Here is a 72,089-nt window from a genome sequence, read left to right as displayed (position 1 = left end):
TGAATTCTTTTTAACGGCTGAGTAATATTCCATGGTGTATATGTACCACAGCTTCCTTATCCATTCATCTGCTGATAAACCTAACATGCAAGTTTTTCAGCATGACCTACTAGCATAGGAGATGAGTGCAATTGTCCTATGGTTAGCACATACTTTAGTACTGTCCTTCGTGGGAATTGGGATGAGGATTGACTTTTTCCAGTCCTGTGGCCACTGCTGGATCTTCCAGATTTGTAGACATATTGAATGTAACACCACGAAGGCCTCATTCTCTGGGGGTTTAAATACTTCTACTGGAATTGCATTACATCCACTAGCTTTATCAAAAGCAATTCTTCCTAAGGCTGTTTTGACTTCACACACCAGAATGTCTGGCTTTGAGTGACTGAACACACCATCATAATAATCCAGTTCAATAGGATCTTTTCATACAGTTCTTCCATGTATTCTTTCCATCTCTTTTTGATCTCTTTGACATTTATAATTTATCTGCCATTGCTGTCCCTTATTGTGCCCATCTTTGGGTGAAATATTCCCTTGTTATCTCAAATTTTCCTGAAGAGATCTGTAGCTTTTCTCTTTCTGTTTTTTTTTTCCCCCCTAGTTTTATGCACTGCTCTTTGAAGAAGTTATTCTTGTCTCTATGTGCTCTTAATTGAAACTCTGTGTTCAGTTGGATGTGCCTTTCCATTTATGCCTTGCTTTTCCCTTCTCTCCTTTCTTCAACTATTTATAAAGCCTCCTGAGATAACCATTTTGCCTTCTCGTTTAACTTTTTCTTTGGGATGGCTTTGTTAGCTGCCTCCTGTACATTATTATGTACCTCTGTCCATAGTTCTTCAGGCACCCTCTTAGCTAGGTTTAATCCCTGGAATCTACTTGTTACCTCTAATTCATATTCATCAGTTCAGTTCAGTTCGTTCAGTAGCTCAGTCGTGTCCAACTCTTTGGGACCCCATGGGCTGCAGCACACCAGGCTTCCCTGTCCATCAACAACTATCAGAGCCTGCTTAAACTCATGCCCACTGAGTTGGTGATGCCATCCAACCATCTCACTTTCTGTCATCCCTTCTCCTCCTGTCTTCAATCTTTCCCAGGACCAGGGTCTTTTCCAGTAAGTCAGTTCTTCTCATCAAGTGGCCAAAGTGTTGGAACTTCAGCTTCAACTTCAGTCCTTCCAATGAATATTCGGGGCTTATTTCCTTTAGGAATGACTGGTTTAATCTCCTTTCAGTCCAAGAGACTCTCAAGAGTCTTCCCCAACACCACAGTTCAAAAACATCACTACTGGAAAAACCATAGCTTGACTAGATGGAACTTTGCCGCAAAGTAATGTCTCTGCTTTTTAATTATGCTGTCTAGGGCATTTAATTTCATTGGTACCTGTCTGGCCTAGTGTTTTTCCCTGTTTTCTTTAATTTAAGCCTGAATTTTCCTATGAGAAGCTGATGATCTGAACCACAGTCATCTCCAGGTCTTGTTTTTGCTGACTGTATGCAGCTTCTCCATCTTGGGCTACAAATAATGAAATAAATTTGATTTTGGTATTGACCATTAGGTGATATTTATGGGTAAAGTTGTCTCTTGTGTTGCCGACAAAGGGTACAATCTATGGCCAGTGCATTCTGTTGGCAAATTCATAGCCTTTGCCCTGCTTTCTTTTGTCCTCCAAGGCCAAACTTGCCTGAAACTCCAGTTATCTCTTGACTTCCTGCTTTTGTATACCAATCCCCAGTGATGATTACAAATTCTGCTTTTGTCTGGAGAGGGAAATGGCAACCCACCCCAGTACTCTTGCCTGGAAAATCCCATGGATGGAGGAGCATCATAGGCTACAGTCCATGGGGTCACAAAGAGTCAGACACGACTGAGCAACTTCACTCACTCACTTAGCTAAGACTTGAAAGATGAAAAACAGTTGCCCAAGGAATGAAAGGAAGAAAGGGTGTTTCAGGGAGAAGACCATGAGAGAAACAGTGAGCTGGTGTACAGGGAACTACATGTGGTTGAGTTTGGTCAAAGCCCAAAGTATAAGGAGGGAGGTGGTGTGAGAGGAGGTTGGAGAAAACAGAGGCCTAGTTGTGAACGGCCTTGAGCTAAGGACTCTTGGACTGAGGGACCCATAAATGGATTCTGGGGGTTTGATGGACCCCTCTGAAAATGTGATCAAAATTAGTGAGCTTGTTTATAAATGTGAATGTGTCCTTTTCTGAGGAGAGGGCTGTATCACTTTCATCAGATTATCCAATATTAAGAACTCTTGACTGTGAAGAGCTATTAAAGGTCCATGGGTGGCAGCGCTATTATAACATGTTAGGTCAATGACTCTAGATGCAATGGTAGAGGACGGAATTTGGGTAGCAAGGCTGGTGGTAGAGAAACCAGTGAAGAGATAACCATGAGTGGCCAAAAAAAAAAAAAAAAAAAAGATTCTAAATCTAATCAAGTGTTGAAGAAGGAGTATATAAGGCCAGACTCAGGAAGTATTTAGCTGGTCAAAGGAATAGGTGTACTTATAAGAGGATGTGAACTTAGGGAGGAGAGAGAGGAATAAAGAGAAAACTGAGATGGATTTCCAGATTTCCAACTTGGATTAATAGGTGGTGCGTGCATGCTAAGTTGCTTGTTGTGGCTGACTCTTTGCAATTCCATGAACTATAGCCTGACAGGCTCCTTTGTCTATGGGATTCTCCAGACAAGAATACTGGAGTGGGTAGCCATTCCCCTCTCCAGGGGATCTTCCCAATTCAGGGATCAAACCCAGGTCTCTATGTCTCCTGCATTGGCAGGCGAGTTCTATATCACTGCACCACCTGGGAAGTACTTAGTACTTATCATTGAATGAGGAGAAGAGAATGAGCTGGTTTGAAAAGGAAACAGTGAGCTCAGTTTGAATTGTTGAGTTTGCAGTGCAGTGCCAGTAGAACCTACCAGACAGTGGAATGACCCTGACTATGACCCTGAAGCATGAAGAGAGATCTAGGCTAGAGATAAAGAGTTAAGTCATCAGTATCTAGATAAGAGTTTAAATTGTGAAAGGAAGGGAGACAGCCCGTGGCCAGTTTTAGAAAGAAAAACCGCAAGGGACCAAGAATGCATCCATGGGTTGTACAACATGGTAAACAAACTAAATGCCACTGAATTGGACACTTACAAATGGTTAAAGTGGTAAATGCTGTGTGTATATATATGTATTTTCCCATGCTTTTTAAAATGAGGGAAAAGTAGACACTTCAGGTATAGCTTAGGGGACTCTACTCACTGCTCTGTGGTGATCTAAATGGGAAGGAAATTCAGAAAAAGAGGGGATGTATGTATATGTATCATGGATTCACTTTGCTCTACAGCAGAAACTAACACAAAATTTTAAAGCAACTATACTCCAATAAAAATTAATTTTTAAAAAGTAAAAAAATATTCTGCTTTTGGTTTTACTTCTAGGAGGTCTTCTGGCACTTCATAGAACTGATCAACTTCAGCTTATTCAGCATCTGTGGCAGGGGCATAGAGTTGAATTACTGAGATGTTGAATGGTTTGCCTTGGAAATGAACTAAGTTCTGTCATTTAGGAAGTTGCACCCAAGTACTGCATCTCAGAATCTTTGTTGATCATGAAGGATACTCCATTTCTTCTTTGGGATTCTTGCCAGAGCAGTCGATATAATGGTGATCTGAATTAAATTCAACCATTCCCATCCATTTTAGTTCACTGATTTCCAGGATCTTGATGTTTGTTCTCAATGTAATTAAGTTAGTAGAAATTTGAATTAGAGCTAATAAGTTAATATGTATATAGAAAGTCCTAGTGTAGTAACTAAGAAAATAAAATTTAAAATATATCATTAAAGTAAACCAAATGCTACACTGAAAACATTCATTTACAAATGAAGGTAATAAAGATAAAAATAATAACAAAAATGCATGAATTTTAGAAAATATAAAAAAGAATTGGCAAGCATATATTTAAACATATCATTCATGATATAAAATATGGATTAATTGAACATTCTAATCAAACTAGATAGAAAAAAGAAATCCAATTATATGCTATCTATGGGAGACATAATTTACAGTCAAAGATTTAGATTTTAAGGGAAATAGCTAAAAACTATATATCATACAAACATCAACCAAAGAGAGAACTGGCTCTACTTTAGTCATGTCAATGAAAAAGGACTTTTAATAACAATTGTTAATAGGGACATTGAAGGACATTTTATAATAATAGAAAGGGAAATCTATTAGGAAGACATGACAATTGTATATGTACCTAACAAGACAGCTAATAAATGTGTGGAGGAAAAATTACAGATAGAAATGAAGAGAGAAATAGACAATTCAAGAATAATTGTTAGACTTTAACAATTCACTTTCTTTTTAATTAAAAGATAATTGCTTTACAGAATTTTCTTTTATGTCACACCTCAACATGAATTAGCCATGGGTATTCATATATGCCTTCCCTCTTGATCCTCATTTCCATCTCCCTCCCCATTCCACCCCTCTAGGATGATACAGAGACCCTGTTTGAGTTCTTTGAGACATACTGTAAATTCCCATTGGTTCTTCCACATACATTATTTCACCTCTGAAGATTCAAGCAGCTTCAGATTGTGTAGTGCTCTAGTATGTACTACTGAGTAAAAAAAAAAAAAAAACTTTATATAAGTGGACCTGCACAGTTCACACTCCTGTTGTTCAAGGGTCAACTGTTATTTGAGAAGGATGAAGATGAAAACACAACACACCTAAGCTAGAGGATGTATCAAATTAAACTCAAGTTAACCAGCCATAGTAAACAATTAATATAGGATCAAAATAATTAAATAGAGAAGCGAAAAACCAAGAGAGAGTCAACAAATCAAAAGTTGGTTATTTAGAAAGATAAATAAATTGACACAACTATAACGATATTGATTAAAGGGAGGAAGAAGATGCAAATTCCTAACTCTAGGACTAAAAGAAGAAAAAAGTTACCACCAATTTTAGAGAAATAAATATAATAATAAGAGAATAATGTGACACAAATTAGAAAATTTAAATGACAAATATACAAATGGATGAATTTCACTCAAGAAAATATGAACAGCAAAGAGATAAAATTAGCAATTTTTGAACTTTTTCCTTAAGCCACCTCACAAAGTTCACCCCAATGACACACAGACCCAGATAACCTTCCTGGTTAATTCTCCCAAATATTTAAATCAAAAGCCCTGCCAATTCTCCATACTTGCATTTTAAATGTATCAATAGAAGTTGAAAGAAACATTTCCCAAGTCATTCTATGAGGCCATTATTAGTTGGACACAAGTTATTTTGTAGAATTCTGCTCAATTTTGGTTTATCCAGTATTTCCTCATATGAATTTCATGTTTTGCATGTTTGACAGGAAAATGAAGGAAACTATACTGTGTTAATATCACCTCATTCTGTAAGGTGGTTCATGATTTCAATGTGTCCCATTGTTGATGATGTTCACATGGATCACTTGATTGAAGTGGTTGCAGTCAAGCTTCTCCAATGTCAAGTTACTCTCCCCTATCTTGAAATTAATAATTATTTTTGCATTTTAGTAATACAAACATTTTATTTCTCATCAAAATTTAGATTTATTAATTTATTCATATCTATTTGATTAATAGTCTCATATTTTACTAAATGAATCATGATATCTCACTGTCATTATTTATTTTGATGTTTACATTGTCCCAGTCTTGGACAGTGGTAACTTCTTTAAGCTGGCTTCTCTGTCCTTTTGACATCTCCCCATCATTCTTGGAACAATTCGATGCTTTTGGTACAAGATGCCCCTTGCACATCTTGTACTTTCCTTGCTCTAGTCATGGAATTAATGGTCTCCGAGAATCCCAAATTATTTTCAGTGGATGATGGAAATTAAAATCTAATATATAATAGTTATATGTACTTATTATTTCCCAGTTCCTCTCAGTAGACAAAGTTTTAAAAGTGCAAATGTGCATGTGCATGCTTGTGTGTGTGTGTGCGTTGTGTGTGTTTATCCTCCTTATATAGCTCAGCCTCTGATATCACAAACTGCTGGAATGTCCCCAATCCATATGAATGCCTTTCTCAACATGATCAGGCTCTGATATCCACTCTGGGCAACCCTTTTATAAACATAGCCCCACTCAATCTGCTTGGGCTTTGATACTCAGCACTGAGACACCCCTATGTGAAGACACTCTCCTTGTTCTACTCAGCCTCTAGATGCCCACACAGGGCTGCCCCACTATCATGCATGGAGGCCCTCCTCCCCTTACTTGGCCTCTGACTTGCTACACAGAGTGCCTCCTCCTTGTGGATTTCCTCTGACTTGGGCTTTTGCTCTGCATGCCAGGCCAGAGTCCTATTTAATATCCTCCAGACTAACTGGGCTTCTCTTTGCAAGCTGCTCTTCTCTATGAAAGCCTACTTATTACCACTTTGGCACTGACTACCCATGACAAGTCCTACCATGGATATCCTCTTTTCCATTCTCAAGTTCTGATATCTCATGTAAAACACCTCCCTTTCCTGCTTTTATGGATCTTATCACTTCACCCTATTTGAGTTCTGACTCCCCATACTAGGCTACTCTGAGTGCATGGATGTCTTATTCACCCCTACTTCATCTCTAATTTCTCACTCCGGCCCAATATGTTTCCATGCCCCCACCACCATAGATGTCTGTCTTGATCCATCTCACCTAATTGCTTTATGATGAGTTGCTCAGCAAGAGAGAGAAGGAGAAGACAGGGTAGGGTCTTGAATTAAACTTTTGAAGAATAAGTGGACATTGCCAAAGATAGATAAACCACATTTCAGGTAGGGAACTTATATATGAATTATGGGATATAGAAAAATAATTCTTAAAGTTTATATTTTTTCCAGAGGTTTCTAAATTGGTGCAATACAATTTGCTGAACAAACTTTCTTCTCCCAGTGTAAAATGACAACTTCCACCTTTATCATATACATAATGTGCATGTATGTGTGTATATATCAGTACATTTGTGCTGGTATAACAAAATAACATGCACAGAGGGGCTGCTGAACAACAAGAACTTATTTCACACTCTTCTGGATGCTGGAGGAACAAGATCAGAACACCAGCATGGCCAAATGAGAGCCCTTTTCTGAGTTGCAGACTTGTCTCTTATAGGATGTTTCCTGCATATGAATGCATTCCATTCTGAGAGTGTGCTTGTAAGACCAATTTGCTTGTAAATCCAATAAAGTTAGCCTCAGTATCCAACTAACAGATTTGGCTATATACTGTTGCTTTTACACATGCTTCCAGACATCCCAGGCTTGAAATAAAGGAACTGTACTAATGTACTCTATTCAGTACTGTGGAGTAATTACACAAAACAGAACCACTTGTGGAGGAGGCATGCAATTGAAAATGTCCACCAGACACGTGAAGAAAGCATTAAAGAATCTTAGAAAAGTATAGGTTTACAAATAAGCAAAGATAGTTGTTCCCATAGATCAGAAATATCTCATAAATCCCACATATTCTTAACGAGAGTGCCTACTTCATTTCTAAGATATTTCCTACTAAGATTTTCTTAATTTTTACCTAATGTCCTTTTGTTGTTGTTGTTGTTGTTGTTACAAGAACTCATCCCAGATCCCACATTGCACTTAGTAGCCATGTCTCTTTAGGCTCTCCTTGGATGTGACCATTTCTCAGACTTCCCGTATTTTTATGTTTTTAATAGTTACAAGGAGTTCTAGTCAGGTATTTTATAAAATGCTCCTCAACTTGAATTTGTCTGATGTTTTTTCTATTAGCCTGGAATGATGGATTTGGGGGAAGGAACACTGGAGATGTGGAGTGTCCTTTTCATCGTGAGACTCTATCAACACGCCTTATCCCTCTTAAAGTTGACTTTGACGACCTGGCTGAAGTAGCTTTTCTCAGGTTAGTCCACTGTCAAGTTACTCTCTCCTTCTCCATATTGTTGTATTTTTTTGGAAGGAAGTCACTATGTGTGACACAATCTTAATGAGTAGGGAGTTATACTCCACCTCCCTGAGAGCCAAATAACATATGTCAGTTATATGAAATTCACCTGCATGGGAAATTGGTCTATTCTCTCATATGTATTCAATCACTTATTTATATCAGTTTTCACTCATAGATATTTATTTTATACATTGGAGTATATTCCAAAAGATGACTTCAGTCAGTCAGTTCAGGTGCTCAGTCTTGTCTGACTCTGTGTGACCCCATGGACTGCAACACTCCAGCCTCCCTGTCCATCACCAACTCCCGGAGTTTTCTCAAACTCATGTCCATTGAGTCAGTGATGCCATCCTACCATCTCATCCTCTGTCATCCCCTTCTTCTCCTGCCTTCAATCTTTCCCAGCATCAAGGTCCTTACCAATGAGTCAGTTCTTCCCATCATGTGGCTAAAATATTGGAGTTTCAGCTTCAGCATCAGTCCATCCAATGAATATTCAGGACTGATTTCCTTTAGGTTGGACTGGTTGGATCTCCTTGCAGTCCAAGGGACTCTCAAGACTCTTCTCCAACACCACAGTTCAAAAGTACCAATTCTTTGGTGCTCAGCTTTCTTTATAGTCCAACTCTCAGATCCATACATGACTACTGGAAAAACCATAGCTTTGACTAGATGAACCTTTTTTGACAAAATAATGTGTCTGCCTTTTAATATGCTGTCTATGTTTGTCATAACTTTTCTTCCAAGGAGCAAGCATCTTTTAATTTCATGGCTGCAGTCACCATCTGCAGTGATTTTGGAGCCCAAGAAAATAAAGTCTGACACTGTTTCCATTGTTTCCCATCTATTTGCCATGAAGTGATGGGACCAGATGCCATGATCTTAGTTTTTGGAATGTTGAGTTTTAAGCCAACTTTTTCACTCTCTTCTTTCAATTTCATCAAGAGGCTCTTCAGTTCCTCTTCACTTTCTGCCATAAGGGTGGTGTCATCTGCATATCTGAGGTTATTGATATTTCTCCCAGCAACCTTGATTCCAGCTTGTGTTTCATCCAGTCCAAAGTTTCTCATGATGTACTCTGCATATAAGTTAAAACAAGCAGGGTGACAATATACAGCCTTGACATACTCCTTTCCTTATTTGGAACCAGTCTTTTGTTCCATATCCAGTTCTAACTGTTGCTTCCTGGCCTGCATACAGATTTCTCAAGAGGCAGGTCAGGTAGTCTGGTATTCCCATCTTTTAAAGAATTATCCACAGTTTGTTGTGATAAAAAATGACTTAATTTATTTCATGCTCATCTTGTTACAGTTTTAACCATTGGAAGCTCATTCCTGTCTTCTTTGACATAATCCCATTACTGTGGACTGATCTTATTTTTTAGCACTTCCTTTTTGACACAGTAAGATCCTCCAGACTCCTCTTCTATATTTCCTCTCTGAGTCCTAAAATCAGTCATTTCTCCAAGAAGTCTGAGTTCTATTATTGGAAAAGAGTACTGCAACCCAAGATCTGTGCTTCCTTCTATGTCATTGCTTCTTGAAGATTTCAGGAGTATCATTTCTTTTAAACCTTTTCAGTCAACAGATGAAATATATGTATAATAATGTGCCATTTCTTTAGTTGTTCAAGAATACATGTATAAGAGTTTCAGGGTTTTTAACCTGTACCCTAAAAGAAAGAACACTATCAACTAGATTATCTCACAAATCCATTCTTTCCCAAAGGTACTTAACTCAGGAGATCTTACTGAGTTGTCTTCATACCTTTGTAATCTAATTAGATTTTTAATTCAAATTCTACATTCTATTCTTGATGTCAAAATTTTAATATGCATACATTAATTCACTTTTGGTGGTGTAAGGTTCTACAGGTTTTGAAAAATATATCATTTCAGTCCAGTTGCTCAGTTGTGTCCAAATATTTGTGACCCCATGGACTGTAGAATGCCATGCTTCTCTCTCATGCAGTGTCATGTATTTATCACAACATCATACAGTATTGTTTCACTGCCCTAAAAGTCCTCTATTCCTGCAGAAGGTAATGACATCCCTCTCCAGTATTCCTGTCTGGGAAATTCAGACAGGACAAATTCCATGGACAAAGGAGCCTGGTGGGATATAGTCCATGGGGCGGCAAAGAGTCAGACAGGACTTAGGACTGAGCACAATCATTTTTAGGAACACTGTAGGCCACACAAAACACATCAGTAGCTCTTTGTTTCTGGTCTATGGTCTAATATCTTTCTTTCACACTTGACTCTCTGCTCTACAGGAACACATACCCACGGGTCTGCCCTGTTCACAATAGCATTTGGATTCAAGAAATGTAAAAATAAAGAGAGAAACTCAACCATGCTCTTAGTAGAGCACCAGGTTCAGAATACACTGAACAAGGAGATGACATTCTGTCACTCCACATCACTTTTTCGGTTGCCTGCTGGAAATATCACCACTTCCCTTTAAACCCTACTTCCAGTTGACCCCCACAAGCCTCCTTATCTTCTGCCCTGAAGTCATCACAATGGCCAGATGGGTTCCGGCTGAAGCGGGGCCCTCTGTGACATTCCTAACATCCCAACCCTGCCTGGTCCTCAGTCTCCAGGTGCCAGAGCAGACTAGCACACTGGGAGTCACTTCCTCTTTGCTCACCACTTGGTCCCTGAAGTGGTTCTTTTTCTTGCTTATGTGTGTCTCCTATTTTTATGCCTTCCTGATTTCTACTCTGAGAAATGAAGCCAAAGAACTCACGGGGAAGGTGTCCTGCAGAAGGCACTTTCAAATTTGGCATAATCTACCAGAATATGTCCAAGGCTTGCTTGGGAGCAAGTTGCATTGACTTTTTCTCCTTGTTCCACAGTATGTATGCGATACTGAATTCTCCAAGAGACAGTGATGATATTAAGGTGCAGATTCCACCTGCTCTTTGGGGCTGTTCATTTTACTCTCCAGGAAAAAAAAATCCCAACAAAAACTCCCATGTTCGATACCTCAACCCAGCACAAGATGGACCCTGTAAAATTTGTGTCCAGGGTCCAGAATTTGAAACTTTCTAGGGAAACTGGCAGTAATACTAGCAATGAAAATTATGAAAGAGAAATTAACAAAGTGACTCCAGAGTTTTCCTGGTGGCCCAGTGAGAAAATATATCCTTATCAATGTAAGAGACATGGGTTAGACTCCTGGTCCTGGAAGATTCCACATGCTGTGGAGCAGCTGAGACCATGCAATACAACTATTGAATGTGTGATCTAGATCCCAGGAACCACAGTTACTGAGCCCATGCACCCTAGAACTCATGGACTATGCACAAGACATTTCTCTTCAGCCCCAGAGGTATGCACAACAAATATTATACCTGCTTCTATGCTCACTTTTTTGCTTCAGTGTTTTCCATCAGATTTATAGAGATATAGTGTAAGTTTAAGATGTACAATGTGATAATTTTTATACAAGTATATATTCTAAATTGTATCCTACAATAAAGTTAATTAGCACATCCATCCCTGGGTCAGGAAGATCTCCTGGAGAAGGAAATGGCAACCCACTGCAATATTCTTGCCTGGAAAATCCCATGGATGGAGGAGCCTGGTAGGCTACAGTTCATGGGGTTGCAAACAATTGGACACGACTGAGCTACTTCACTTTCACTTTTTTCACCTCATATAATTTGCATTTTGTTGTTGTTGTTATGGTGAGAACTTTAATCCACTACTCTCATAGCAACTTTCAAGTATATAATACAGTACTGTTAACCCTAGTCTCCATGCTGTACATTAGGTCCTCAGAACTTACTCATCTTACCACTGAATGTTTGTACACTTTGATGAGCATCTCTTCATTTTTGACCACCCCAACCCCTCATGCCCATTTTCTCTTATTTTTATTAAATTATTTGTTTTAATTGGAGGCTAATTACTTTACAATATTGTGGTACTTTTCACCATGCATCATCATGAATCAGCCATGTTTGTACAGAGAAACACCCATTTACTTTTATATACTTAAATGGAATTACATTGTGTCCACTAAAAGAAAAACACACAAAAGAGGTGAATTCTACTTGAAGAGAGCCACATTTTTCATTTGCCATGATTTTTTGCTCAGTGTTTCATCTTTTCGCCTCATAGAGCACTACCTAAACAGTAATTGTGGGTAGTTGGGCCCACCCTGTCCAATTATTGATCCAATTCCAGGCCATGGGACAAGGATGAAAATAAAAGAGATCAGAGTACTTCTTTCATGCATTCTTACCATTTAGAGTACCTTGAGATGTTCAACCTTTAAGTCCAGAATTAGTCTTAAATTCATAACTTGTAAACAGATCAATGTGTATCATCTTCGCTAAAACTCATTCTAAAAATAGATTGAAATGACTGTCTCAATGCAATTATGGTTAAGTAGGCTTTAAAAAATTTCAGACCACAGTGATAACAGATGAAAGCACCATGAAATAGTTTATTGAGAAAATGACCAATCAATTAAGTAATATCACAACAGCTATGTCAGATCATCTTCAGTATGAGATAACCTTTGTTTTTGTGTTAAGAATTTTAAAAAAATTTTAATTATTTCACCTAGTTCACTTTGTGATGTAGACTAATAGCTGTGGTCCTGGTCAGATCTTTTAAAAGAATAGAGTCAGAGATGTGTGCCAGTGTGTCAGTGTGTGTGTGTGTGTGAGAATGTGTGTACAGAAGCTACCAAGGCAGATGGTATGAAGGAATTTAGAAGTACATAGATCTTTTAATTTATCCTCACACCTTGGGTAAAGGGTATGTACATTTTTCAGGGCCCAAATCTAACAGTACATGTGGATGATTGGACTGAGCTACAACAAACGGCATCATCACCTAAAGGGGACATCACCTGTAGCCCAGGTCAGGTACTCCCTGGAGAGGGAGCTGAGGTGTTACTCAGCCCAGGCGGCAGAGGGTACATCCATGACCAAGGGGTTCTCCTCCTGAGTGGCATTGTTTTCCTTGGCCACAGTGAGAGAGGTAGGTGTTTCTGTGGGGCTCTTCTTGATCTTGCCCTCTCCTCCCTCGGAATCCTGGCCCTGGGCTCCAGGTGCTTGTTGCCTGCGGTGGAGCAGGTTATTTGGGCAGCGAGATCCATAGCGTGGAGGAGGCCTCTGGTGTGGATTGCTGCTGGAGTTGCACGCGTTCTCCCTGTGCTCTGCTTCGGGCTCCTCAGTGATGCTTGGTAAGCGTCTTCTACCAGGAGTGGTGCCTCTGGCCCTAGGGTGACTCAGCAGGTAGCTGGGGCCAGGACCACACTAAGGATGTCCCTCCAGCCTTTCGGTGGGAATGGACCCAGGCAGGTGGTCAAACCAGGGGCAGCTGGTGGTCGCCAAGATCCACTCGGTGGCAGGTCACAGCTGGGACAATGAGAAAGGGCGGGAAGTGCCTCAGTCATTGGTCTTGAGGGTGGCTAGGCAGATGGCCTCTGATGCCCTTGACCACATTGAACCCTTCACCACTGCCTTTGGTTCATCCATGTTGTACTTGGCGCCCTTAGGACTGTGTGGTGGCCACACACGCAGCCGGATTTTGAAGCACCAGCGGAAGAGCTGGTTGTTGGTAGCATAGTGGCTTCCCTTCACTGGGGCTAAGCTGGTGGCCCAGTAAGGTTAGTGGCCTCGGTGCCCAACTCGCCCTGCACCATGTCGAACTCCACTGTCTCACTGTCACCCATGCGTTGTTGGTATTTGCGGGGAATGTTCCTGGTGATTGCCGTCTGGTGAATGAACACATCTTCCTCGGCATCCTGCCTGCTAATGAAGCCGTACCCATTCTTCACATTAAACGACTTGTTAGAGCCTCACACTCTCTTAGCGGTTAAATTCTTAGGCACATTTCCCTTGCAACTTGCAGTGGTGTCCTTGGGCTATGCGTCCCTGCTCAGGTTGCTTGCATCTAGGGCTAGAGGCGGATCTCCACTTCCCAAGGATGGCGGGTGTTTCCCTTTTGCTTGAGGGGAGAAGGAAGAGGCTACCTCCATGAGGGTGGCCTCTCCTGCCTCACCCATGAGGCCATCCTTGCTCTCCTTTCTCAGAGATTCTGAGGGAAATTTCTCCCTCTGAGGTTGAAAGGTGGGGAGCAGGGTTCAGGCAGAAGGCAGCAGTTTCTCTCTGGGAGGTTTGTGGGTTAGGGCTAAGAGCTCTCTGCCTCTAGTCTGAGACTCTTGGAGAGGCCTGTGGCTTCTCCTGAGACAAGGGGAACTGGACCAAACTGTCTACCATGATGATGGTGATGTTTCAAGGTGTGGGGGTGTGTCCTAGGTGAGGCTCAAACTGTAGGCCTGGGCAAATTCACCCAGACCCGGGCTCCTGCCACCACATCACAGTACCGTTTTGTTCATGGTGGGGAGGAAGCACACTAGAAGCTCTAAGAAGTGGTCTTGAACACCCTCTTGCTTGCTGGAATGGGTGTGAGGAGAAGACACACTTTCCACACCTCTTCCTTGGTTGGGGAGATTCACAGCCTTTTAAGGGAAGTCTCTCAATATTCTCTCATAGATCCTTGGTTCTGCTCCCACCCCTGGTGTGCCTTCTGTGTGGGTCATGCATTTTGTGTAACTTGAGGCAAAATGAAAACCCGCATGATTTTAAGACTCACTCAAAGAAACCTACAGTGCTTTTTGTTGGTTTTATTTTTTTTTTTCCTTCAGAGAGAACAAGGAAGCCTGTCAGACCTAGAATATTAGTACTGGGAAGACACTAAATTAGTGCAGGTTTATCCAGACTACTCTTAAGATTGGGTTGACCTAAAACAGACTGTAATGTATTGCTCCAACAAAAATGAGTTTATTACAGATCAACCAAGAATTGCAATTCAGGGTCTGTAACCATGTTGAGCCATATGAAAGTCTCACTACCAGGCATAAGATAACTTTTTTAAAGAAAGAACGGAAGTTTGGAAGGCTACTCTAAGCAATGTGTCCATGGGAGGCTGAGAGTTTGAAATGTGGTGGCTTTTCATTGGTTGAGTCTTGACAGTCTCTCATGGGCTGAGCTCTCAGTCTCTTTTCTCAGGCAAGAAAAGGAAGCCTTGCTTCTTCCTGGTGGGCTCTCCTGTTAGCTCTGAGAGACCTCCTTTCTGGCTTCCTAACTCTATTTTAATGTAAGTTTCTCTTCATTAATTTTTACTTTATTAATTTCTCCCCTTTGATCAAGATCTTTCTCTGAAAACATCACTGATCAAGAGTCAGATTTTACAGTATCAATAGCTTTTTGCCTCCCACCCAAGCCAAACAGGACATTTCTTGGGTGTAGTATCCCATGTTAAAGTGAAAGTGCACAGTTTGAAAACATATTGAAGCCACATTAGAGTAACAAGGAGATGTAAGAGGGAGAACTCTCAGGCACTTTTTACATAAAGTTCGTTTTATCAAGATCATAGATACTGAAGATCATCAAAAGCATTGTGACACCATCAGAGGTTTGGCAAAAAAGCTTTCAATGGACCTAATCTGAATATCTTGGGAAAGCTGTTTTTTCAGATATCAACAGCTTCAATTTCAGAAAATATTTACTTTCAGATCACCAGATGATATACAGGTCAAATCAGGATCGGCTCTTTCTTTAGGTGTGTCATGTGAGATACACCTAAAGAAAGATAGGAGATAGATTGCACAAGTTTTGGTTAGCAGTCCCTGATAGGGGCCTTTCCAGCAAGATTGAAGAGAGTCCTTCTAGAAGTGTTTCTTCCAATGGACAAAATCTCCTGGTTCCAAGATGTGTCAAAATATCAGAGCAACTCAAATATTTCATGTGTGGGTCAAAAGGCGCATGGGCCATGTGACTCTCCTGTGACTATCCCAAAGGGCAAGAGTTTATGAATTCCAAACAGGGTGGATCTATGATTCAGAAGGGACAGTGGCAATGCTTTTGGCTGAGGTGATTGGAGGGACTCTACAAATTTTGCCAACAGAGTCTTAATAAATGTCATTGGTGCATTTGACTAACCCAGAGGACTGAGAGTGGTAAGCACAGTGAAAGTGTTGTCAAACTAGCCAAAGTAATTGACCAATGAAATGGGTGCCTTGATCATTGTGAAGTTTGAGAGGAGTACCCCAGATAGGGATAATATTTTCCTAAAGGAATTTAGCCACAAAAGCTTCAGTAGCCTGTCTGCAAGGTAAAGCTTCAGTCCAATATGAAAACATACTGACCATGACTAAAACATTTCCAAGAGATGGAAGAAGTTGTAAGGAATCCTATTCCCAGTGCCTGAATGCTCCATTAGGCAGCTTAAAATATCCAGGATGAGTATGAATGTTCTCTGCATTGTATTTTGCACAAGTGAGACAAGAAGATATACAGGTAATCCCCTGGAAAAGGGCATGGCAACCCACTCCAGTATTCTTGTCTGGAGAATTCCATGGACAGGGGAGCTTGGCAAGCTACAGTCCATGGAGTAGCAATGAATCAGACATAACTGAGTGACTAACACTTTCATTTTCATGCTGGTGTATAGCTCCTCAGCCCTCAGATCATATCTTAAGTGTTACCTCATGTGATACCTCTTGGTATCTTTCCAGATAGGTTTTCTGTTTTTTCTTATTTTCCCATTAAAGTAGTTTTATCCTGTTGTTGCTCTGTCTTTTTTTAGTATGTGTGCTGCTGAAGCAAGCACTGTTGCTCTGTCTTAATGTACCATATACATTTCCTTTATGGTACACTTTGATCCAGGGTTTCCCTGGTGGGTCCATGGTAGAGAATCCATGCCAATTCTGAAGACCAAGAGATGCAGCCTCTATCCCGGTGTTAGGAAGTTCCCCTGCATAGGAAATGGCAACCCACTCTAGTATTCTTGCCTGGAAAATTCCAGATAAAAAGGAGCTTGGCAGGCTACAGTCCATGGGGTTGCAAAGAATCATATATGACAGACCATGAGTTCATGTTCATGTTAAGAAGAGAAATAAATGAAATATGTACTAGATAATCAACAGAATCATCAGTGAAAAAATATTGTGTTTCTTTTTTTTTTATTAGTTGGAGGCTAATTACTTCACAACATTTCAGTGGGTTTTGTCATACATTGATATAAGTAAACAAAATTGACACAATCTCATCTAGACTGACTAATAAAAGAAGATAGATGATGTGAATAAAATCAGAAATGAAAGAAGAATATAATTTATAATACATAAATACAAAGGACCATAGTAGACTAAGATGAACAATGGGTGTGTCCTTAGTCACTCATTCATATCCAACTCTTTGCAATGCCATGTACTGCAGCCCACTAGACTCCTGTATCCATGGGGATTCACCAGGCAAGGGTACTGGAGGTGGTTGCCATGCATTCCTCCATGGGATCTTCCCAGCCTAGTGATCAAACCCAGGTCTCCAAAATTGCAGGAGGATTCTTTACTGTCTGAGCCAACAGGGAGGCCCAAGATTCCTGGACTGGGTAGCAGATCCCTTCTGCAGTGGATCTTCCCAACCTAGGAATTGAATGAATTGGGGTTTCCTGCATTGCAGGCAGATTCTTTACCAACTGAGTTACCAGGAAATTACAATATGAATAACAAATGCCAGCAGTTTATTAACCTAGAAGAAAATGATACAGTGTTACAAACAGAATCTACCAAGACTGAATCATGAAGAAATAGAACATCTGAACATATTTAAATCTAGTAAGGACATTGAGTCCATAATGAAAATTCTACAAGGATCCTTACACAGACACATGAAACCCCCAGGTCTAGGTGGCCTCATTAGTGAATTCTACTAAACATTAAGTAGAAATAGGGAATTCCACTCAATCAATATTAATGATCACCCTTCCTAAATATTGAAGAAAAACAAATTCTGCCCAAATCATCATAAGACCAGACTTACTCTGACACAATACCTGATAAGGCCAATGCAAGAAGAAAAATATCACTAAGAAATGTGCATTTAGATATTCTCAAAATATGAGCAAACCAAATTCAAAAGCACTTTCAAAGAATATACATCAAGATCATATGAGATGCACCACTTGGATGCAAGCATGGTTCATCATACTGATCACAATAAATGCTACACACTGCATTGACAGAATGAAGGATAGAAATCATAGCATCACCTCAACAGATGCATAAAAAAATCTGTTAAAATTCTTCACCCTTTCATAATAATATCTCTCAATGAATTAATACAAAAGGAATGAACCTAGACATGAAAAGGCCATATATGACAACTACACATCCAACACCATACTCAGTGATACAACTCTAAAAGCTTTTCATCTAAGATCAGAACAAGAAAAGGGTGCCCTCCTCACCACTTCTTTTCAATATAGCATCCAAAATCACACACGGAGCAATTAGGCAAGAAAAGAAATAAATTGGAAAGGAAGAAGTAACATTGCCTCTGCTTGTAGATAGATGACATGAGAATCTGTAAAGAAAATCCTGCAGACTAAGTCAAAAATACATCAACTAACATATTCATTCAGTAAGCTGCAGAATACAAAATCAACAAGGAATAATCAGTCCTTTTTCTACACACTAACAATTAAAAATGTGGGACAGAAATTAAGAAACTAACTCCAGAGTTTACCTGGTGGTTCAGTGGGAAGGAATCGTCCTGTCAATGTAGGAGATGTGAGTTAAATCCCTGGTCGTGGAAGATTCTACATGCTCCAGAGCAAAAAACCCATGCAACACAACTATTGAATCTGTGTTCTAGAGCCTGGGAACCACAGTTCATGCACCTTAGAGTTCATGGACTATGCATTAGATATTTCTCTTCAGCTCCAGAGGTATACACAGCAAAAATTATAACTGCTTTTCTGTTCCCTTTTTTCCTTCAGTGGTTTCCTTCAGATTTATTGAGTTATAGTGCAAGTTTAAGATGTACAATGTGATCATTTTTATGTAAGTATATATTGTAAAAGTTTTCCCACAACAAGGATAACTAACACATCCTTCACCTCACATAATCAGCATTGTGTTATTGTTGACATGGTGAGAGCATTCATGTTTTACTCTCATAGAAACTTTCATATATACAATACAGTATGTTAACTATAGTCTCCATGCTATATACTTGTTCCTCCGAACTTCATCATCTTACAACTGAAAGTTTGTACCCTTTGATGAGCATCTCCCCATTTTCCACCACCCTGTCCCCTCATTCCCATTTTCTTTTATATACTTAAATGGTATTAGATTGTGTCCATTAAAAGAAGAAAAATACAAGAGACAAATTCTGCTTGCAGAGAGTCATGTTTTTAGCTTGTCATGATATGTTGCTCAGTATTTCTTCTTTTTGCCTCATAGAGTACTACCTAATCAATAAATGTGGGTAGTTGGGCCCGCCCTGCCAATTTATTGCTCCAATTGCAGGGCAGGGGCAGAGAATGAAAATAAAAGGGATCAGGATGCTTCTTTTTTTTATGCATTCTTACCCTTTAGAATTACCTGAGATGTTCAACCTGTAAGTTCAGAATTCGTATCATGAGTAATCACTGTTAATCCTTTATCATTTTTTAATTATGAAAAATGCAGATGGGAAATTTGAAACAAAATCATATAAAAAATAGGAATGGGGGGACTTTCCTATAGACAGGGAAATATTAAGGGACCACATCATTGGAGACTGCATGGGTCTTTAGGACCTAATTTTTCCATTCCCCAGTTCAGAACATGCATAACAAGCTCTTCTAATAAAATAATTATGGACTTCCTGCCATAAACTTAGAAGTCCCTACTAGAATTGTCCCAATAAACTGGCTATGCCAACCATGTGGTCCCAAATCTACACAGAGTTTGAACTTGCAAAAGAACTCCTGGAACTCCTGACCCACTAGCTATATAGGTTTATTAATCTTTAAGTAATGTGACCCTAAATTTTCTAAAATTGAATTTTAATTGTTCTTTTTTAAGTTTGTTTTGCATTATGATAGAGCTTTCAGGTATTGAATATTACCCAAATGCTTGATATATACATAGTGCCTTAAGCCACAGTCTCCTACTTTGCCATCTGTCTTCTGCCATCTAGGGCTGCCCTTGCCCCTTACTTTGAACTCCTGCATTTAGGCTCTAAGAACAACTAAGGAGTAACAGGAAGAGTTCCCTAAGATACTACTCTTGGGAAAAAGTGTGTGAGGATGGGCTTCATGGGTATGTGTTCTGCTCAATTACACAGGGCCCTATTCTTGGATGCTTGGAAGGGCCTCAACCATAGTTTAATCATCTGCTGTCACCAACTTGAAATTTTGAATATTTTTTGAAGGAGTGGACTGATGTTTTATTCTTACTGTATCCTGTTTATTATGTAACCATTCCTTAGATCCAGCATCAATTCTAATTAGACTGCTCAAGATGTACCATTAAAATTATTTGAACACAAATCCTGGTTTATAATATTGGTAAATCAATAATAAGAACCTTACACATCACTCACCATTCACCCATTCTTCCAGTCATCTATCCATCCTTCAATCCAGCTCAACATTTATTGCACACATAAACCATATTCCAGACATTGTCACAGTTACCAATATAGTTATCTAGCCTGAGACAGTCATTTGCATTAAGAGCAGAGAAGTGACATCTATTAAGTGTCTGCATGAATCAACTTCAAAGCTTTATATAATACTGTTTCAATCCTCACCACAATCTGAGGGGTATACAGGTTGCCCATATTATAAATGAGGAACATTTTAGGTTAAATAATATATTTAAAGTGATAAACCTGGAATGAGAACTCATTATTATTATTATTTTCATGCTCAGAACAGTCCTAGATTCATTCACTGTAAAAATAAGTTATTTGAAAAAACACTTCTAGAATTGTGGAATCATAAGAAGATCCATGGGTCCCCTCTATCAGCACAACAGTCATAGCTGGTAAATTTTATAAAAAAAAAAAAAATTTAGTATACATAGAAATCTCTCTGTAACCTACAGCAAATGGAGAAACTTTTTCAAATAATATATTTTCTTTCATTTCTTTATTTTGGTTGTCCTGGGCCTTTGTAGATATGCCCAGACTTTCACTAGTTGCAGCAAGAAGGGGCCATCTTTGTTGTGGTGCTGGGGCGTCTCATTGTGGTGGCTTCTCTTGTTGTGGAGCACAGGCTCTAGGCCAGCAGGCTTCAGAAGTTGCAGTACATGGGCTCTAGAGCAGTGGCTCAGTAGTTGTGGCACACATTCTTAGTTGCTCCGTGGTGTGTGGGATCTTCCTAGACCAGGACGAGGAATTGAACCTATCCCCTGCATTGGTAGGCATATTCCTATCCATGGCACCATCAGGGAAGGCTCTGGGTAAATTTTTATTCAAGAAAATCTAGTAAGTTTTTGTAAGATCAGCTAGAGTCTATGGCATTTGAACTATGACCTATTGAAAGGTTGTTACTGAACCATGAAAGACACCGGGATTCTTGGCCTCTGGAGGAGAAGAATTCAATCCAGGGCCAGAGACGAGACTTGATTGCTCAGAGCTTTTGTGTAATAAAGTTTTATTAAAGTACAAAAGAGATAGAGAAAACTTCTGACATAGAGATCAGAAGGGGGCAGAAAGAGTGCCCCCTCACTAGTGTTAGCAATGGAGTTATATACTTTTTAACTAGTTATTACAATGAATTAAAAGAATGTCTGGAGGTTGTAAAGATCTTACTAGACCCACTCCCATAATTTACATTTTTAAGATAACAGGATGAGCCAGAAGGTTTTCAGGAAGGAGAAACTGTCCTCAAGTAGGATACATCGCTGTTATATAATCCTTAGTACAGAGTTTAAACTGACTTGTTTGTTGTGTAATCATCAGTTCAAGGCTTAAAGATAAAAACATTTTATGTGACTAAGACTAGGAATGTAGAGGAAAAAAAAATGTTTGTCCCTTCCTTCTCCTTGAGAATTTCAGATCCCTCTCTCCTCGGGGACCCCCAGACTTCTTATCAACCTGCCTATGAATTGACTCTCACTATTCCCCACCTCCCACTTTTCCCAGTTTAGTGCAACGAAAACTCTATTCCAGGTGGGTGTAGAAAATTACACAGAACTTGCTTTTTTTCAGAGTTTAGTTGAAGACAATGATTTGTTTCCAGTTGGGATGGCTTCAGCACCCTTTATCCTTCTAAGCTCTATTGTAGAAACTCTGACGAGGCAAGAGATCCAAGACTCACTTTCTCCACCAGCTCACAACCATAGGACAGAAAGTCTACCCCAGGCATAATAAACTGAGAATACTAGGCTTCAATAATTTTATGCTATGTTCTCTATAGGGGAGAGATTCCATATTGGGAGAGACAAACCAAGAAGATAGCGATGCCCCATCCCCTCCTGCCCCCCAAGCCTAGAGATGTGCTTGTATGGAAATGACCCTACAAGAATAAAACTTCCTGTCCCATCTCTTAAGAAGTAGCACAGAGATTCTGCAGAGGGTGAGAGTCAGACCCTAAGAACAGAGCTGTGTAGCTCTCCCAGAAGAGACAGTCTTTATTTGGAAAAGATACTGAGGAAGTTCAAATTTAAGGGTGCTGTAAAATGTGCAGGTTTAGCTGGTAAGCAAAGGTTACACAAAAAACAGAAGATGAGATAAAGCTGCATAGGAATAACATTTCTATATCTCACTGCTGTTATTTGGTCACCTAGTCATGCCCGATTCTTTGTGACCCCATGGACTACAGCATACCAATCTTTTCTGTCCCTCACCATGCCCTGAAGTTTGCCCAAGTTCATGTCCACTGCATCAATGATGCCATCCAGCCATCACATCCTATGATGCCCTCTTCTCCTTCTGCCCTCAATCTTTCCCAGCATCAGGGACTTTTCCAATGAGTCATCTATTCCCATCAGATGACCAAAATACTTTAGCTTCAGCTTTAGCATCAGTTCTTCCAACGAATAGTCAGGGTTTACCCCCTTTAAGATTGACTGGTTTGATCTCCTTGCAGTCCAAAGGACTTTCAGGAGTCTTCCCCAGCACCAGCGTTCAAGGAGTCATTTCACTGGTGCTTTGGATATTTAAGGTCCAACTCTCACAACCTTACATGACCACTGGGCAGACCATAGCCTTGACTATGAGGACCTTTGTTGACAGAGTAATGTCTCTACTTTTCAACACACTGGCTAGATTTTTCGTAGCTTTCCTATAAACAAGCAATCGTCTTCTGATGTCATGGCTGCCACCACCATCTTCAGTGATCCTAGAGCCCAGGAAGATGAAATCTGTCACTACTTCCACTTTTCCATAATGATTTGCCATGAAGTAATGGGGCCAGATGACATAATCTTTGTTTTATTAAATATTTAGCTTTAAGACAACTCTTTCACTCTCCTCCTTTACCTTCATCAAGAGTCTCTTTAGTCCTTCATTGCTTTATGCCTTTAGAGTTCTATCATCCAGATATATGAGGTTTTTGAAGTTTCTCCTGCCTATCTTGATCCCAGCTTGTTAATCATCCAACCCAGCATTTCTCATGATGTTCTCAGCATACATGTTAAACAAACAGTGTTATTGCATATGGCCCTGTCATACACCTTTCTCAATCTTGAACCAATCAGTTGTTCCTTAGAGGGTTCTAACAGTTGCTTCCTGAACCACACACAGGTTTCTCAGGGGATAGGTAGTATAGTTTGCTATTCCCACCTCTTGAAGACCTTTCTACAGTCTGTGATGATCCACACAGTTGAAGACTTTAGAATAGTTGATGAAACAGAGGGAAATATTATCTTGGAAAGCCCTTGCTTTATCTATGATGCAGCAAAGGTGGTCAATTTGATCTTTGGTCACTCTTCCTTTTCTAAACCCAGCTTGGATATCTGGAATTTCTTGGTTCGCCTAGCATGAAGCCTAACATGCAAGCTTTTCAGCATGATCTTACTACATGGGAGAAAAGTGCAGTAGTCCCATGGTTAGCACATATTTTAGTGCTGCCCTTCTTGGGAATTGGGAAGAGGATTGACCTGTGGACTCTCCTGTGTCGAGTTCTGTGACCTGTGGCCTGTCCTGTGTCCAGACCAGTTCTGTGGCTATTGCTGAGTCTTCCAGACTTGCTGACAAATTGAATGTAACACCATGATGACATCATCCTCCAGGGTTTTTTAATAGTTCTACTGGAACTGCATAGTGTCCACTAGCTTTATTAACAGCAGTGCTTCCTAAGGCCCTCTTGATTCGCACTTCAAAATGTCTGGCTCTGGGTGACTGAACATGCCATCATAATAACCCAGATCACTTGGATCTTTTCATACATTTCTTCTGTGTATTCTTTTCATTTCTTCTTGATCTCTCCAGGGTTTGCTAGGTCTCTACCATTTCTGTCCTTTATTGTGCCCTTCTTTGAGTGAAATGTTCCCTTGCTATTTCCAATTTTTCTGAAGAGGTCCTTTTTCTTTCACCTTCTGCTGGTTTCTTCTAGTTTTATGCACTGTTCATTGAAGAAAGACTTCCTGTCTCTCCATGTTCTTCTGTGGAACTCTGCGTTTAGTTTGATGTACATGTCCCTTTTGCTCTTGCTTTTCACTCTCTTCTTTGTTCAGCTATTTTTTTTGTTTGTTTTTTTAATTAATTAATTTATTTTACTTGGAGGCTAATTGCTTTACAATATTGTAGTTGTTTTTGTCATACATTGACACGAATGGGCCATGGGTGTACATGTGTTCCCCATCCTGAACCCCCCTCCCACCTCCCTCCCCATCCCATCCCTCAGGGTCATCTCAGTGCACCAGCCCTGAGCACCCTGTCTCACGCATCGAACCTGGACTAGCTATCTGTTTCATATATGATGTGTGTGTTAGTCACTCAGTCATGTCTGACTCTTTACGACTCCATGGACTGTAGCCCACCAGGCTCCTTTGTCCATAGGATTCTCCAGGCAAGAATACTGGAGTGGGTTGCTATTTCGTTCATATATGACAATATACATGTTTCAATGCTATTCTCTCAAATCATCCCACCCTTGCCTTCTCCCACAGAGTCCAAAAGACTCCAAAAGAGTCCAAAAGATGTTCTTAACATCTGTGTCTCTTTTGCTGTCTCACATATAGGGTCATTGTTACCATCTTTCTAAATTCCATATATGTGCTCTAGTATACTATATTTGTGTTTTTCTTTCTGATTTACTTCACTCTGTATGATAACCACTTTGTCTTTTTGCTTTTCTTTTTCTTTGGGATGCTTCTGTCCACTCCCTCTTGTGCAGTATTATGGACATCTGTCCATCATTGTTCAGACAAGCTGTTAATTAGCTAGATCTAATCCCTGGAATCTATTTGTTACCATCATTGCATATTTATAGTGGATTGATTTCAGTGGTGCCTGGTTGGCCTAGTGATTTTCCCCACTTTCTTGAGTTTAAGCCTGTATTATCCTATGAAAAGCTGATAATCTGAGCCATAGTCAGCTCCAGGTCTTTTTGCTGACTGTATAGAGCTTCTCCAACTTTGGCTACAATAATGCAATCAACTTAATTTTAGCACTGACCATTTGGTGATGTTCATGTGTAAAGTAGTCTATTCTGTTGTTGTAAAGGGATATTTCCTATGCATTCTCTTTGCAGAATTCAGTTAGCCTTTGCCCTGCTTCCTTTTGTTCTCCAAGGCCAAACTTGCCTGACACTCCACTTATCTCTCTTTTTTTTTTTTTTCCAGTGGGTTTTGTCATACATTGATATGAATCAGCCATAGAGTTACACGTATTCCCCATCTCGATCCCCCCTCCCACCTCCCTCTCCACCCGATTCCTCTGGGTCTTCCCAGCCCTCCAGGCCCGAGCACTTGACTCATGAATCCCACCTGGGCCGGTGATCTGTTTCACCATAGATAATATACATGCTGTTCTTTTGAAACATCCCACCCTCACCTTCTCCTACAGAGTTCAAAATCTATTCTGTACTACTGTGTCTCTTTTTCTGTTTTGCATATAGGGTTATCGTTACCATCTATCTAAATTCCGTATATATGTGTTAGTATACTGTAATGTTCTTTATCTTTCTGGCTTACTTCACTCTGTATAATGGGCTCCAGTTTCATCCATCTCATTAGAACTGACTCAAATGAATTCTTTTTAATGGCTGAGTAATATTCCATGGTGTATATGTAACACAGCTTCCTTATCCATTCATCTGCTGATGGGCATCTAGGTTGCTTCCATGTCCTGGCTATTATAAACAGTGCTGCAATGAACATTGGGGTGCACGTGTCTCTTTCAGATCTGGTTTCCTCAGTGTGTATGCCCAGAAGTGGGATTGCTGGGTCATATGGCAGTTCTATTTCCAGTTTTTTAAGAAATCTCCACACTGTTCTCCATAGTGGCTGTACTAGTTTGCATTCCCACCAACAGTGTAAGAGGGTTCCCTTTTCTCCACACCCTCTCCAGCATTTATTGCGTGTAGACTTTTGGATAGCAGCCATCCTGACTGGCGTGTAATGGTACCTCATTGTGGTTTTGATTTGCATTTCTCTGATAATGAGTGATGTTGAGCATCTTTTCATGTGTTTATTAGCCATCTGTATGTCTTCTTTGGAGAAATGTCTGTTTAGTTCTTTGGTCCATTTTTTGATTGGGTCATTTATTTTTCTGGAATTGAGCTGCAGGAGTTGCTTGTATATTTTTGAGATTAATCCTTTGTCTGTTTCCTCATTTGCTATTATTTTCTCCCAATCTGAGGGCTGTCTTTTCACCTTTCCACTTATCTCTTGACTTCTTATTTTTATGTACCAATCTCCAGTTATGAATGGAACATCTGTATTTGGTGTTAGTTCTAGGAGGTCATTTGTTCCTTCATAGAACTGACCAAATTCAGCTTCTTTGGCTTCTGTGAAGGTAGAGACTTAGACTTGAATTACTGTGATGTTGAATGGCTTGCATTGGAAACAAAGTGAGATTATTCTGTTATTTTGGGAGTTGCACCCAAGTACTGAATTTCAGACTCTTTTTTGATTATGAGGGCTAATCCATTTCTTCTATGGTGTTCTTACCTACAGTAGTCGATATAATGGTCATCTGCATTAAATTCAACAATTCATGTCCATTTTAGTTCCCTGTTTCCAGGGTATCAATATTTATTCTCACTGTCATTCAGTTCAGTTGAGTCACTCAGTCGTGTCCGACTCTTTGCGACCCCATCAATTGCAGCACTCCAGGCATCCCTGTCCATCACCAACTCCCAGAGATTACCCAAACTCATGTCCATCAAGACAGTAATGCCATCCAGCCATCTCATCCTCTGTCGTCCCCTTCTGCTCCTGCCCCCAAGCCCTCCAAGCATCAGGGTCTTTTCCAATGAGTCAACTCTTTGCATGAGGTGGCCAAAGTATTGGAGTTTCAGCTTCAGCATCAGTCCTTTCAGTGAACACCCAGGACTGATCTCCCCTAGGATGGACTGGTTGGAGCAAGAGTCTTCTCCAACACCACAGCATCAATTTTTCAGTGCTCAGCATTCTTCACAGTCCAACTCTCACATCCATACATGACCACTGGAAAAACCATAGCCTTGACTAGACGCACCTTTGTTGGCAAAGTAATGTCTCTGCTTTTTAATATGCTATCTAGGTTGGTCACAACTTTCTTTCCAAGGAGTAAGTGTCTTTTAATTTCATGGCTGCAATCACAATCTGCAGTGATTTTGGAGCCCAGAAAAATGAAGTCTGACACTGTTTCCCCATCTATTTCCCATGAGGTGATGGGACCAGATGCCATGATCTTAGTTTTCTGAATGTTAAGCTTTAAGCCAACTTTTTCACTCTCCTCTTTCACTTTCATCAAGAGGCTTTTTAGTTCCTCCTCACTTTCTGTCATAAGGGTGGTATCATCTGCATGTATGAGGTTATTGATATTTCTCCCAGCAATCTTGATTCCAGCTTGTGCTTCTTCCAGCCCATTGTTTCTCATGATGTACTCTGCATAGAAGTTAAATAAGCAGGGTGACAATATACAGCCTTGACGTATTCCTTTTCCTATTTGGAACCAGTCTGTTGTCCCATGTCCAGTTCTAACTGTTGTTTCCTGACCTGCATGCAGATTTCTCAAAAGGCAATTCACGTGGTCTGATATTCCCATCTCTTGAAGAATTTTCCACAGTTTATTGTGATCCAAACAGTCAAAGGCTTTGGCATAGTCAATAAAGCAGAAATAGATTTTTTTTTCTGGAAATCTCTTGCTTTTTCGATGATCCAGTGGATGTTGGCAATTTGATCCCTGGTTCCTCTGCCTTTTCTAAAACCAGCTTGAACATCTGGAAGTTCACATTTCACGTATTGCTGAAGCCTGGCTTAGAGAATTTTGAGCATTACTTTACTAGCATGTGAGATGAGTGCAATCGTGTGGTAGTTTGAGCATTCTTTGGCATTGCCTTTCTTTGAGATTGGAATGAAAGCTGACCTTTTCCAGTTCTGTGGCCACTCCTGAGTTTTCCAAATTTGCTGGTATATTGATTGCAGCACATTCACAGCATTATGTTTCAGGATTTGAAATAGTTCAACTGGAATTTCATCACTTCCACCAGCTTTGTTTGTAGTGGTGCTTTCTAAGGCCCACTTGACTTCACATTCCAGGCTCTCTGCCTCTAGGTGAGTGATCACATCATGGTGATTATATGGGTCATGAAGATCTTTTTTGTACAGTTCTTCTCTGTGTTCTTGTCACTTCTTCTAAATATCTTCTGCTTCTTTTAAGTCCATACCATTTATGTCCTTTATCGAGCCCATCTTTGCTTGGTATCTCTAATTTTCTTGAAAGATCTCTAGTCTTTCCCATTCTGTTGTTTTCCTCTATTTCTTTGCACTGATCACTGAGGAAGGCTTTCTTATCTCTCTTGAATATTCTTTGGAACTATGCATTCAAATGGGAATAGCTTTCCTTTTCTCCTTTGCTTTTCATTTCTCTTCTTTTCACAGCTATTTGTAAGGCCTCCTCAGACAGTCATTTTGCTGTTTTGCATTCTTTTCATTAAGTTAGTATAAATCAATTAGAGCTAGTAAGTTAATATGTATAGAGAAAAGCCTAGTGTAGTCATTAAGAAAATAAAATTTAAAATGTATTATGAAAGCAAACCAAATGTTACACTGAAAACATTCATTCATGAATGAAGGCAATAAAGATAAAAAGGACAAATATCTGAATTTAAAAACAAAACAAAAGAAAAATTAACAGGTAAAAATTTGCTCATATTAATAATGATATAAAATATGAATGAATTGAACAATCTAATAAAAAAGCAGACATTAGGAGACAAAAAATCATTCATCTATATACTATCTGTTGGAGACAAAATTTAAAGTAAAAGATATAGATTTTAAGTGAAATGACTAAAAACCATATATCATACAAATATCAACCGAAGAGAAAATTGGCTATACTGTACTAATGTCAACCAAAAATAATTTTTATTAAGAATTGTTACTAGGGGTAAAGAAGGACATTTTATAATGATGAAAAGAGTACTCTATTAGGAAGACATAAAAATAACGTATGCACCTATCAAGACAACTCAAAAAGGCATGGAGGAAAAGAAAATGATAGAATTGGGAAGAAAAATAGACAATTCAGCAATAATTGTTAGACCTTACTAATCAAATTTCAATAAGGGATATAAAGACTAGGCAGAATACCAATTATGAAATAGAAACTAGAATGACAGTATAAACCAGCTGGACCTAACAGACATCTAGAGATCAATTTATCTACTGCAGGATATACATTCTTCTCAAGAATGCATGAAACATTTTGCAGGATACCTTATATATTTGGACATAAGACAAACCTAAGTAATTATTAAAGTGTTGAAATCATATAGACTACATCTTCTGAATATAATGAAATTAGAAAACATTAAATAATTGAGGAACATACACATATTTGGAAATTAAGCAACATACTCCTAAATAATCAAAGGATCAAAGAAAGAGTCACAATAAATAGAAGACAATGCATTTGACCTTGAACAATGTGGAGCTTAGGCCACCAATTGTTTCTGCAGTTGACAATTCGTGTGTAAATTATAGTTGGCCCTCCATCTATGTGGTTCTTCCATATCCATGATTTCACCTCTGCACATTCAACCAGCTGCAGATTGTGTACTGCTCTAGTATTGAAAAAAAAAAAAAATCTTTGTATAAGTGGACCTTCACAGTTCACACTCCTAATGTTCAAAAGTCAACAGAACTTTGAGAAGAATGAAAACAAAAAGACACCACACCAAGTTAGTGGATATAGCAAATAAACACAAATTAAGGAGACATAGTGAAAAATAAATATAGGAGCAAAATAAATTAGACAAGAGAAAACCACAGAGAGAATCAGCAAATCAATAATTGCTTCTTTAGAAAGATCAATACATTGACACTATTTTAACAATATTGATCAAAAAGAGGAAGAAGATTCAAATTATTAAAATTAAGGATAAAAAAGGAAGAATTATTACCAACTTTAGAGAAATAAATACAGTTATAAGGGAATACCATGGCACAAATTAGAAAATTTAGATGAAATGCACAAATTTCTAGAAATACACAAATGATTGAAATAAAACAGAAGAAAATAAAAATCTGAATAGCAAGGACACATAATTAGTAATTTTTAAACTTCTTTCCCAACTAACCTCACAAAAATCCCACCCACCACATCTAGATCCAGATAACCTTGCTTGTGAATTCAACCAAATATTTAAATCAAAAGTCAAGCCAATTGTCCATACATGCATTCTAAATGTATCAATAAAAGTGGAAAGGAACATTCCCCAATTCATGCTGTGATGCCAGTATTACTCAGATGCCAAAGCTAGAGGCCAGTTATTTTGTAGAATTCGCCTCAATTTTGGTTTACCCATTACTGGCTCATGATGAATTTCATGTTTTGCATATTTGACAGGAACATGATGGAAATGATATTATGTTCATATCATCTCATTTTATCAGGTGTTTCATGATTTCAATGTATCCCATTGTTGATGATGATCACCTGGATCACTTGATTGAAGTGGTTGCAGTCCAGCTTCCCTACTATCAAGTTACTCACCACTATCTTGTAATTAATTCATTTTTCGTATTTTAAAGCATGTGCTTTATTTCTGATCAAGCTTTGTATTTATTAATGCAGTTCTATCTATTTGACTAATGTTATTTTATTTTGTTAAATGAATCATGATCTCTATCATTATTTATTTAGATATTCATGTTGTTCCATCCTTGGACGGGTGAGCATCTTTAAGTTAGCTTCTCTATCCCTTTGACATCTCCCCATCATTCTTTGCATAACTTGATGCTTTTTGTACAAGATATTCCATGTACATCTTATACTTGCCCTGCCATTGTTAATTCCATTTTGGAATTAACAATTTCTCCAAGAATGCCCAATTATTGTTCATTGAAAACAGAATTGAGAAACTAAAATATGAGGTATATATGTACTCATTATTTCCCAGTTCTCATTAGACAAAGTTTGGAACCTGTATGTGTGCATGCCTCTGTGTGTGTGTGTGTGTGTGTGTGTGTGTATCCTCCCTATGTAGCTCAGGCTTTGATATCACAAAATGCTGGATTTTCCCCAACATATGTGAATGCCTTTCCCAACATATTCAGACTCTGACACCCACTTCAGGCAACCCTTTTATAAACATGCACCCCTTACTCGGCTTGGGCTTTGATACTCTGCACTGGGACACCCCCACATGCAGATATTCTCCTTGTTCTACTCAGCCTCTAACTGCCCACATAAGGCTGTCCTGCATCCATTCATGGATCCCCTCCTCCCCTGGCTTGGCCTCTGACTTTCTACACAAAACTGCCACCTCCTTCTGGATTTCATCTTCTCCAGACTTAGGTTTTTAGTCTGCATTCCAGACCAGCCTCTTTTGTAATATGTTTTGGACTAAATGGCCTTGTTGTAGCAAGCTACTCTTCTCTGTGAATGCCTCTTAATCCCACGTTGGCACTGACTGTCTATGACAAGTCCTAGCAGGGATATCTTATTTTCCCTGCTCAAGTTTTGACATCTCATGCAACACACTTCCCTTCTCTGCTTTCGTGGATCTTATCACTTCACCCTCTTTGAGTTCTGACTTCCCATACTAGGCTACTCCGAGTGCAGGGATATCTTCCTCACCCCTACGTCACCTCTAACATTTCACTCTGGCACACTGTCTCCATGACCCCCTGTCATGGATGCCTGTCTTGATCCACCTCACATAATTGCTTTATGATGAGTTGCTCAGCAAGAGAGAGAAGGGGAAGGCAGGATGGCAGTCTTGAGTTAAATTTTGAAGAATAAGTGGACATTGCCAATCAAAGATAGATAACCACATTTCAGGTAGAGAATTTTCATATGAATTATAGGGTGTAAAAATGAATTATTCAATTTTATATTTTTTCAGGATGTTACTAAATAGTTGCATCACAATTTGTTGAACAAAGTTTCTTCTCCCGGTGTGAAATGACACCTTTACCTTTATCATCTGTGTGTATTTCTGTTTATATATCATAGTTCATTTGGGCCAGTACAGCAAAATACTGTGCATGGAGGTGCTTGTGAACAACAGAAATTTATTTCTCACATTCCTGGAGGCTAGAGGTAGCAGATCAGGGTACCAGTATAGCCAGATGAGTGCCCTTTTTTGAGTTACTGTCTTGTCTCCTATAGGACATCGCTGCATATGAACAAGTTCCATTCTGAGAATGTGTTTGTAAGTCCAATTTGCTCATAAGCCCAACAAAGTTAGCCTTAGTACCTGACTAATGGATTCAGCTACATAATGCTGCTTTTACACATGCTTCCAGACGTCCTGGGCTTCAAATAAAGGTACTGTACTAATGTACTCTAAAATCTACTGTGCAGTAAAGTACATAAAACACAACCACTTGTAGAGGATGCACACATGAGAGAATGTCCACCAAACACTTAAAAAACAAAACAAAACGTTAAAGCATCTTAGGGCAATTTTAGATTTACAAAAAAGCAAAGATAGATCCCATATGTAAGAAATTTTTCATAAATCATACATATTGTTAAGTAGAGTGCCTACTTCATTTCTAAGACTTTTCTTACTAAAATTTTCTTAGTTTTTACCTAATGTCTTTTCTGTTCTAGGAACTCATCCCAGATCCCACATTGCATTTAGTAGCCATGTCTCTTTAGCCTCTTGAATGTTACAATTTCTCAGACTTCCCTTATTTTTGTGATCTTCATACTTTTGAAGAGTTTTAGTCAGGTATTTTACAAAATGTTCTTCAACTTGGATTGTCTGATTTTTTACTATTAGCCAGGGACTATGGACTTTGGGGGAGGAAGACTGCAGATGTGGAGTGTCCTTTTCATCATGTGATACTATCAACATGCCTTATCCTTATTAGTGTTGATCTTGACCACCAGGCTGAAGTATGTGTTTGTCAGCTTATTCTACTGTCAAGTTACAATTTTTCTCTGTCTCCATATTCTTGTATTTGTTTGGGAAAAAAGTCACTATGTGTAACTCACTCTTAAGGAATAGGGAGTTACATTCCACCTCCCTGAGAGCAAAATTACCTATGTTAATTATGTGAAATTTGTCTGCATGAGAAATTGGTCTATTTTCTCACATGTATTCAGTCATTCAATTCATTGCATTCAATGCATGTATTCACTGCATTCAATGCAAGTGGCACTGGCTTTTTCTCCTTGTTTTGCTGTAAGTGATACTGAAGTTTCCAGCAGACAATGACGAGTGTAAGGTGCAGACTCCTCTTGCTTTTGGAGCTGTTCATTTGGCTTTCCTGGAAAGAAAAATAAAAAATAAAAATGCAGCCCCAACAAGAACTCAACATTCAATAACTTAACCTAGATTGAGATGGACCTTGTGAAATTTGTGGCCTGGGTGCAGAATTGGAAACGTGCTATAGCAACCGGTAGTAACACTAAATGAAAAAATTTGAAAGAGAAAAAGACAGTAACTCCAGAATTTCTCTGGTAGCTCAGTGGGAAAGTATCTCCCTGCCAATGCTGGAAAATTTCACATGCTGCAGAACAACTAAGTCCATGCAACACATCTATTGAAATTGGGCTCTAGAGCCTGGGAACCACAGTTACTGAGTCCATGTACATTAGAGTCCATGAACTATGCACTAGATGTTTCTCTCCAGCTCCAGAGATATGCACAACAAAAGTTATACCTGCTTCTCTGTTCACTATTCTTCCTTTAATGTTTTCCTTCAGATTTATTGAGATATAGTGTAAGTTTCAGATGTACAATGTGGTCATTTTTATATAAGTATATATTGTAAAATGTTTCCAGGAATATGGTTAGATAGCATATTCTTCACCTCACATAATTAGCAGTTTGTTGTGATTTTCATGGTGAGAACATTCCTGCTCTATGCTCATAGTAATTTTCAGGTATACAATATAGTACTTTGAATGATGAACATTAGTTCCTCGGAACTTACGCATCTTAAGACTGAAAATTTGTACCCTTTGATGAGCATCGCTCCATTTTCCACCACCCCAGCCCCTCATGCCCACTTTATTTTCTATACTTAAATTGTATTAGATTGAGCCCATTAAAATAAAAAAAAATACATAGCAGAGGTGAATTCTGTTTGCAAATAGCCTTACTTTTTCCTTGCCATGATGCTTTGCTCAGTTTTTCTTCTTTTTGCATCATAACATACTACCTAAACAGTAAGTGTGGATAGTTAGGCTCTCACCCTGCCAATTTATTGGTCCAATACCAGGGCAGGGGGAAAGGATGAAAATTAAAGAGATCAGGATGCTTCTTCTTCTTCTTATTTTTTTTTTTTATTATATTTTACCCTTTAGAATTGCCTGAGACACTCAACATGTAAGTCCAGAATTAGTCTTAAATTCTTCACTTTTAAAGTGATCAATATGCATGATCTTTGCTAAAACTCATTCTAAAAAATGATTGAAAGAACTGTCTCAGTATAATTATTGTCTAGTAGGCTTTAAAAAATTTCAAGCAACAGTGATAACAGATAAAAGCAACATGAAATGTTTTATTGAAAAAATGACCACTCTGGTGAGTGATATCACAACAGCAATGTCAGATTATCTTCAGTATGAGATAATCTTCATTTTAGCATTAAAAATAAAAAGCAATTTTTATTTTATTTTTTTTCCATTTATTTTTATTCATTGGAGGCTCATTACTTTGCAACATTGTAGTGGTTTTTGCCACACATTGACAATTTTTAAAATTGTTTCACCTAATTCACCAGGGGATGTAAAATAACAACTGTGGTCCTGGTCATATCTTTATATAGAATAAATTCAGTGGCCTGTGTGAGTGAGTCTGCGTATGTGTATATGTACAGAAACTACCAAGGCAAATGGTATGAGGGGATTTAGAAGTACAAAGATCACACCTTGGGTAAAGGGCATGTATTTTTTTTTCAGGGCCCAAATCTAACAGTGTGGATGTGTGGACTGAGTTGCAGCAAAGGGCATCATCTCCTCAAGGGGACATCACCTGTAGCCCAGGCCTGGGAATCCCTGGGGAAGGAGCCGAGATGTTACTCACCCTAGGTGGATGAAGGAGCATCCATGACTAATGGGTTCTCCTCCTCAGGGGTGTCCTTCTCCTTGGCCATAGCGACAGAAGCAGGTATTTCAGTGGTGCTCTTCTTGATCTTGCCCTCTCCTCCCTCGGAATCCTGGCCCTGGGCGCCAGGTGCCCTCTGCCAGCTGTGGCATGGGTTATTCTGGGACCCTTAGTGTGGATGGGGTCATGCATTTTGTGTAACTAGAGGAAAGATGACAACTGCATGATTTTAAGCCCCACTCAAAGAAACCTACCGTGGCTTTTGTTTGTTTTGCTTTTTCCTTCAGAGAGACAAAGGAAGGCTGCCAGGCCTAGAATACTAGTACTGAGCAGACACTAAAAAGGCGCAGGTTTATCAAAACTTGCGTTAAGATTATGTTGACTTAAATAGACTGTCAGGCATTGCTTCAACAAAAATGAGTCCATTCCACTTCAACAAGGAATTCCAATTCAAGGTCTGTATGCAAATGGTGAGCCACATGCAAATATCCCTTAACAGAGAGAAGATAATTATTTTAAAGAAAGAATGAGGAAGTTAGGAAGGCAACACTAAGTAATGTGTCCATGGGAGGCTGAGGGTTTGAAGTGTGACTTTTCATTGGCTGAGTCCTGACAGTCTCTCATTGGCTGAGCTCTTGCCAGGCAAGGAGAGGAAGTCTTGCTTCTTCCTGTTGGGCTCTCCTGTCATCTCTGAGAGCTCTCCCTTCTGGCCTCCCAACTCTATTTTAATGGAAGTTTCTCTTTATTAATTTTTGCACTTCTACCCATTGATCAAGATCTTTCTCTGAAAACATCACTGATCAAGAGTCAAATTTTCCAATTTCATCACCCTTTTGTGTGCCCCCACCCCACACATCCATTGCCAGGAAGGACCTTTCCCGAGTGTAGTGTCCCATGTTAGAATTAAAATGCAGTTTGGAAGCATATTGAAGTCACATTAGAGTAACAAGGAGGGGTAAGAGGGAAAACTCTGAGGCCCTGTTTATCTAAAATTCATGTCATCAAGATCATAGACATTGGAGATCATCTGAAGCATCGTGCCAACATCAGAAGTTTGACAGACAAACTTTCAAAAGACCAGATCTGAATATCTTGTGAAATATGTCTTATCAGATATCATATGGTTGAATTTCTGAAAATCTTTGCTTTCAGATCAACAGATGATGTGCAGGTCCAGTCTGGATAGGTTCTGTCTTTAGATGTGTCATGTGAATCCAAGTCTATTCCCTGGGGCTTGGTGGCACAAGGGTTGATTAGCAGTACCTGATAGGGTCTTTCCAGCAAGATTGAAGAGGGTTCTTCTGGAATCTTTCTTTAAACAGAGGGAATCTCCAGGTTGAAAGATGTGTTGAAATATCAGAGCACCTCTCCTTTCATCTGTTGTGGGTCAAATGTGGAAGGAGCCAAGTGGCTCTCCTGTGACTATCTCAAAGGGCAAGAGTTTATGAATTCCAAAAAGGGTGGATCTGTGTTTCAGAAGGACCAATGCAATGCTTTTGGCCAAGGTAAATGGAGGGCCTCAACAAATTTTGCCAACTGAGTCTTAATGAATATTTTATTGCATTTGACTAATACAGAGACTGAGGGTGATAAGTGCAGTGAAAATGCTGAAAAACTATGCAAAGTAATTGACCAGTATAATGGGTGTCCTTATCATTATGATGTTTGAGAGGAGTTCCCCAGATAGGTTTAATCTTTTCCTAAAGAACTTTAGCCACAGAAGAGGGAGTAGTCTGTCTGCAAGGAAAGGCACCTGTCCAATGTCAAAACATACTGACCATGACTAAAACATCCATGAGGTGGAAAAAGTGGGAAACAATCTTATTCTCAGTGCCTGAATGCTTCATTAGGCAGTTTATAATGTCCAGGAGGATTATAGATGGTCTTCTCTGGGTTGTATTTTGGACAAGTTGGACAAGGGTATATTCAAAGAAGATGTAAAGGTAATCAACTGGAGGAGGGTATGGCAATCACTCCAGTATTCTTACCTGGAAAATTCCATGGACAGAGGAGACTGGTGGGCTACAGTCCATGGGGTCACAAAGAACTGGACACAGCTGAGTGACTAACACTTTCATTTTTATATTGATGGATAGATCCTCAGTCCTTGGATCATGGCTTAAATGTTACCTCCTCTGATAGGTATTCTCTTTCCTCTTATTTCAGCATTTGAGTAGGTTTATTCTGCTGTTGCTCTGTCTTAGTGTACCGTGTATATTTCCTTCTTGGTACACTTTGTTCCAGGGTTTCCCAGGTGGCTCCATGGTAAAGAATCCACCTGCCAATTCAGAAGATGCAAGAGAAGAGAGTTGAATCCTTGGGTTAGAAAGATCCCCTGGAGTAGAAAATGGCAACAAACTCCACTCTTCTTGCCTGGAAAATTCCAGGGACAAAGGAACCTGGTGAGCTACAGTTCGTGGCATTGGCAAACAGTCAGATAGTACTGATGAAACCAACATGAAACATTTAGGAAGATGTAACAATTACATATGCACGTAACAAGAAAACCCAAAAATGCATGGGGAAAAAAACCTGATAGAATTGGAGAGAGAAATAGACAATCCAACAATAATCCTTAGACTTTACTAATCCATTTTCAAAGGTGGAAAGATTAGGCAGAAGATCAACTATGAAATAGAAAACTTAAATGATAATATAAACCAGATAGACCTAAGAGATATCTATACAGCAATTTATCCCATGCAATATATGCATTCTTTTTTGAGTGCATGAAATATTTTCCATGATACTTATATGCTAGTACATAAGAAAACTTAAATAAATATTAAAGGGTTGAGGTCATATAAACTTTGTCCTCTGAATATAATGAAATTAGAAACAAAAAAATTTGAAAAACAAATATGTGAATTAAGCAACATACTCCTAAATGATGAAAGGATCAAAGAAAGAATCATAAGAAATGGTAGACAATACAGTTGACCCTCAAGCAATGTGGAGTTTAGGGCAACAACCTTTTCTTCAGGTGGCAATAAGTGAGTAAATTATAGTCAAGCCTCCATCTATGTGGTTCTTCCACATCTGGGATTTGACCTCTGCAGATTCAACCAGCTGCAGGTCGTGTAGTGCTCTAGTATTTATTATTGAAAAAAAAATCTTTCTATAAGTGGATCTTCACAATTAACAATCCTCTTGTTCAAGGGACAACTGTACTTTGAGAAGTATGAAAATAAAAACTCAGCACTCCTAAGTTATGGGATATAGCAAACTAAAATCAAATTAAGCAGACATAATAAACAATAAACATAGGATCAAAATAAATGAAATAGAGAAGAGAAAAATCACAGAGAAAATCAACAAATCAAAAGTTGGTTATTTAGAAGACCATCAAATTGACACAACTTTAATAATAATGATCAATGGGAGGAAGAAGATGACACAAATTACTAAAATTAGGAAAAAGGAAAAATTACTACTAACTTTAGATAAATATAATTGCAAGGGAATACCATGGTACAGGTTAAAAAACACAGATGAAATGGACAAAATTCTAGAAATACACAAATGACTGAAACTGACTCAAGAAGAAAATAAAAGTCTGAATAGCGACCTCCCAAAAGCACCCCCTATGACACCTAGACCCAGATAACTTTGCTGGTGAAATCTCCCAAATACTCAAATCAAAAGTCGTGCCAATTCTCCATACACACATTCCAAATGTATCAATAGAATTGGAAAGGAACATTTTGCAACTCATTCTATGAGGCCAGTATTACTCGGATGCCAAAAGTAGAGTCCAGCTATTTTGTAGAATTCTTCTCAATTTTGGTTTATCCATTATTTGTTCACGATGAATTTCATGTTTTCCATCATTGACAGGAAAATGATGAAAATGATACTGTGTTATTATCATCTCACTCTTTCTTTCAGGTGGATCATGATCTCAGTGTGTACCATTGTTGATGACGTTCGCTTGGATCACTTGATTGAAGTGATTGCAATCAAGCTTCTCCGCTGTCAAGTTACTCTCCTCTATCTTGTAATTAATTTTTTTTTTTTGCATTTTAATGTTGTAAATATTTTATTTCTCATCAAGCTTTAGGTTTATTAATTCATTTATATTTATTTGATCAATAGTCTATTTTACTAAAGGAATCATGATCTCTCACTATCATTATTTATTTTGAGATTCACTGTGTTCTAGCCTTGGGTGGTGGGAAACATATTAAGTTGGCTTCTCTGCCCTTTTCATGTCTCCCCATCATTCTTTGGCCAATTTGATGTTTTTGGTACAAGATATTCAAGGCTCATCTTGTACTTTCCTTGCACTAGTTATTGAATTAACAATTTCTCTAAGAATGTCCAATTATTTTTATTCAAAAATAGAATTTAGAATCCAATGTGTGAGGCCTATATACTCTCATTATTTACCAGTTCCCCTCATTAGACAGAGTTTGGAAAGGGTACATATGCATGTAAATGCCTGTGTGTATCCTCCCTATATACCTCAGGCTCTGATATCACAAAATGCTGGATTATCTGCAAAACTTGTTAATGTCTTTCTCAACATGCTTAGACTCTTACACCCATTCCATGCAACACTTTGATAAACATGACCCCTTTACCCTGCTTGGGCTTTGATACACTTCACTGGAACACCCCCATATACTGATATCCTTGTTCTACTCAGCCTTTTACTGCACACACAGGACTGTCCCGCCTTCTGGCATGGAGGCCCTCCTGCTCTTGCTTGACCTCTGACTTTCTATACAAAACTACCTCCTTCTTATGGATTTCCTCTTCTCCAGACTGCAAGAGTACCAGGAAGGAAGGCCAGGGTCTTCAAATGGAGGGAATAGGCAGCAAGTATCAGATGTTTTTTATCTCTCTCTTAAGAGGCAGGAGGAAACAAACTACAAGTGTCAGATTGTTTTTTCCCTTCTCTATACAAAATTAAAAGGAGGTATCTCTTAAAATTCTGTGTTGCCATGACAACACCTGGTTCCACCTGAACTTAACTTTTCTCAAACCTTGAGCTAACCAATGCATTTTTCTTATGGAAATGCTTTTCTTAAGTTATGTTAATGAACATAACATATTTACCTTAGACTCTTTCTTCAAGTAGGTTCTGCTTAAGACTCAGAACCAATAAAGCCTCAACAAATCTGTATGTATTACTCATACATTGTTCTCCTAATCTATGTTAATGAAACTATGTATTTAGTTGGAAATCTGTCTTTCTTCAAGATTCGTGTCGATCATTTTATGGCCTGGGGTGACTCACCTGGTGCCAGTGTTATCTGAAAATGCATGTTGTGGGTGACGGGCCTGGTGCCACTCAGAGTTTTGATACATCTCCTTTCTCTAATTAACAGCTTGCTGACAGGCATATAACATACTCCTAAAGACTAGCATGGGGGCACTCTTTCTAACCCCTTTCTGATATTTATGTCAGAAGCTTTCTCTATCTCTTTTATACTTTAATAAAACTTTATTACACAAAAGTTCTGAGTGATCAAGCCTCATTACTGGCCCCTGATTGAATTCCTCTCCTCCAGAGACCAAGAATCCCAGTGTCTTTCATGGTTCAGCAACAACCTTTCAGGACTTAAACTTTTGTTCTGTATGCCAGGCCAGCCTCCTAGTTACTATCTTGAAGAATTAATGGGCCTTTCACGGCAAGTTGCTCTTCTCTGTGAATGCCTCTTAATCCCACTTTGGGAATGACTGCCCATGACAAGTCCTAGCATGAATATTCTGTTCTCTCTGCTCAAGCTCTGACATCTCATGCAACACACCTCCCTTCCCTGCTTTTGTGGATCATATCACTTCACCCTATTTGAGTTCTGACTCCCTATACTAGGCTACTCTGATGGCATGTATATCTTCTTTACTCCTACTTGACCTCTAATATCTCACTCTGACCCACTATGGTTCCATGCCCCTGTGTCATAAATTCCTGTCTTGGCCAATCTCACCTATTTGCTTTATGATGAATTTCTCAGCAAGAGAGACAAGGGGAAGGGAGGGGGAGTTTTGAATTAAATTTTGAAAAATAATTGGGTATTGTCAATCAAAGATATATAAACCACATTTCAGGTAGGGAACTTATATGTGAAATGTGGATATAGAGAAAGAATTCTTCAAGTTTATATTTTTCCAGAAGGTTACTAAATAGTTGCGTCATAATTTGTTGGACAATCTTTCATTTCCTAGTGTAAAATGACACCTTCCACCTCTATCATTGATTTTTATGTGTGTTTATGTATTCTAGTTCACTTGGGATGGTATAAGAAGCTACCATGCACAGAGGGGCTTCTGAACAACAGAAATTTATTTCTCACATTTTTATAGGATAGAGGTTCAATATCAGAGTACAAGCATGACAAGATAAGGGCCCTTTTCTGATTTGCAGACTTGTGTCACATAGGCTATCTCACACATATGAATGAGTTCCATTCTTAGAGTGCGTTTGTAAATCCAGTTTGTTCATAAGTCCAACAGATTTAGCCTTAGAACCCAACTATCAGAGTTGTCTATATACTGCTGCTTTTACACAGATGTCTGGACATCCTGGGCTAGAAATAAAGGTATTGTACTAATGTAGTCTATACAATACTCTACAGCAAAGTACACAAAAGCACAACCACCTGTAAGGGATGCATGCTTGTGACAATGACCACCAGACACGTGAAAAAAAAAAAAAAAACCAACTTAGAACAAATTTAGATTTACAAAAAAGCAATGATAATTCTTATATACCAGAAATTTCCCATAAATCACAACTAGTGTTATTAACTAGAGCGCATACTTCATTTCTAAGAATTTTTCTATTAAGATATTCTTAGTTTTTACCTAATGTCACTTTTTTGTTCCAGAAGCTCATCCCAGATCCCACATTGCATTTAGTAGCCATGTTTCTTTTGGCTCTTCTTGGATGTGACGATTTCTCCAACTTCCCTTATCTTTATGATCTTGATAGTTTTGAGTTCTAGTTAGGTATTTAATAAAATGTTCCTCAACTTGAATTTGGCTGATGTTTTTACTGTTATCCTGGGACTATGGATTTAAGGGAAGGAAGACTGCAGAAGTGGAATGTCTTTATCATCCTGTGATACTACTAACATTCCTTATAAATCTTAATGTTGACCTTGACTACCTGGCTAAAATAGTGTTTGTCAGGTCATTCCACTGTTAAGCTACTCTTTTTCTCCCTTTCCATATGGCTGTATTTTTTGGAAGGAGGTCATTATGCGTAACTCACTCTTAAGGAATAGGGAGTTACATTCCACCTCCCTGAGAACCAAACTGCCTATGTCAATTATTTGAAATTAGTCTGCATGGGAAATTGGTCTACTCTCTCACATGTATTCAATCATTTATTTATATCAGTATTGACTCATAGATATTAATTTTATACTTTGGGATATAATCCCAAGTGATGACTTACTTAATTTATTTCATTGCTCATCTTGTTATAGTTTTGGCCATTGCAAGCTCATGCCTGCCTTCTTTGACATAACCCCATTAACGTGGGGCTCTTTCATTTTTTAACACTTCCTTTTTGACACAATAAGATCATCCAGACTTCTCTTCTACGTTTCCTCTCCAAGCCCTACGATCAGTCATTCCTCCAAGAAGCCTGGTTTCTTTCATTGGAAAACAGTATTGGCAACCAAGATCTGTGCTTCCTTCTATGTCATTGCTTTTGTTCAGATTTCAGGGTATTATTTCTTTTAGACCTTTTCAGCTAACAGAGCAGAGAAATATATGTATGCATATTCATGTACCATCTATTCAATTGTTCAGTTAAAGCATACATGTAAAACAGTATTGGGATTGTTAACCTTACCCCTATGAGAAAGAGCACTATCAACTAGACTACAGTTTTTTGTTTGTTTGTTTTTTAGATTTTTTTGTTTGTTTGTCTTGCTTTTGACTTTTGTTTTGCAAATCCATTCATTTCCAACGGTTCTTAAGCCAGGGGATCTTAGTGAGGTGGTTTAGTACATTTGTAATATAATTAGATTTTTGGTCAAATTCTGCATTCCATTATTTTTGTCAACACATATTTATTTAATATGCATACACTGATTTACTTTTTGTGTTGTAAGGTTGACAAACATATAGTGTCATGTATTTACCATAACATCATACAGGAATAAATTCATTGCCCTAAAATACTCTCTAGGGCTGGATAAGTAAATGGCATCCCTCTCCAGTATTCTTGCCTGGGAAATCTCATGGACAGAGAAGTCTGGCGGATGAGAATCCATGGGGTGTCAAAGAGTCAGACAGGACTTAAAACTAAGCATGATCTTTTTTTAAAATGCATTTATTTTTTAATTGAATGATAATTGCTTTAGAGAACTTTGTAACTTTCTGTCAAACGATAGCATGAATCAGCCATAGGTACATATATCCCCTCTCTTTTGAACCTCCCTCCTATCTCCCTCCCCATCCCACCCCTCTAGGTGATACAGAGCCCCTGTTTGGGTTTCCTGAGACACAGCAAATTCCCATTGGCTATCTATTTTACATATGGTAGTGTAAGCTTCCATGTTACTCTCTCCATACATCTCACCCTCTCTTCCCCTCTCCCCATGTCCATAAGTCTATTCTCAAGGAACACAGTAGGCCACACAAATCAAATCAGTGGCTTCTTGTTTGTGTTCTTTGGTTTAATATCTTTCTTTCCCACTTGTCTCTAGGATCCACAGTGGCTCTTGCCTGCCAGTCTTCTCTGCTCACCAAGTGTCTGGATTCAATCCAGACAAAATAAAAATAAAAGCTGGACCTACCCTGCCAGTAGAGCACCAGGTTCAGGAAGAATAAACTTGCAAAGAGATGGCATTCTATCACTCCATACCTCTATCTCAATTGCCTGTGGGAAATATCACTACTTCCCTTTACATACTATTCCCAGGTGACCCCCATAAGTCTCCATATCCTCTGACCTGAAGTCACCACAATTGTCAGATGTATTCTAGATAGTGCAGGGCCCTCTGTGACATTGGCTATGGCCCAACTCTGCCTGGTCCTCAGTCTCTAGGTGCCAGGGAAAACCAAAACACCAGGAGCCACTTTCTCTCTGCTCACCATTTGGTCCCTGAAGTGGTTCTTTTTCTGTTTGTTTCTCCTCTTTTTATGCCTTTCTGTTTTCTTGTCTGAGAGATGAACCCAAGGAAGTCTCGGGAAGTTGCCCTATAGAAGGCACTTTCAAATTTGGCAGAATCTACCAAAGCATGCACAAGGCTCACTTGGAAGAAAGTCACACTGACTTTTTCTCCTCATTTTGATGTACATAATACTGAAGTTTCCAGTTAGTCAATATGAGAGAAAGGTGTAGACACCTCCTGCTCTTCAAGGCTATTCATTTGACTTTCCAGGAAAGAAAAATAAACTACTTCCCCAAACAAAAATTCTAGTTTCAATACCTTAATGTAGCTCGAGATGGACCTTTAAAATTTGTGTTCAGGTTGTGGAATCTGAAACTCACCACAGCAACCAACAGCAACCCAGATTTCCCAGTTTTGAGGTGCCTGAAGACACACATACGCATTGTAGTATATGAGCTATGTGGCAATGGATAATCTGATTGAGTGAACTTGTGTGTCAAAGTAGGAGAGGAAAATTTGAGTGTTGTCAAATGATATTCAATCTAATAAAACTATTTTGAAAGAAAAAAAAAAAGATCTCTGATATTTTTTACTGACTCTACAGTTTTAACTTTTCCAGAATGTCTTATAATTCACATCATTCAGTGTACAACAATTTCCAGTCTCACTCATTTTACTTAATAACATTCCTTCAGATTTGATCCACTTATTTTTGTGATTTGAGAGTTAATTTCTTTTTATTATTGAATAATATTGTATTATATTGATATACCTTAGTTTTTTTAATCCATTCAGCTATTAAAGGACATTTTGGTGGCTTCCAATTTCTCTATGTGTGTGAGCGAGAGAGTGAGAGTAGGAATTAAGATACTATACAATACATGTCATAGAAGGAGGAGAGATGATAGAGTAGATGGATGTGCGCTTACCTTGTCCTGCAAGAATTCCAAAATTGCAACTTTGCTGCTGAACAACCATTGACAGGAGAATGTTGGATCTCACCAAAAATAGATATCCCACCTCTAATGGCAAAGGAGAAGTCCAAGCAAGATGGTAGGAGGTGTGAAATCAAGTTTAGAATCAAACCCCATACCCACCAGAGATGCTCACAGGGCTCAAACAAAACCTTGTGCACACCAGGACTCAGAGACCCCATCGAGATTGAGCCACTGCCTTTGAGTATTTGAGTGTCTCCTGAGGAGACATGCATCAGCAGTGGCATGCCCCTTGCAGGGGCAAGCATTCTGGGTGCAGCAGACCTGGGTCACACTGTGTGGCATAAACCCTCTTGGAGGAGGTCACCATTAACCCCACCATAGAGTTGCTGAGCAAGTGATTCATAAAACTTCAGAAAACTATACCAAATAAGTTATCATACTGTTAAGAAAGTGCTAGGATGCACAGCAGATTTCCCAACTTGGGGATCTGGCAAAGGTACTGAACCCCCAGGGAATTTGACTTTGGAGGCCAGTGGGATTTGATTACAGAACTTACACAGGATTGGGGAAACAGACTCCTGGAGGGCACACACAAAACCTTGTGTGCACCAGGACCCAGGAGAAAGGGACAGTGACATCACAAGAGACTGACAAAGACTTGACTGTGAGTGTCCAGGAGTCTCCAGCAGAGACGTGGGACAACAGAGGTCTGCTAAAGGGTCAGGGGAACTGAAGAGAACGGAGCATGCACAAGACCATTTGAAGGAGGTCATCATTATCTTCATTACCCTTACCATAGTTTGGTCTAAAGTCAAACAAGAGGGAGGGACCAAACCCTTCCCACCAACAGAAAATTGGAAAAAAGGTTTACTGAGCACAGCCTCCAATCAGAACAAAACCCAGTTTCACCCATAGTCAGTCTCTCCCATCAGGAAGCTTCCATAAGCCTCTTATCCTTATCCATCAGAGGGCAGACAGACTGAAAATCACAATCACAGAAAACTAACCACACTAATCACATAGATCACAGCCATGTCTAACTCAGTGAAACTATGAGTCATGCTTTATAGGGCCACCCAAGATGGACGGGTCATGGTAGAGAGTTCTGACAAAACGTGTTCCACTGGATAAGGGAATATCTAACCACCTCAGTCTTCTTGCCTTGAGAACCCCATGAAGAGCATGAAAAGGCAAAAAGATATGACACTGAAAGACAAATTCACCAGGTCAGTAGGTGTGCAATATGCTACTGGAGAAGAGTGGAGAAATAACTCTAGAAAGAACGAAGAAACAGAGCCAAAGGAAAAACAACAACCAGTTGTGGATGTGACTAGTGGTGGAAGCAAACTATGAAACTGTAAAGAATATTGCATAAGAACCTGGAATGCTAGTTTCATGAATCAAGTTAAGTTGGAAGTGGTCAAAAAGGAGATTACAAGAGTGAACATTGACATTTTAGGAATCAGTGAACTAAAACAGACTGGAATGTGATAATTTAATTCAGATGATGATTATATCTGCTACTGTGGGCAAGAATCCCTTAGAAGAAATGGAGTAGCTCTCATAGTCAACAAAAGAGTGCAAAATGCAGTACTTGGGTGCAATCTAAAATATACAGAATGATTTCTGTTGAATTCCATGGAAATCCATTTAGTATCAAAGTAATCCAAGGCTATACCCCAACCACTAATGCCAAAGAAGCTGAAGTTGAAAGGTTCTTCAAAGACCTACAAGAACTTTAGGACTAACACTGAAAAAAAAAAAAAAAAAAAAAAGATGCCCTTTTCATCACAGGGGACTGGAATGGAAAAGTAGGAAGTCAAGAGATATTTGAGTAACAGGCAATTTTGGCCTTGGAGTACAAAATGAAGCAGGGCAAAAACTAACAGAGTTTGTCAAGAGAATGCACTGGTCATACAGCAAACACCAACTTTCAACAATACAAGAGATGACTCTACACATGGAAATCACCAGATGGCCAATACTAAAATCAGATTGATTCTATTCTTTGCAGCCAAAGATGGAGAATTTCTATAGATTCAGAAAAACCAAGACTGGGAGCTGACTGTGGCTCAGATCATGAACTCCTTAATGCAAGATTCAGACTTAAATTGAAGAAAGTAGGGAAAACCACTAGACCATTCAGGTGTGATGTAAATCAAATCCCTTACGATTATACAGTGGAAGTGACAAACAGATTCAAGGGATTAGATCTGATAAACAGAGTGCCTGAAGAACTATGGACAGAGGTTCGTGACATTAAATAGGAGGCAGTGATCAAGACCATCCCCAAGAAAAAGAAACACAAAAGCAAAATGGTTTTCTGAGGAAGCTTTACAAATAGCTGACAGAAGAAGAGAAGCTAAAGGGTGTGGGGGTGGGGGGGAGAGGAAAGATACACCCATCTGAATGCACAGTATCAAGAATAGCAAGGAGAGATAAGAAAACCTACCTAAGTGATCAATGCAAAGAAATAGAGGAAAACAATAGAATGGAAAAGACTAGATATTTCTTCAAGAAAATTAGAGATACCAAGGGAACATTTCATGCAAAGATGGGCAAAATAAATGACAGAAATCATATGGACCCAACAGTAGCAGAATATACCAAGAAGAGGTGGCAAGAATACACAGAAGAACTATACAAAAAATGATCTTCATGATCCAGATAACTGTGATGGTGTGATCATTCACCTAGAGCCCATTTTCCTGGAGTCCAAAGTCAAGTGGTCCTTAGGACTCATTACTATGAAAAAGCTAATGGAGATGATTAATTCCAGTTGAGCTATTTCAAAATCTAAAAGATGATGCTGGGAACGTGCTGCACTCAATATACCAGCAAATCTAGAAAACTCAGCAGTGGCCACAGGATAGGAAAATGTCAGTTTTCATTCCAATCCCAAAGAAAGGCAAAGCCAAAGAATGTTCAAACTACTGCACAATTGCACTCATCTAACATGCTAGCAAGGTAATGTTCAAAATTCTCCAAGCCAGGCTTCAACAGTAAATGATCCAAAAACTTCCAGATGTTCAAGCTGGATTTACAAAGGGCAGAGCAACCAGAGATCAAATTGTCAACATTGTTGGAACATAGAAAAAAAAAAAAACAGAGAGAGAGTTTCAGAAAAGCATCTATTTTTACTATATTGTCTGTGTCAAAGCCTTTGACTGTGTGGATCACAACGAACTGTGGAAAATTCTTAACGTGATGGGAATATCAGATCACCTTATCTGTGTCCTTAGAAATCTGTATGCAGGTCAAGAAGCAACAGTTAGAATCAGACATGGAACAACAGACTGATTCCAAATTAGGAAAGGAGTACATCAAGTCTGTATTTTGTCACCCTGTTTATTTAACTTATAAGCCAAATACATCATGTAAAATGTCAGGATGGATGAAACACAAGCTGAAAGCAAGATTTCTGGGGAAATATCAATAATCTCAGATATGCAAATGATACCACACTTACAGCAGAATGTGAAGAAGAGCTAAAGAACCTCCAGATGAAAGTGAAGAGGAGAGTGAAAATATTGGCTTAAAAATCAGCATTCCAAAAACGAAGTTCATGGCATCCAGTCCCACCATTTCACAGCAAATAGATTGGGAAACAATGGGAACAGTTGCAGACTTTATTTTCGTGGACTCCAAAATTACTGCAAATGGTGACTAAAGCAATGAAATTAAAAGATACTTGCTCCTTGGAAAAAAAGCTATGACCAACCTAGACAGTGTATATTAAAAAGCAGAGACATTACTTTGACAATAAAGTCCCGTCTAGTCAAAGATGTGGTTTTTCCAGACCTGCCTCCTGAGAAATCTGTATGCAGATTAAGAAGCAGCAGTTAGAACCGGACATGGAACAACAGACTGGTTCCAAATTGGGAAAGGAGTACATCAAGGTTATATGCTGTCACCCTGATTATTTAGCTTATATGTAGAGTACATGACGGAGAAGGCAATGGCACCCCATTCTAGTACTCTTGCCTGGAAAATCCCATGGACGGAGGAGCCTGGTAGGCTACAGTCCATGGGGTCGCGAAGAGTCGGACTCGACTGAGCGACTTCACTTTCACTTTTCATTTTCATGCACTGGAAAAGGAAATGGCAGCCCACTCCAGTATTCTTGCCTGGAGAATCCCAGGGATGGGAGCCTGGTGGGCTGCTGTCTATGGGGTCACGCAGAGTTGGACACGACTGACGTGATTTAGCAGCAGCAACAGAGTACATGATGAGAAATGTTGGATTGGATGAAGCACAAGCTGGAATCAAGATTTCCGGGAGAAATATCAATAACCTCAGATATGCAGATGACACCACACTTCTGGAAGAAAGCAAAGAAGAACTAAAGAGCCTCTTGATGAAAGTGAAAGAGTAAAGTGAAAAAGTTGACTTAAAACTCAACATTCAGAAAACTAAGATTATGGCATCTCGCCTCATCACTTGATGGTAAATAGGTGGGGAAACAATGGAAAAAGTGACAGACTTTATTTTTGGGGGCTCCAAAATCAATGCAGATGGTGACTGCAGCCATGAAATTAAAAGGTGTTTGCTCCTTGGAAGAAAAGTAATGAGCAACATAGACAGCATATTAAAAAGCAGAGACGTTATGTTACCAACAAAGGTCCATCTAGTCAAAGCTGTGGTTTATCTAGTAGTAATGTATGAATGTGAGAGTTAGACTATATGGAAATCTGAGTACCAAAGAATTGATGCTTTTGAACTGTGGTGTTGGAGAAGACTCTTGGGAGTCTCTTGGACAGCAAGGAGATCAAACCAGTCAATCCTAAAGGAAATGAAATATTGTGTATTCATTGGAAGGACTGATGCTGAAGCAGAGACTCCAATACTTTGGCCACCTGATGTGAAGAACTGACTGCTTAGAAAAGCTCCTGATGTTTGGAAAGATTGAAAACAGGAGGAGAAGGAGATGATAGAAGACAAGATGGTTGGATGATATCACCAACTCAATGGACATGAGTTTCAGCAAGCTCCGGGAGTTGGTGATGAACAGAGAAACTTGGAGTGCTGCAGTCCAATGGGTTGCAAACAGTCAGACACCACTGAGCAACTGACCTGAACTGATAGTACTTGTGCATGTTTTTGGGTGGGCATTAGCTTTCAAATCATTTGCTGATCTAGGATCATAATTGCTAGATCATACAGTATGGTAATATTTAACTATGTGAGAAATTGCTTCCAAAGTGACTATCCTTTTCCATTCCCCATAACAACGAATGAGAGTTCCTGTTGGTCTTCTTCTTTGCCAATTTTTGATATCATCAGATTTCTGTGTTTCGCCATTCCAATAAGTGTGCAGTGGTGTCTCATTGATTTCACCACTCTACTTTCAAAAGCCATTTCCATATTTCTATTGTACTATTTCCCTTGTATTTTATTACCATAAATTCCCCATTTGTTTTATTTTTAATCTGAGGTTTGATCAGATATTCTGCTCAGCAAAACTTCCTCTGCTCATAAGCCATCAATTAATACTTTGCTAAATTAATCCTCTAATATTTTTTCATTAAGGGCTCATAACTTTAGACCATGATATTGGATATTGGAAAATATTTATTTTTAATTGAATGACACTAACCACATTTTTTTCCCGTGAGTATTGCTTTGTCCACTAATGTTTAGTGTCCCACACAAAAGTTTAATTTCAGCATGAATGTCTCTTCATTTAATATTTTCTTATTCACTTATTAGGTTTTAATCAAATCTGTATTAGTATCAGTTGCAGTTGTACATTTACTCTGCAGTTTACTTACAAGCACATATATATTTCCTCACACTCTTGACTTTATTATGTGTCTCCTTTACATGATTTTGAAAAACTCAGTCAGTCAGTCAGTCAGTTCAGTCACTAAGTCGTGTCTGACTCTTTGCAACCCCATGAACTGCAGCACGCCAGGCCTCCCTGTCCATCATCAACTCCCAGGGCCTACCCAAACTCATGTCCATTGAGTCAGTGATGCCATCCCACCATCTCATCCTCTGTCATGCCTTTCTCCTCCTGCCCTCAATCTTTCCCAGCATCAGGGTCTTTTCCAATGAGTCAGCTCTTCACATCAGTTGGCCAAAGTATGGGAGTTTCAGCTTCAACATCAGTCCTTCCAATGGATACCCAGGACTGATCTCCTTTAGGATGGACTGGTTGGATCTCCTCGCAGTTCAAGTGACTCTCAAAAGTTTTGTCCAACACCACAGTTCAAAAGCATCAATTCTTCGGTGCTCAGCTTTCTTTAGAGTCCAAGTCTCACATCCATACATGACTACTGGAAAAACCATAGCCTTGACAAGACAGACCTTTGTTGGCAAAGTAATGGCTCTGCTTTTCAATATGTTGTCTAGGTTGGTCATAACTTTCCTTCCAAGGAGTAAGTGTCTTTTAATTTCATGACTACAATCACCATCTGCACTGATTTTGGAGACCCAAAAAATAATGTCAGCCACTGTTTCACAATCTAATTGCCATGAAGTGATGGAACTGGATACCATGATTTTAGTTTTCTGAATGTTGAGCTTTAAGCCAACTTTTTCACTCTCCTCTTTCACTTTCATCAAGAGGCTCTTCAGTTCCTCTTCACTTTCTGCCATAAGGGTGGTGTCATCTGCATGTCTGAGGTTACTGATATTTCTCGCAGCAATCTTGATTCCTGCTTGTGCTTCCTCCAGTCCAGCATTTGTCATGATGTACTCTGCATATAAGTTAAATAAGCAGGATGATAATATATAGCCTTGATGTACTCTGTTTCCTATGTGGAACCAGTCTGTTGTTCTATGTCCAGTTCTAACTGTTCCTTCCTGACCTGCAAACAGATTTCTCAAGAGGCAGGTCAGGTTGTTTGATATTCCCATCTCTTGAAGAATTTTCCACAGTTTATTGTGATCCACACAGTCAAAGGTTTTGGCATAGTCAATAAAGCAGAAATAGATGTTTTTCTGGAACTCTCTTGCTTTTTTGATGATCCAGCAGATGTTGACAATTTGGTCTCTGGTTCCTCTGCCTTTTCTAAAACCAGCTTGAACATCTGGAAGTTCACAGTGCACATATTGCTGAAGCCTGGTTCGGAGAAATTTGAGCATTACTAGTGCATGAGATGAGTGCAATTGTGCAGTAGTTTGAGCATTCTGTGGCATTGCTTTCTTTGGGACTGAAGTGAAAGCTGACATTTTCCAGTCCTGTGGCCACTGCTGAGTTTTCCAAATTTGCTGGCATATTGAGTGCAGCACTTTCACAGCATCATCTTTCAGGATTTGAAATAGCTCAACTGGAATTCCATCACCTCCACTAGCTTTGTTTGTAGTGATGCTTCCTAAGGCCCACTTGACTTCACATTCCAGGATATCTGGCCCTAGGTGAGTGATCACACCATCATGATTAACTGGTTCATAAAGATATTTTTTGTATAGTTCTTCTGTATATTCTTGCCACCTCTTCTTATTATCTTCTGCTTCTGTTAGGTCCATGCAACTTCTGCCCTTTATTGAGCCCAACTTTGCATGAAATGTTCCCTTCGCATTGCTAATTTTCTTGAAGAGATCTCTAGTCTTTCCCATTCTACTGTTTTCCTCTATTTCTTTGCATTGACTGCTGAGGAAAGCTTTCTTATCTCTCCGTGCTATTCTTTGGAACTCTGCATTCAAATGGGTATATCTTTCTTTTTCTCCTTTACTTTTTGCTTCTTTTCTTTTCACAGCTATTTGTAAGGCCTCCTCAGACAGCCATTTTGCTTTTGTGCATTTCCTTTTTCTTTGGGTTGATCTTGGTCCCTGTCTCCTGTACAATGTCATGAACCTCTGCGCATAGTTCATCAGGGACTGTGTCTATCAGATTTAGTCCCTTAAATCTACTTCTCATTTCCACTGCACAATCATAAGGGTGATTTAGGTCATACCCAAATGGTTTAGTGGTTTTCCCCACTTTCTTCACTTTAAGTCTGAATTTGGCAATAAAGGCTTTCATGATCTGAGCCACAGTCTGCTCCTGGTCTTGTTTTTGTTGACTGAATAGAGCTTCTCCACCTTTGGCTGCAAAGAATATAATCAATCTGATTTCGGTGTTGGCCATCTGGTGTTGTCCATATATAGAAAAACTAAATGTTCATTATTCAAGTATTTTATAGTCTGTGCCTCTTCTCTACTGAGATTCAAAAGATTCCACTTATATAATGATAGAAAAAGGGACCAGTTGTAATGAAATATATTTTATAAAGAGCAGTGACTAAACTATTTTCCAGCAAAATTAATTTTCTATCAGCAATTCTGTCACTATGAAAGTCCAAATACTCTTAAAATAGCCTATAACAGAGAAGATAAATTAGCAAGTGCCTCAATCAAACTTAGATTTATGTTCATTTTTAGCTAGTTTTACTCAGAGGTTTGATATAGTTCAGTTATCAACATCCTTGTTTTTCTGTCAGTAAAGAGAATGTGTTAGTTCTCTTGGGGGGGACACCATTTTAATCAATATTTTGTTTTTAAGTGTCTGGTACTGTGCTTAATAGGTATTTTTCCAATTAATAAGTTATCATTAGTAAAAATGTACATGATATTTACTTCCAACACTGATTTAAAGAGACTTCCTAAAAAATATATTAAATTAACTTGGTTTGGGATTGTATTCACTGCTGTATTTAAAATTAATAATCAACGAGGACCTACTGTACACAACTTGTAATGCTGGTGAATACTCTGTAATAACCTAAATGGAAATCAAAATTGAAAAAGAATATATATATATATATATATATATATATATATATATATATATATATAAAATGAATCACTTTCCTGTACACCTGAAACTAACACATCATTGCTAACCAATTATACTCCAATACAGAAGAAAATATTTAAAAAACACAATAAAATGTCAAAGAAGACAAAATAGCAATAAACTAAAAAACATTTATAATGAGGCAAAATATTATTGTACTTCACAGTATAATAATTTTATCAATATAAATATTAGTTTTCATTTGAAATTGAAGGAAATTAACTCAGTATTGCTCTTTCATATAAAGGCATAAAATACATATACAGATAGATAGAAACATAATGGCATTTCTATCAATCATTCATCTCCTTTTATGTTGTTCCATGATAATAGAACCTGTGCTTTTTATCTCTCTACTCATATACTGGAATCATTCTCTTTCATACACCAGATATTTGTTAAGCACCTGTTGTTTGTCAGAGTGTTTCAGTTGCTGGAGTTACAGCCTTAAAAAAAAAATCCTTGATCTTATTAAATATATATGCTTTACTCCCAAGTAAGGTCAGTCAGTTCAGTCTCTCTTGTCATGTTCAACTCTTTGTGAATCCATGGACTGCAGCATACCAGGCCTCCCTGTCCACCAACAAATTCCAGAGCTTGCTAAAACTCATGTCCATTGAGTCTGTGATGGCATCCAACCATCTCATTCTCTGTTGTTCCCTTCTCCTCCTGACTTCCACCTTTGTCTGATTTTGATTTTGACCATCTGGTGATGTCCATGTGTAGAGTCTTCTCTTGTGTTGTTGGAAGAGGGTGTTTGCTATGACTAGTGCATTCTCTTGGCAAAACTCTATTAGCCTTTGCCCTGCTTCATTCTGTACTCCAAGGTCAAATTTGCCTGTTACTCCAGGTGTTTCTTGACTTCCTACTTTTGCATTCCAGTCCCCTATAATGAAAAGGATATCTGTTTTGAGTGTTAGTTTTAAAAGGTCTTGTAGGTCTTCATAGAACCATTCAACTTCTTCAGCATTACTGGTTGGGGCATAGACTTGGATTATGATGATATTGAATGGTTTGCCTTGGAAACAAACAGAGATCATTTTGTCATTTTTGAGACTGCATCCAAGTACTGCATTTCAGACTCTTTTGTTGACTATGATGGCTACTCCATTTCTTCTAAGTGATTCTTGCCCACAGTAGTAGACTTCTCAAAATTCAAAAAACTAAGATCATAACATGTAGTCCTATCACCTCATGGCAAATAGATGGAGAAACAGTGGAAACAGTGACTGATTTTATTTTTTAGGGTTCCAAAATCACTGCAGATGGTGATTGCAGCCATGAAATTAAAAGATGCTTACTCCTTAGAAGGAAACTTATGACCTACCTTGACAGCATATTAAAAGGCAGAAACACTATTTTGTCAACAAAGGTCTGTCTAGTTAAGGCTATGGTTTTTCCAGTAGTCATGTATGGATGCGAGAGTTGGATTATAAAGAAAGCTAAGTGTCAAAGAATTGGTGCTTTTGAATTGTGGTGTTGGAGAAGACTCTTGAGAGGCCCTTGGACTGCAAGTAGATCCAACCAGCCCATCCTAAAGGAGAACAGTCCTGAGTTTTCATTGGAAGGACTGATGTCAAAGCTGAAACTCCAATACTGTGGCCACGTGATATGAAGAGCTGACTCATTTGAAAAGACCCTGATGCTAGGAAAGATTGAAGGCAGGAAGAGAAGGGGATGACAGAGGATGAGATGGTTGGATGGCATCACCAATTCAATGGACATGAGTTTGGGTAAACTCCACGAGTTGGTGATGGACACAGAGGCCTGGTGTGCTTTGGTCCATGGGGTCGCAAAGAGTTGGACATGGCTGAGTGACTGACCTGAACTGAACTCACCTCATATAATTAGCATTTTGTTTTTGTTGTCATGGTGGGAATGTTCATGCTCTACTCTCATAGTAACTTTCAAGTATACAATAACTTACTCTTAACTATAGTCTCCATACTGTACATTAGGTCTTCAGAACTCACTCATCTTACACCTGAAATTTTGTACCCTTTGATGAGCATCTCTCCATTTTTCACCACCCTAGCCCCTCATGAGCACTTTATTTATTTACTTAAATTGTATTAAATTGTGTCCATTAAAAGAAAGAAAATACAAAAGAGGTGAATTCTGCTTTCAGGGCGACACATGTTTTATTTGTCATGATGTTTTACTCAGTTTTTCTTCTTTTTGCCTCATGAAGTACTATATAATCAGTCAGTGTGGGTACCTATGCACACACTGGGAATTTATTGCTACATTTCCAGTGCAGGGGGAAGAAGATGAAAACAAAAGAGTTTGGGGTACTTCTGTGTTATGCATTCTTACCCTTTAGAATACCCTTAGGGTTTCAACCTCCAAGTCTAGAATTCATCTTAAATTCATAACTTGTAAACAGATCAATATGCATGATCATTGCTAAAACTCATTCTAAGAAAACATTGAAAGGAAGGTCTCAGTAAAATTATGGGCTAGTAAGCTTTAAAAAATTTCAGACAACAGTGATAACAGATGAAAGCAACAGGAAAGATTTTATTGAGAAAATGACCACTCAGGTGAGTAATATCACAACAGCAATGTCAGATCATCTTTAGTCTGAGGTAATATTCATTTTTGTATTAAAAATAGGGAAAAAACACAATTTTTAAATTTGCTTTATCTAATTCACCTGGGGGTTCAGAATAATAGCTGTGGTTTTGGCTAGATCTTTAAAAAGAATAGATTCAGAAGTGTGTGTGAGTGTGTTTGTATGTGGGTGAGTGTGTGTGTACAGGAACTACTAAAGCAGATGGTATGAGAGAATTTAAAAGTACACAGATCTTGTGATTTATCTTCACACCTTGAATAAAGACCATGTGTATTTTTCAGGGTCCAAATCTAACAGTCAACGTGGATGTTTGGACTGAGCTGTAACCAAGGGCATCGTTTCCTCAAGGGGCCATCACCCGTAACCCAGGCTAGGGAGTCATTGGTGAGGGAGCTGAACTGTTACTCAGTCCAGGCGGCAGAAGGGGCATCCATGACCAAGAGGTTCTCCTGAGAAACTTGTTTCTTGGCCACAGCGATAGAAGCAGGTATTTCAGTGGGGCTCTTCTTGATCTTGCCCTCTCCTTCCTAGGGGTCCTGGCCCTTGGCCCTTGATGTAAGTGGCAATGCGGGTTATTCGGGCGGTGATATCAATGTCCTGGAGGGGTTGTCTGTTGTGAATTGCTGCTGGCTTACATCCGCTCTCTCTGTGCTCTGTCTCCAGCTCCTCAGAGATGCCTGGTGACCGTTTTGGACCAGGAGTGTTGTCCAGGACCCTAGGACCACTCAGCAGGTAGCTGGGCTCAGACTTGCTGAGGATGGGCCTCCAGCCTTTCAGTGAGGGCAGACCCAGGCAGGTGGTCAGATCGGGGGCAGCAGGTTATAGACGGGATCGATGGGTGGTGGGTGACAGCTGGGGCCATACAAAAGGGTGGGAAGCGCTTCAGTCATTGGTCTTGGGGGTGCCCAGGCAGATGGCTTCTGACACCCTGGGCAGTGATGAATCCTTCACCGCTGCCCTCCTGTTCATCAACATTGTCCTTGGTGCCCTTGGAACTGCCTTGTGGCAGCACAGCGGTGGATGTAGAAGCCCCACTGAAATTGGGGTCAGTTGGCAGTGTAGCAGCTTCCCTTCACTGAGGCTAACCTGCTGGCCTGGTCATGTTTGCGGCCTCTGTACACTGTTTGCCCTGCACCACGTTGAACTTCACCCTTTTGGTGTCACCCAAGATGAGTTGGTACTTGCCAGGGTTGTTCCAAGTGATGGCTGTCTGGTGAATGAGCACATCTTCCTGGGTATCCTGCCTACTGATGAAGCCATACACATTCTTCACGCTCAACCACTTGAGCAAGACTTGCACACTCTTAGCAATGACCTTTGTGGGCACCTTTCCCTTGGCACCAGAAGCAGTAGCCTTGTGGATCACATTCCCTCGGATGTTTCCCCCATCTAGGGCTAAGGGTGGACCTCCGCCTCCCAAAGATGCCAGGTGTTTCTGCCCAACTTAACAGAAGACAGACTCAGCCAGCTCTATGAGGGTAGCCTCACCTGCAGCACTCATGAGGCCACCCTTGCTCTCATTTGCCAGAGAATAAGAGGGAATTTTGTCCCTCTGAATTTGGAAGTGGGGGAAAGGGGCTTGGGCTGGAGGCAGGAACCTCTCTTTTGGAGGTTCATGGGTTAAGGCCAAGGGCTCTCTGACTGTAGTCTTGGACTCTCAGAGAGGCCTGTGGCATCTCCTGGGAAAACAGGATGCAGACCTAACAATGGTTACCATGGTGATGGTGAGGTCTAAATCGGTGGGGGTGTGTCCTATTTGGGGCTCAAGCTGTAGGGTGGGTCAAATGCACCTGGCCCTGGGGTTCCTGCCACCATGTCTGAGTACCTTCTAGTTCATGGTGGAGAGGGGGCACACTTGAAGTTCTAGTGAGGGGGATTGAACATCTTCTTGCTTGCTTGAGTGGATGTAAGGAGAGGACCCACTTTCCATTCCTCATCCTTGGTTGGGGAGACTCATAACCTTTTATGGGCACTCTTTCAATATTCTCTCATAATTCCATGCTTCTCTTCCCACCTCTGGTGTTCCTTCTATGTGCATCACACATTCTTTGTAACTTTAGGCAAGAGGAAAATCTGCATGATTTTAAGGTGCATTCAAGCAAACTTACTGTGGTTTTTGTTTGTTTTGTTTTTGCTTTACTTCACAGAGACAAAGGAAGGCTGCCAGACCTAGAATACTAGTACTGAGAGGACACAAAACTAGTGTAGATTTATCCAGACTAGTGTTAAGATTGTCTTGACTTAAAACAGACTGTTACATATTGCTCCAACAAAAATAAGTTTATTCTAGATCTACAAAGAATTGCCATTCAGGGTCTGCAACCATGATGAGCCACATGCAAGTCTCCCTGAGAGGGGGAAGATAACTTTCTCTTAAAGAAAGGAAGGTTAGGAAGGCGACACTAAGCAATGTGTGCATGAGAGGCTGAGGGTTTGAAGGGTGGTGGCTTTTCATTGGCTGAATCCTGAAAGTCTCTCATTGACTGAGATCTTGCCAGGCAAGAAGAGGAAGTTTTTCTTCTTCCTGATTTCCTATCATTTCTGAAACCTCTCCTTCTGGCCTCCCAATTCTATTTTAACTGAAGTTTCTCTTAATTTTTACACTTCTCCCCTTTGATCAAGATCTTTCTCTGAAATCATAACTGATCAAGATCCAGGTTTTTCCATTTTCAATAGCTTTTTGCCCCCACTCCCAGTGCAGGAAGGACCTTTCCTGGGTGTAGTATCCCATGTTAGAGTGATAGTCCACAGTTTCCAAGCATAATGAAGCCACATTAGAGTAACAAGAAGAAGTAAGAGGGAGAACTCTCAGGTACTTTTTATCTAAAGTTCATGTTATGAAGATCATAGTCATTGGAGACAATCTTAGCATTGTGCTACCATCAGAGGTTTGCCAGATACACTTTCAGCAGACCTAATCTGAGTATCTTGGGAAAGCTGTCTTATCAGATATCATCTTCTTCAATTTCAGAAAATCTTTACTTTCAGATTACCAGATGATGTGCAAGTTCAGTCAGGATTGGTTCTTTCTTTAGGTGTGCCACGCAAATCCAAGACACTATTTCCTGGAGCTTGGTGGCACAAGGGTTGGTTAGCAGTCACTGATAGGAACCTTTCCAGCAACATTGAAGAGGGTCCTTCTGGAAGTGTTTCTTCCAACAGAGGAAATCTCCAGTTTGCAAGATGTGTTGAAATATCACAGCACCTCTCCTTTTATCAGTTGTGAGTCAAAAGTGGCAAGAGACAAGCAGCTATCATTTGACAATCTCAAAGGGCAAGAGATTATGTGTTCCAAAAGGGGTGAATATGTTATTCAACAAGATCAATGGCAATGCTTTTCACAAAGGCAATTGGAGGGGCTCAACAAATTTTGCCAACTGAATCTTAATAAATGTCATTCGTGTGTTTGACTAAATCAGAGGACTGAGGGAGTTGAGTTCAGTGAATGTGTTATAAAACTAGCCAAAGTAATCAAGCAATAAATAAATTCCTGGATCATTATGAAATTTGAGAGGAATTCCCCAGATAGATTTTATCTTTTCCAAAAGGACATTAGCCACAGAAGAGCCAGTAGCCTGTCTGCAAGGGAAGGCTTCAGTCCAATGTGAAAACATACTGACCATGACTAAAGCATATCCATGAGATTGAGGAAATTGTAAGAAATCCTATTCCTGAATCTTGTTCAGGAATCTAGTTCCTGAAATCTCCATTAGGCAGTTTCAAATGTCCAGAAGGAGTACAGATGGTCTTCTCTGGGTTGTATTTTGGACAAGTGTGTATTCAAAGAAGACATACAGGTAATCACCTGGAGGAGGCCATGGCAATCAACTCCAGTGTTCTTGCCTGGAGAATTCCATGGACAGAGGGTTCTGGCTGGCTACAGTCCATGGGGTCCCAAAGAATGGGACACAACTGAATGACTAACACTTTCACTTTTCTGCTGGTGGATAGCTGCTTAGCCCTCAGATCATGCTGAAAATATTTCTTCCTAAAAAGAAAAAAGAAAAAGAAAATGTTTCTTCCTAAAATAGGTTTTCCCTTTTCTCTTATTTCCTCATTTAAGTAGGTTTATCCTGTCATTCCTCTGTTGTATTATACCATACATATTTCCTTCATAGTACACTTTGTTCCAGGATTTCCCAGGTGACTATGTGGTAAAGAATTCACCTGTCAATTAAGAAGACTCAAGAGACACAGGTTTGATCCCAGGGTTAGGAAGATGCCCTGGAGTAGAAAATGACAACCCACTCCAGTATTCTTGCCTGAAAAATTCCAGGTAAAAAGGAGCCTGGTGGGCTACAGTCCACTGGGTTGCAGAGAGTCAGATATGAATGAGTATGCATACATTTTTATGTTCAAGACAGAAGTAAATGAAATACAGACTAGAAAATCAATAGAAAATTCAGTGAAGCAAAATATTTTGTTTCTCATAAAAATAAGCAAAATTGATAAACTCTCAGGTAGATTAATAAGAGAGAAAATGTGAATAAATAAATTTAAAAATGAAAGAAGAAGCAATAATTTGATAATGCATAAGTACAAAGGACCATAGTATAGAGAGATGAACAATCTGTGCATGCTTTGTCAGTCAGTTGTGTCCAAATCTTTGTGTCAACATGAACTGCAGCCCACCAGGTTCCTCTGTCCTTGGGGATTCTCCAGTCACGAATACTGGAGTATATTGCCATGCCCTCCTCCAGGGGATCTGCCAGACCCAGGGATCAAACTCAGGTCTCCCACACTGCAGGTGGACTCTTTACTGTCTGAGCCACTAGGGAAGACCAAGAATACTGGAGGGGGTAGCCTATCCCTTCTCCAGGGGACCATCCAGTCTCAAGAATTGAACAAATTGAGGTCTCCTGCATTACAGTGGATTCTTTTTTTTTAATTAAAGAAATAATTTTTTCCATGTATTTTTATTAGTTGGAGGCTAATTACTTTACAATATTGTAGTGTTTTTTGCCATAAAATGACATGAATCAGCCATGGATTTACACGTGTTCCCCATCCCGAACCCCCTCCCACCTCCCTCTCCATTCCATCCCTCTGGGTCTTCACAGTGCACCAGCCCTGAGCACTTGTCTCATCCAACCTAGGCTGGTGATCTGTTTCATCCTTGATAGTATACTTGTTTCAATGCTATTCTCTCAGAACATCCCACCCTTGCCTTCTCCCACAGAGTCCATAAGTCTGTTCTGTACAGCTGTGTCTCTTTTTCTGTTGTGTATGTAGGGTTATTGTTACCATCTTTTAAAATTTCATACATATGTATTAGTATACGGTATTGGTGTTTATCTTTCTGGCTTACTTCACTCTGTATAATGGGCTCCAGTTTCATCCATCTCATTAGAAATAATTCAAATGAATTCTTTTTAATGGCTGAGTAATATTCCATGGTGTATATGTACCACAGCTTCCTTATCCATTCATCTGCTGATGGGCATCTAGGTTGCTTCCATGTCCTGGCTATTATAAACAGTACTGCAATGAACATTGGGGTGCACGTGTCTCTTTCAGATCTGGTTTCCTCGGTGTGTATGCCCAGAAGTGGGATTGCTGGGTCATATGGCAGTTCTATTTCCAGTTTTTTAAGGAATCTCCACACTGTTCTCCATAATGGCTGTACTAGTTTGCACTCCCACCAGCAGTGTAAGAGGGTTCCCTTTTCTCCACACCCTCTCCAGCATTTATTGCTTGTAGACTTTTGGATAGCAGCCATCCTGACTGGCGTGTAATGGTACCTCATTGTGGTTTTGATTTGCATTTCTTTGATAATGAGTGATGTTGAGCATCTTTTCATGTGTTTGTTAGCCATCTGTATGTCTTCTTTGGAGAAATGTCTGTTTAGTTCTTTGGTCCATTTTTTGATTGGGTCATTTATTTTTCTGGAATTGAGCAGCAGGAGTTGCTTGTATATTTTTGAGATTAATTCTTTGTCTGTTGCTTCGTTTGCTATTATTTTCTCCCATTCTGAAGGCTGTATTTCCACCTTGCTTATAGTTTCCTTTGTTGTGCAAAAGCTTTTAATTTTAATTAGGTCCCATTTGTTTGTTTTTGCTTTTATTTCCAATATTCAGGGAGGTGGGTCATAGAGGATCCTGCTGTGATTTATGTCAGAGAGTGTTTCACCTATGTTCTCCTCTAGAAGTTTTATAGTTTCTGGTCTTACATTTAGATCTTTAATCCATTTTGAGTTTATTTTTGTGTATGGTATTAGAAAGTGTTCTAGTTTCATTCTTTTACAAGTGGTTGACCAGTTTTCCCAGCACCACTTGTTAAAGAGGTTGTCTTTTTTTCCATTGTATATCCTGGCCTCCTTTGTCGAAGATAAGGTGTCCATAGGTTCGTGGATTTATCTCTGGGCTTTCTATTTTGTTCCATTGATCTATATTTCTGTCTTTGTGCCAGTACCATACTGTCTTGATGACTGTGGCTTTGTAGTATAGTCTGAAGTCAGGCAGGTTGATTCCTCCAGTTCCATTCTTCTTTCTCAAGATTGCTTTGGCTATTTGAGATTTTTTTGTATATCCATACAAATTGTGAAATTATTTGTTCTAGTTCTGTGAAAAATATCATTGGTAGCTTGATAGGGATTGCATTGAATCTATAGATTGCTTTGGGTAGTATAGTCATTTTCACAATATTGATTCTTCCAATCCATGAACACGGTACATTTCTCCATCTATTTGTGTCCTCTTTGATTTGTTTCATCAGTGTTCTATAGTTTTCTATGTATAGGTCTTTTGTTTCTTTAGGTAGATATACTCCTAAGTATTTTATTCTTTTTGTTGCAATGGTGAATGGTATTGTTCCCTTAATTTCTCTTTCTGTTTTCTCATTGTTAGTGTATAGGAATGCAAGGGATTTCTGTGTGTTAATTTTATATCTTGCAACATTACTGTATCTATTGATTAGCTGTAGTAATTTTCTGGTCGAGTCTTTAGGGTTTTCTATGTAGAGGATCATGACATCTGCAAACAGTGCGAGTTTTACTTCTTTTCCTATCTGGATTCCTTTTATTTGTTTTTCTGCCTTGATTGCTGTGGCCAACACTTCCAAAACTAGGTTGAATAGTAGTGGTGAGAGCTGGCACCTGTGTCTTGTTCCTGACTTTAAAGGAAATGCTTTCAATTTTTCACCATTGAGGATAATGATTGCAGTGGGTTTGTCATATATAGCTTTTATTATGTTGAGGTATGTTCCTTCTATTTCTGCTTTCTGGAGAGTTTTTATCATAAATGGATGTTGAATTTTGTCAAAGACTTTTTCTGCATCTATCGAGATAATCATATGGTTTTTATCTTTCAATTTGTTAATGTGGTATATTACATTGATTGATTTACGGATAGTAAAGAATCCTTGCATTTCGATTTCTGTGCTTGTGATGGTTCTGTTAAGATCTTCTATTTCTTCCTGGTTCAGTTTTGGAAAGTTATACTTTTCTAAGAATTTGTCCATTTATTCCAAGTTGTTCATTTTATTGGCATATAGCTGCTAGTAGTAGTCTCTTATGATCCTTTGTATTTCAGTGTTGTCTACTGTGATCTCTCCATTTACATTTCTAATTTTGTTGATTTGGTTCTTCTCCCTTTGTTTCTTGATGAGTCTGGCTAACGGTTTGCCAATTTTATTTACCTTTTCAAAAAACCAGCTTTTAGCTTTGTTGATTTTTGCTATGGTCTCCTTTTTTTATTTTGCATGTATTTCTGCCCTAATTTTTAAGATTTCTTTCCTTCTACTAACCCTGGGGTTCTTCATTTCTTCCTTCTCTAGTTGCTTTAGGTGTAGAGTTAGGTTATTTATTTGATTTTTTTCTTGTGTCTTGAGGTAAGCCTGTATTTCTATGAACCTTTCCCTTAGCACTGCTTTTACAGTGTCCCATTGGTTTTGGGTTGTTGTGTTTTCATTTTCATTCATTTCTATGCATATTTTGATTTCCTTTTTGATTTCTTCTATGATTTGTTGGTTATTCAGAGTTGTGTTATTTAGCCTACATATGTTGGAAATTTTAATAGTTTTTTTTCCCCTATAATTGAGATCTCATCTTACTGCATTGTGGTCAGAAAAGATGACTGGAATGATTTCAAATTTTTTTAATTTCCCAAGGCTAGATTAATTGCCCTGGGTGTGATCTATTCTGGAGAAGGTTCCATGTGCACTTGAGAAAAAGGTGAAATTGATTGTTTTGTGGTGAAATGTCCTATAGATATCAGTTAGGTCTAGCTGGACCATTGTGTCATTTAAAGTTTGTGTTTCCTTGTTAATTTTCTGTTTAGTTGATCTATCCATAGGTGTGAGTGGGGTATTAAAGTCTCCCACTATTATTGTGTTATTGTTAATTTCCCCTTTCATTCTTGTAGTATTTGCCTTACATATTGCGGTACTCCTATGTTGGGTGCATATATATTTATAATTGTTCTATCTTCTTCTTGAATTGATCTTTTGATCATTATGTAGTGTCCTTCTTTGTCTCTTTTCACAGCCTTTATTTTGAAGTCTATTTTATCCGATATAAGTATTGTGACTCTTGCTTTCTTTTGGTCTCCATTTGCATGGAATATTTTTTTCCAGCCCTTCACTTTCAGTCAGTATGTGTCCCTTGTTTTGAGGTGGGTCTCTTGTAGACAGCATATATAGGGGTCTTGCTTTTGTATCCACTCAACCAGTCTTTGCCTTTTGGTTGGGGCATTCAATCCATTCACATTTAAGGTAATTATTGATAAGAATGGTCCCGTTGCCATTTGCTTTGCTGTTTTGGGTTCGCGTTCATACAACCTTTCTGTGTTTCCTCTCTAGAGAAGATCCTTTAGCATTTGTTGAAGAGCTAGTTTGGTGGTGCTGAATTCTCTCAGCTTTGGCTTGTCTGTAAAGCTTTTGAATTCTCCTTCATATCTGAATGAGATCCTTGCTGGGTACAGTAATCTGAGTTGTAGGTTATTCTCTTTCATTACTTTAAGTATGTCCTGCCATTCCCTTCTGGCCTGAAGAGTTTCTATTGAAAGATCAGCTGTTATCCTTATGGGAATCCCCTTGTGTGTTATTTGTTGTTTCTCCCTTGCTGCTTTTAATATTTGTTCTTTGTGTTTGATCTTTGTTAATTTGATTAATATGTGTCTTGTGGTGTTTTTGCCTTGGGTTTACACTGTTTGGGACTCTCTGGGTTTCTTGGACCTGTGTAACTATTTCCTTCCCCATTTCGGGGAAGTTTTCAGCTATTATCTCCTCGAGTATTTTCTCATGGCGTTTCTTTTTGTCTTATTCTTCTGGGACTCTTGTGATTCGAATGTTGGGGCATTTCACATTGTCACAGAGGTCCCTGAGGTTGTCCGCATTTGACTCTTTTTTTCCTTTTTTTCCTCTCTGTTTCATTTATTTCCACCACTTTATCTTCTACCTCACTTATCCTATCTTCTTCCTCCGTTATTCTACTGTTGGTTCCCTCCAGAGTGTTTTTTTATCTCATTTATGGCATTAATCATTTTTAATTGACTCTTGTTTATTTCTTCTAGGTCTTTTTAAACATTTCTTGCATCTTCACAATCCTTGTCTCCAGGCTATTTATCTGTAACTCTATTTTGTTTTCAGTATTTTGGATCTTTTTTATTATCATTATTCTAAATTCTTTTTCAGGTAGATTTCCTATCTCCTCCTTTTTGTTTGGCTTGGTGGGCATTTTTCATGTTCCTTTACCTGCTGGGTATTTCTCTGCCTTTTCATCTTATTTAGATTGTTGTGTTTGGGGTGGCCTTTCTGTATTCTGGTAGTCTGTGGTTCCTTTTTATTGTGGAGGTTTCTCCCAGTGGGTGGGGCTGGACGTTTGGCTTGTCGAGGTTTGCTGGTTAGGGAAGCTTGCATTGGTGTTCTGGTGGGTGGAGTTGGATTCCTTCTCTCTCATTTCAAAGACAGTGGGCTGCTTTTCTGGGTGTCTGATGTCCTCTGCTAGCGATCAGAAATTGTTTTGTGGAGCTTGCTCAGCATTCAAATGATCTTTCGATGAATTTGTGGGGGAGAAAGTGGTCTCCCCGTCCTATTCCTCCCTCATCTTAGCTCCTCCTCCTACAGTGGATTCTTTACCAGCTGAGCTACCAGGGAAGCCCAATATGAATTTTTAAAATGTCAAAAGCTTTAATAGCCTAGAAGAAAATGATATAGTGATATAAACATAAAATCTACCAAGATCGAAATCATGAAAAAAAAAAAAAAAAAAGAACATATGATTAGATTTAATTCTAGTAAGGAAATTGAGTCCATAATGAAAATTCCACACCCACCCTTACACACACACATGAAAGTCCAGGACTAGGCAGCTTCATTAGTGCATTCTACTAAACATTTATTAGAATTAATGAATTCTACTCAACAAAAATTGATGATAACACTTCCTGAAAATTGAAGATGAGAATTACGTCAAAAGCTTCTTGGGCCCAACCATACTCTGACATATTAGCTGGTGAGGCCAATACAAGAAAGAATAATTACACAACAATATCCCTATGAAATGTACATGCAGATTTTCTCAAGAATATTGGCAAACCAAATTCAAAAGCACATTCAAAGAATCTACATAGAGATCATGTGAGAGTAACCCCTGGGATGCAAGGATGGTTCATCATACAAATCTCAATAAATGCTATACACTGCATTTACAGAATAAAGGATAGAAATCATAGCATCACATCAACAGATGCAGAAAGAACCATCTGTTAAAATTCTACACCCTTTCATAATAGTAACTCTCAACCAATTAAATATAGAAGGAATGAACCTAGAAGTGAAAAATCCTTAGACGACAGGTATACATCGAACACCATATTCAGTGATGCAAATCTAAAAGCTTTTCCTCTAAGATAAGAACAAGAAAAGGGTGCCCTCCCCACCACTTCTATTCAATATAGTATCCAAAATCCCAGCCAATGTAATTAGACAAGAACTAGAAATAAAATGGAAAAGAAGTAAAATTGCCTTTGTTTGTAGATGACATGAGAATCTGTTCAGAAGACCCTGAAGGCTAGGCAAAAAAAAAAAAATCAACTAGCAAATCATTTCAATACATGCACAATACAAAATCAGCATGGAATAATCAGTCTCATTCTAATCAGTCCCAAACCTTCCCTATTTCAAGGTGTGTGAAGATGCACACAATAGCATTACAATATATAGGCTATGGGGCAACAAAGACTCCAATTGAGTGTACTTGTGTGTCAAAGTAGGAGATGAAAATTCGAGAGTTGACAAAATGTATTCAAACTAATAAAACTATTCTTAAGCAAAAGGAAAAACCTCTGATATTTATAATTGAATCTACAGTTTTACCCTTTCCAGAATGCCCTATAATTGGCATCATGCAGTGTATAACCTTTTCCTGACTAGTTTCTTTTATTTAATAACATTCATGCAGGTTTCATACATTTCTTATTGTGATTTGATAGCTCATTTCATTTTATTCTTGAATAATATTCTGTTATATTGATATACAATAGCTTGTTTATCCATTCAGCTATTAAAGGACATTTTGCAGGCTTCCAATTTGAGTGTGTGTGTGTGTGTGTGTGTGTGAGACAGAGAAATAGAGTAGTAGTTAAACTGTTATATAATGCATGTACATGTTTTTGTGTGGTCATTAGCTTTCATTTCATTTGGTGAACTATCTAGGAGCATAAGTGCTAGATTATACGGTATGGCAATGTTTAGCTACGTAAAAAAATTGCTTCTAAAGTGACTGTATCATTTTTCATTTCCCATAATGAAGAATGAGAGTTCCTATGGCTCCTCATCTTTGCCAGTAATTTATTTTGTCAGAATTTGTATTTGGCCATACCAATAAGTGTGTAGTAGGTGTCTCATTGATTTCACCAGTCTACTATAAAATGTTATCTTATTTCCATATTTACATTGTGTTTTATTATCTTACATTCCTCAGGTGTTTTATCTTTAATCTAAAGTTTAAATAGATCTGCTCAGCAAAATTTCTGCTGCTGTTTATACCATCAGTGATTACTTTGTTAAATTAGTCTTCTAATAATCTCTTCATGAAGGACTCATAACTTTATATCATGTATATTGGAAAATATTTATTTTTAATTGAACAACACTAAACACATTTTATTTTCCTGAGTACTGTTTTGCCTACTAATGTTTAGTGTCTCCACCCCAAAGTTTAAATTCAGCATGAAAGCCGTTTTTGTTTGTTTGTTTGTTTTGATATTTTTATATACATACTAGGTGTTAAAGAAAGTCTGTATTAGTACCAGTTGCAGCTGTACATTTACTATGAAGTTTTACTTACAAGCATATATTTATTTTATCAGAATCTTGACTTTATTATGTGTCTCCTTTACATGATTTTGAAAAACGAAATGTCCATTATTCAAGTATTTTTATAGTTCGTGCCTCTTTTCTACTGATATTCAAATGAATCCTCATATAGTGCTAGAAAGATGTAACAAAAATAAAATATGTTGACATTGTTACTGAAGGAAATATATTTCAAAAAGAAGAATAGCTATACTATTTGCTATTTAAAATCAGCAAATGGAATTTTTTCACAGTGTATTTTGTAATTACAAATGTCCAAATGCTTTTTCATATAGTCCATAAACAAAGAAGATAAATTAGTTAGCAATTCAATTGAACATAGGTTTCTAGAAGATCTAATGTTTGGTTTTAACTAGTTTAACTCAGTCTTGTTCAGTTATCCATATTGTTTTTTCTGTCAGTAAAGAGAAGGTGCTAGTTCTCTTGGGGGAACACTATTTTTAAAAATATATTCCAATGTTTTTTATTTTCAAGAGAAGAGAAATCTTAAAGTAGATACTTGTTTTCAAGTGCCTGGTACTGTGCCTAATGAATATTTTTCTAATTGATATGTTATCATTAGTAAAATGTACATTCTGTTTACTTCCAACACTGATTTAAAGTGACTTATGAGAAATGGCATGTTTAATTAAATATGTTTGGGATTGAAGTGTACACAGTGCAATATTTAAAATGGATAACCAACAAGGACCTACTGTATGCCACAGAGAACTATGCTCAATACTCTTTAATAATCTAAATGGGAATGGAATTTGACAAAGAATACATATATACACATATATGTATATATATGAATAAATGAATCACTTTGCTGTACACCTGAAACTAACACAACATAGTTAGCCAATTATGCTCCAATATAAAAGAAAAGAAGAAAGCAAATTTTCATAGAAGACAAAAATAGCAATAAACTGAAAAAAATTTGAAAGTGAAAGTCACTCAGCCGTGTCTGACTCTTTGAGACCCCATGGACTGTACAGACTAGGATTCTTCAGGTGAGAATACTGGAGTGGGTAGTGTTTCCCTTCTTCAAAGGATCTTCCCAACCAAGGGATCAAACCCAGGTCTCCTACATAATGAGGTAAGATATTATTGTACTGCACAATATAATAGCTTTATCAATATTAATTAGTCATTATTTGAAATTGAAGGAAATTAACTCTGCATTGCTCTTTCACATAAAGGCATATAAATACATAGCAGATATAGACAGAACCATGTAATGGCATTTCTATCAATTCTTCATCTCCTTTTATGTTGTTCCATGATAATGGAAACTGTGCTTAGTATCTCCCTATTGATATACTGGAATTGTTCTCTTTCATACACCAGTTGTTTGTTAAGCACCTAATATATGTCAGAATGTTTCAGGCACTGGATATACAGCATTAAAAAAAGAAAACAAAGCTTTGTCCTCATTGAATTTATATTTTACTCCAAATTTAGGCAGAGATAGACAATAAATAAATAAGCCAAATACACTGCAAAATCACTATGGGCTATGAAGCAAAACCTTGCAGAAAGAGAACTAACTCAATTAGTTAAGATACATGGAATCAGAAATAACACTTATCCGTTCTATGTTTTACACTTTTGTGTAATAAAGGAAAGTCATGATCTTAATTATAACTTGTTATTAGTCAAGGCATTGTGTAAAGTAGACATGGTGAGTTTTTAGCCACATCCTCAAAATGTACATTATTTTGTGTATTTTACACACAATCTTCTTTTTTAAGGTTGAAATACAGCTTATGGTCTTGCAAGAGTCAAACATGACTGAGTGACTAAGAACAGCACATATTTGATTTACAACATTGATGTTGTTGCTTTTTGAAACTTTTTATATGGAAACTTAACTGTGTTGTTGAAGACAGATTTATTTTGCCCTGATAGCTATCACTTGGTAGAATCTTAGTAAGTTTGAGATTAGAAATGAAGACTTTCCTGAGATGCACGTGGTCTTAGGTCTTTTGCACATTTCTTTCTTTTTTTGCATATTTCTTATTGGATATTTTGAGTTATAGAAAAATAACACATTATTTTTTTGGAAAATGACAACATACCCTATTTGGGAATAATTCTGGAACTTCGGGAAATAAGCCTATTTTCCCGCTGTTAATTTTGCATGCCAAAAAGCTCATACCACTAGTCATTTCTCTGGATTATATCCTTGTAACACTTACCTGAACCTAGTGTATTATTTCAGTAAGTTTTTAGTAGAAAATAAAATCCTAAGGGAATAAGACACCAGGAAAATATAGGAACCGAGACAGTTTTGTGTATAGGTTTAGGCCTAGGATTCAAGATGTTCCATTGTATATCAAAAATTGGTGGGAGATACTAGTTTTGAAAGGACAAGCCTTGTGTACTTTTTAAACTTGTCTAGTGATTGCTCATTTCTTGCTTTGCATTGAAAGTGAAAGTGTTAGTCATTCAGTCAGTTATGTCTGACTCTTTGGGACCATATGGACTATAACCCATCAGTCTCCTCTGTCCCTGGAATTCTCCAGGCAAGAATACTGGAATGGGTTGCCATTACCTTCTCCAGGATATCTGCCCAACCTATGGCTCAAACCTGGCTCTCTCACATTGCAGGTAGGCTCTTTACCAATTGAACCACCAGGGGAACACTTGCTATGCAGTCAGTCAGTCAGTTCAGTTGCTCAGTCATGTCTGACTCTTTGCAATCCCATGAATCACAGCACGCCAGGCCTCCCTGTCCATCACAAGCCCCCGGAGTTTACTCAAACTCATGCCCATTGAGTCAGTGATGCCATCCAGCCATCTCATCCTCTGCCGTCCCCTTTTCCTCCTGCCCCCAATCCCTCCCAGCATCAGGGACTTTTCCAATGAGTCAACTCTTCGCATGAGGTGGCCAAAGTATTGGAGTTTCAGCTTCAGCATCAGTCCTTCCAATGAACACTCAGGACTGATCTCCCTTAGGATGGACTGGTTGGA

At 38.7% G+C, this 72,089-nt stretch overlaps 1 protein-coding gene across 1 annotated transcript; it reads right to left on the bottom strand.

Annotated features, from left to right (window-relative positions):
• Nucleotides 1-12,883: 12,883 nt before the first annotated feature.
• LOC136154444 (Y-box-binding protein 1-like) lies at nt 12,884-58,317 on the bottom strand. Its single transcript, XM_065916718.1, has 5 exons — nt 58,305-58,317; nt 57,903-58,211; nt 57,334-57,586; nt 13,625-13,744; nt 12,884-13,232 (listed from the first exon to the last, which is right to left on the bottom strand). Exons 1-5 carry the CDS (start codon nt 58,315-58,317, stop codon nt 12,884-12,886), a joined length of 1,044 nt encoding a protein of 347 aa, XP_065772790.1.
• Nucleotides 58,318-72,089: the final 13,772 nt, after the last annotated feature.

The sequence above is a fragment of the Muntiacus reevesi genome, chromosome X (genome assembly GCF_963930625.1).
Source record: "Muntiacus reevesi chromosome X, mMunRee1.1, whole genome shotgun sequence".
NCBI classification, from domain to species: Eukaryota; Metazoa; Chordata; class Mammalia; order Artiodactyla; family Cervidae; genus Muntiacus; species Muntiacus reevesi.
The sequence above is the reverse complement of the archived record's forward strand: the minus strand, read 5'-3'. Positions and strand labels throughout refer to the sequence as shown.

Bases quoted from the DNA above. Each gene is read 5' to 3' on its own strand.
- LOC136154444 (XM_065916718.1), bottom strand. The intron at 57,587-57,902 runs GTTAGCCTCAGT...CCTCACTGAAAG, and splicing joins AAACATGACCAGGCCAGCAG to GCTGGAGGCCCATCCTCAGC. The intron at 13,745-57,333 runs GCAAGATCAAGA...CTTCATTAGCAG, and splicing joins GGACCCCTAGGAAGGAGAGG to GCAGGATGCCGAGGAAGATG.